This window comes from Hyperoodon ampullatus (genome assembly GCF_949752795.1).
Source record: "Hyperoodon ampullatus genome assembly, chromosome: 18".
Classification (NCBI taxonomy): Eukaryota; Metazoa; Chordata; class Mammalia; order Artiodactyla; family Ziphiidae; genus Hyperoodon; species Hyperoodon ampullatus.
The window spans coordinates 266,515-338,603 of NC_136931.1; the positions used below are offsets into that span (position 1 = coordinate 266,515).

The 72,089-nt window shown below is 46.5% G+C and overlaps 1 pseudogene across 1 annotated transcript; it reads right to left on the reverse strand.

Annotated features, from left to right (window-relative positions):
* Positions 1 to 38,038: 38,038 nt before the first annotated feature.
* LOC307066209 (phosphoethanolamine/phosphocholine phosphatase-like) lies at positions 38,039 to 41,952 on the reverse strand (annotated as a pseudogene). Its single transcript has 2 exons — positions 41,222 to 41,952; positions 38,039 to 38,521 (listed from the first exon to the last, which is right to left on the reverse strand). The product of its transcript is annotated as a phosphoethanolamine/phosphocholine phosphatase-like (transcript).
* Positions 41,953 to 72,089: the final 30,137 nt, after the last annotated feature.

The window sequence follows — 72,089 nt, forward strand, 5'->3', positions numbered from 1 at the left end:
GGCTGGTCCCGTGAGCTATGGCTGCTGGGCCTGTGTGTCCGGAGCCTGTGCTCTGCAATGGGAGGGGCCACGGCAGAGAGACGCCCACGTACCGCAAAAAAAAAAAAAAAAAAAAAAAAAAGACACGGGCTGGCAATCTTGCACTCCAACAATATTCACCATAGCCAACACTTGCAAGCTACGAAAATGTCCATCAACAGAGGAATGCAGAAAGAAGAAGTGGTCCATGTACACAATGGAATATGACTCCAATAAAAAAATATAAATTCAATTTAGAAAACAAACATAAGTAAGGAGACATCCGCTTTTGGGGGTTTATCCGGGCACATTCCACTCTAATTTATAACCGAGGAACACCACTGCCAGGAAGATTTTTTTCCCTAGTTACCAGATTAGCAAAAGCAGAAATGCTGCTGCCCTCTGGCCTTGACCTGCAACAGCATCTTTAAAACCTGTGCTAAGGGTCACTTCATCTGCACCAGTACTGGAGGGCTGTAAATGAAACCTGCCCTCAAAATGTCTTGAGGGAGGTAATGGCCAAAATATTTCTAAATATCACACATACTTCACGAAAACAATTTGAAGAGGTAAGCTGTACTCACAGTTTGAAGAATAAAAGGACATGCCAGAAAGCTCAATTTCAAGGGATTATGAGACGCATGCAAATCCAACCACAAACAGGTATCAGAACGCACTAGTCAGAATAAACATCAGCAAAAATCTACAAACAATAAATGCTGAAGGTGTTGTGGAGAAGTGCATACCCTCAACTTTAAGTGGGACGTAACCTGGTAAGAGCCACTAATGAGAACAGAATGGAGGTGCCTTTACAAGGTAAACATTTTGCTACCATATGATTCAGCAGGCCCACCCCTGGGCCTATAACCTAAGAAGACAGAATTGGAAAGACACAGGCAGGCACATGTGCATTGCCGCAGCATTACAATAGCCAAGGCATGGAAGCAACCAAAAAGTCCATCAACAGATGAGTGGAAAAAGACTAACTGGAACATGTACAGACAGAATATTAGCCAAGGAAAAAAAGGACACAGTGCCATTTGCAGCACCGTAGATGAGTCTAGAGGTAATCACACAACAACATGTAGTAAATCAGAAAGGGAAATACACATATCGTATGATATCGCTTATAGGTGTTACCTATAAATTGATACCAGTGAAGGTATCTCCACAGAGAAAGGCAATCACAGATTCATTAAACAAACTTACGTTTCACCAATGGAAATTTGTGTGGATTGGATACATTAGGATATTGGGGTTAACAGACATATACAAACACAGGTGAAATATATAATCACCAAAGACCTACAGAATACCAAGAGAAGACTACTCAACATTCTGTCGTAATGTACATGGGAAACGATCCCAGGAAGAATACACATATGCTTATGTGTACAAGAACGACATCTTGCACACCTAGAACAAGCCAAATATTGAAATCAAACTTGCTGTGATAAAAAATAAAAATTATATTAAAAAAACGGACAAGAAGTTGTGAGACAAACTTAAGGAGCTTTCTCCTGGGATATTCCATTCTAAATTACAGCCTAGAACACGACTTCCATTGAGGCTCTGTTGCCCTAGTAACCAGATTTTGTAAAGGAGAACTGCTGCCACCTTGTGGCCGTTTCACACAACAGCAGCTTTAATCCCAGCGCTAATGGTCAGTTGATACTCAAAATAATTGCAGGCCTGTAAATGACACCTGCCCTGAAAACAAATCCTGGGGTCGTATATCGAACAAAAAATTCAAAAGACGTCCACATTTCAAAACGACAGTTTCAAGAGGCATATTTTACGCACATTTGTGTTGTTTGTCTTTTTTTGTTGAAAAAACAGGAATGGAAAAAGGCTGAACATCAGGAATTAATAAAGCCATGCAAATCCAGTGTACAAAAACTTTCACCTCACAGCCTTCAGGATGATCACCAGCAAAAAAAAGTCTACAAAGAATAAATGCTGAAGGGGTTTTAGAGAACTGTGTACCCTTTAGCTGCTGGTGTGATGTAACCTGGTAACAGCCAGTAGTGAGAACAGAATGGAGGTGCGTTTAAGGGTAAAAATGGAGCTACCATGTGATCTGGTAGGCCCACTCATGGGCCTATCACATGAGTAGACCAGAATCAAAAGGACACAGGCTGGCAATCCTGCACTGCAGCAACATGTACCATAGCCAAGACCTGGAAGAAACCAAAATGTCCATCAACAGAAAAATGCACCAAGAAGAAGTCGTCCATGTACACAATGGAATATTAGCCATGAAAAAGCATGGAACAGTGCCGTTGGCACCACCATAGAAGGATCTACAGATAATCACCCAACTTGAAGTAAGAAAGAAACCGAAAGACAGACATCCTATGACATCACTTACAGGTGTTACCTAAAAATTGATACCCACGAAATAATTTCCAAGAGAAGGACACACATAGGTTCAGAAAACCAAATTATGTTTAACCAAATGGAAAGGTGTAAGGAATGTATGAATTAGGATATGGGGGTTAACAGACATGTACTAATACATATGAAATATATAATCACACAATACCTATGGAATACGAAGAGAGGTCTACTCAACAGTCTATGATAACATACACGGGAAAGGATCCAAAGAGGAACAGACAGATACATTGATAGGATGAACCAGAGACTGTACACCTAGGAGAATCTACATTTTTATCAAATTTGCTCTGATAATTAATAAAAATTAAATTTAAAAAACAAACAATAATTTAGGAGACATAAACTCTTCAGGCTTTTCGCTGGCACATTCCACTCTAATTTGCAGCTTACTAACATGATTTCCAGGAAAGCTCTGTTGCCCAAAAACCCAGAGTTGGAAATGTAGAAATGCTGCCGCCTTGTGGCTATTTCCCACAAGAGCAACTTTAAACCCACAGCTAATGGTCACTTAACATTCACAAGGACTCAGGGCTGTAAAGGACACCTGCCCTAAACAATTGTGCCGAGGTAGGGAATGGCCAAAAAAATTCAAAACTGGCAAATTTTCAAGGAGATAGTATGGAGGGGTAAGTTTTACTCATTTTCAAAAAAGAGGCAAATGGATAAAAGCTCAACATCAGGAATTATTAGACTCATGCAAGTCTAACCTCCAAAAATTTTCAACTCACATATGTCAACTACCATCAGCAAAAAGTCTACAAGCAATAAATGCTGAAGGGGTTTTAGAGAACTCTGTACCCTCTAGCTTCTGGTGAGATGTAAAGTGGTAACAGCAAATAATGAGAACAGAAAGGAGCTGCGTTTAAACGTAAAAATTGAGCCACCATTCCATTCAGCAGGCCCACTGCTGAGCCTCTCACCTGAGAAGTCCAGAGTCGAGAAGGCACAGGCTTCAACAGCTGCACCACAGGAATTTTCACAATAACCAAGACATGGAGGTAACCAAAATGTCCGTCACCAGATGAGTGGAAAAAGAAGGAGTGGTCCATGTACAAAATGGAATATTCGCCATGGAAAACAATGAAACACTGCTCTTTGAGGCACCATAGTTGATCCTGGAGATAATCACAGAACATGAGGTAAGTCAGAAAGCAAAAGACATATCCTATGATACCACTTATAGGCGTTATCTAACAACTGACACAAATGAACATATTTCCACAGAGAAAGACACTCACAGACTTAGAAAACAAACTATGCTTATCTAAAAGGAATGGTGGGGTGAATGGAGAAATTAAGATTAGGGTTACCATACATGTACAAATAAATACCTATTAAATACATATATTAAAAAGACCGACCATATAGCAAGGGAGGTCTATGGAACACTCTGCAATAATTTACATGGGAATTGGCTCTGTACAGGAAAAAAAAAATATATATATATATATATATATATTTATATATATATATATATATATATATATTTATATATATAATGCACAAATGAACCAGATTGTGTACACCTAGGACAAACAATATTCTAATCATTACCCTGATTAAAAAACTGAAACAACGAACAAGAATTAACGTAAGATAAACTTATGGGGGTTTCTCCTGGCACATTCCATTTTAATTTACAACCTAGGCACAGGACTTCCAGAAAGGCTCTGCTGCCCTAGTAACCAGATTTGGGAATGGAAAAATGCTGCCGCCTTGTGGCCGTTTCCCATGACAGCAGCTTTAAACCCAGTGCTAATGGTCACTAAATATTCACACTCATTACAGGCCTGTGAATGACACCTGCCCTAAAAAACAATCCTGGGGTCGAAAATTGACCAAAAAATTCAATTTTGACGGCAACCTTTCAAGAAGACAATTTCAGGTGGTTAATTGTACTCTCCGTTTTTTTTTCACTTTTTAACAGAAATTTTAAAAGGTGTGGACATATGGTAGTATATATAAGTCCATGCCACTCTCTCACTTTGTCCCAGCTTACCCTTCCCCCTACCCGTGTCCTTAACCATATGTAAAACAGATAGCTACTGGGAAGCATCCACGTAGCACAGGGAGATCAGCTCGGTGCTTTGTGACCACCTAGAGTGTTGGGATAGGGAGGGTGGGAGGGAGGGAGATGCAAGAGGGAGGAGATATGGGGATATATGTATATGTACAGTGATTCACTTTGTTATAAAGCAGAAACTAACACACCATTGTAAAGCAATTGTACTGCAATAAAGATGTTAAAAAAAAGGTGTGGACAAATGCTGAACGTTAGGAATAATTAAAGACATGCAAATCCAAATTACAAAAATCCTATCGGCTCACACCAGTCAGAATGGCCATCAGCAAAAATTCTGCAAACAATAAATGCTGAAGGGGTTGTCAAGAAATGCCTACCCTTGGTTCAACGTGGGACATGGTAAGAGCCAGTAAGGAAAACACAAAGGAGGTGCCTTGAAAAGGTAAATACTGAGCTACCATTCAATCAAGCAAACCCACTGCTGGGCCTATCGCCTGAGAGGATGAGAATCAAAAAGACACAGGCTGGGCTTCACTGGAGGCACAGTGGTTGACAGTCCACCGGCGATGCAGGGGACACGGGTTCATGCCCCGTTTCAGGAAAATCCCACATGCCGCGGAGTGGCTGGTCCCGTGAGCTATGGCTGCTGGGCCTGTGTGTCCGGAGCCTGTGCTCTGCAATGGGAGGGGCCACGGCAGAGAGACGCCCACGTACCGCAAAAAAAAAAAAAAAAAAAAAAAAAAGACACGGGCTGGCAATCTTGCACTCCAACAATATTCACCATAGCCAACACTTGCAAGCTACGAAAATGTCCATCAACAGAGGAATGCAGAAAGAAGAAGTGGTCCATGTACACAATGGAATATGACTCCAATAAAAAAATATAAATTCAATTTAGAAAACAAACATAAGTAAGGAGACATCCGCTTTTGGGGGTTTATCCGGGCACATTCCACTCTAATTTATAACCGAGGAACACCACTGCCAGGAAGATTTTTTTCCCTAGTTACCAGATTAGCAAAAGCAGAAATGCTGCTGCCCTCTGGCCTTGACCTGCAACAGCATCTTTAAAACCTGTGCTAAGGGTCACTTCATCTGCACCAGTACTGGAGGGCTGTAAATGAAACCTGCCCTCAAAATGTCTTGAGGGAGGTAATGGCCAAAATATTTCTAAATATCACACATACTTCACGAAAACAATTTGAAGAGGTAAGCTGTACTCACAGTTTGAAGAATAAAAGGACATGCCAGAAAGCTCAATTTCAAGGGATTATGAGACGCATGCAAATCCAACCACAAACAGGTATCAGAACGCACTAGTCAGAATAAACATCAGCAAAAATCTACAAACAATAAATGCTGAAGGTGTTGTGGAGAAGTGCATACCCTCAACTTTAAGTGGGACGTAACCTGGTAAGAGCCACTAATGAGAACAGAATGGAGGTGCCTTTACAAGGTAAACATTTTGCTACCATATGATTCAGCAGGCCCACCCCTGGGCCTATAACCTAAGAAGACAGAATTGGAAAGACACAGGCAGGCACATGTGCATTGCCGCAGCATTACAATAGCCAAGGCATGGAAGCAACCAAAAAGTCCATCAACAGATGAGTGGAAAAAGACTAACTGGAACATGTACAGACAGAATATTAGCCAAGGAAAAAAAGGACACAGTGCCATTTGCAGCACCGTAGATGAGTCTAGAGGTAATCACACAACAACATGTAGTAAATCAGAAAGGGAAATACACATATCGTATGATATCGCTTATAGGTGTTACCTATAAATTGATACCAGTGAAGGTATCTCCACAGAGAAAGGCAATCACAGATTCATTAAACAAACTTACGTTTCACCAATGGAAATTTGTGTGGATTGGATACATTAGGATATTGGGGTTAACAGACATATACAAACACAGGTGAAATATATAATCACCAAAGACCTACAGAATACCAAGAGAAGACTACTCAACATTCTGTCGTAATGTACATGGGAAACGATCCCAGGAAGAATACACATATGCTTATGTGTACAAGAACGACATCTTGCACACCTAGAACAAGCCAAATATTGAAATCAAACTTGCTGTGATAAAAAATAAAAATTATATTAAAAAAACGGACAAGAAGTTGTGAGACAAACTTAAGGAGCTTTCTCCTGGGATATTCCATTCTAAATTACAGCCTAGAACACGACTTCCATTGAGGCTCTGTTGCCCTAGTAACCAGATTTTGTAAAGGAGAACTGCTGCCACCTTGTGGCCGTTTCACACAACAGCAGCTTTAATCCCAGCGCTAATGGTCAGTTGATACTCAAAATAATTGCAGGCCTGTAAATGACACCTGCCCTGAAAACAAATCCTGGGGTCGTATATCGAACAAAAAATTCAAAAGACGTCCACATTTCAAAACGACAGTTTCAAGAGGCATATTTTACGCACATTTGTGTTGTTTGTCTTTTTTTGTTGAAAAAACAGGAATGGAAAAAGGCTGAACATCAGGAATTAATAAAGCCATGCAAATCCAGTGTACAAAAACTTTCACCTCACAGCCTTCAGGATGATCACCAGCAAAAAAAAGTCTACAAAGAATAAATGCTGAAGGGGTTTTAGAGAACTGTGTACCCTTTAGCTGCTGGTGTGATGTAACCTGGTAACAGCCAGTAGTGAGAACAGAATGGAGGTGCGTTTAAGGGTAAAAATGGAGCTACCATGTGATCTGGTAGGCCCACTCATGGGCCTATCACATGAGTAGACCAGAATCAAAAGGACACAGGCTGGCAATCCTGCACTGCAGCAACATGTACCATAGCCAAGACCTGGAAGAAACCAAAATGTCCATCAACAGAAAAATGCACCAAGAAGAAGTCGTCCATGTACACAATGGAATATTAGCCATGAAAAAGCATGGAACAGTGCCGTTGGCACCACCATAGAAGGATCTACAGATAATCACCCAACTTGAAGTAAGAAAGAAACCGAAAGACAGACATCCTATGACATCACTTACAGGTGTTACCTAAAAATTGATACCCACGAAATAATTTCCAAGAGAAGGACACACATAGGTTCAGAAAACCAAATTATGTTTAACCAAATGGAAAGGTGTAAGGAATGTATGAATTAGGATATGGGGGTTAACAGACATGTACTAATACATATGAAATATATAATCACACAATACCTATGGAATACGAAGAGAGGTCTACTCAACAGTCTATGATAACATACACGGGAAAGGATCCAAAGAGGAACAGACAGATACATTGATAGGATGAACCAGAGACTGTACACCTAGGAGAATCTACATTTTTATCAAATTTGCTCTGATAATTAATAAAAATTAAATTTAAAAAACAAACAATAATTTAGGAGACATAAACTCTTCAGGCTTTTCGCTGGCACATTCCACTCTAATTTGCAGCTTACTAACATGATTTCCAGGAAAGCTCTGTTGCCCAAAAACCCAGAGTTGGAAATGTAGAAATGCTGCCGCCTTGTGGCTATTTCCCACAAGAGCAACTTTAAACCCACAGCTAATGGTCACTTAACATTCACAAGGACTCAGGGCTGTAAAGGACACCTGCCCTAAACAATTGTGCCGAGGTAGGGAATGGCCAAAAAAATTCAAAACTGGCAAATTTTCAAGGAGATAGTATGGAGGGGTAAGTTTTACTCATTTTCAAAAAAGAGGCAAATGGATAAAAGCTCAACATCAGGAATTATTAGACTCATGCAAGTCTAACCTCCAAAAATTTTCAACTCACATATGTCAACTACCATCAGCAAAAAGTCTACAAGCAATAAATGCTGAAGGGGTTTTAGAGAACTCTGTACCCTCTAGCTTCTGGTGAGATGTAAAGTGGTAACAGCAAATAATGAGAACAGAAAGGAGCTGCGTTTAAACGTAAAAATTGAGCCACCATTCCATTCAGCAGGCCCACTGCTGAGCCTCTCACCTGAGAAGTCCAGAGTCGAGAAGGCACAGGCTTCAACAGCTGCACCACAGGAATTTTCACAATAACCAAGACATGGAGGTAACCAAAATGTCCGTCACCAGATGAGTGGAAAAAGAAGGAGTGGTCCATGTACAAAATGGAATATTCGCCATGGAAAACAATGAAACACTGCTCTTTGAGGCACCATAGTTGATCCTGGAGATAATCACAGAACATGAGGTAAGTCAGAAAGCAAAAGACATATCCTATGATACCACTTATAGGCGTTATCTAACAACTGACACAAATGAACATATTTCCACAGAGAAAGACACTCACAGACTTAGAAAACAAACTATGCTTATCTAAAAGGAATGGTGGGGTGAATGGAGAAATTAAGATTAGGGTTACCATACATGTACAAATAAATACCTATTAAATACATATATTAAAAAGACCGACCATATAGCAAGGGAGGTCTATGGAACACTCTGCAATAATTTACATGGGAATTGGCTCTGTACAGGAAAAAAAAATATATATATATATATATATATATATTTATATATATATATATATATATATTTATATATATAATGCACAAATGAACCAGATTGTGTACACCTAGGACAAACAATATTCTAATCATTACCCTGATTAAAAAACTGAAACAACGAACAAGAATTAACGTAAGATAAACTTATGGGGGTTTCTCCTGGCACATTCCATTTTAATTTACAACCTAGGCACAGGACTTCCAGAAAGGCTCTGCTGCCCTAGTAACCAGATTTGGGAATGGAAAAATGCTGCCGCCTTGTGGCCGTTTCCCATGACAGCAGCTTTAAACCCAGTGCTAATGGTCACTAAATATTCACACTCATTACAGGCCTGTGAATGACACCTGCCCTAAAAAACAATCCTGGGGTCGAAAATTGACCAAAAAATTCAATTTTGACGGCAACCTTTCAAGAAGACAATTTCAGGTGGTTAATTGTACTCTCCGTTTTTTTTTCACTTTTTAACAGAAATTTTAAAAGGTGTGGACATATGGTAGTATATATAAGTCCATGCCACTCTCTCACTTTGTCCCAGCTTACCCTTCCCCCTACCCGTGTCCTTAACCATATGTAAAACAGATAGCTACTGGGAAGCATCCACGTAGCACAGGGAGATCAGCTCGGTGCTTTGTGACCACCTAGAGTGTTGGGATAGGGAGGGTGGGAGGGAGGGAGATGCAAGAGGGAGGAGATATGGGGATATATGTATATGTACAGTGATTCACTTTGTTATAAAGCAGAAACTAACACACCATTGTAAAGCAATTGTACTGCAATAAAGATGTTAAAAAAAAGGTGTGGACAAATGCTGAACATTAGGAATAATTAAAGACATGCAAATCCAAATTACAAAAATCCTATCGGCTCACACCAGTCAGAATGGCCATCAGCAAAAATTCTGCAAACAATAAATGCTGAAGGGGTTGTCAAGAAATGCCTACCCTTGGTTCAACGTGGGACATGGTAAGAGCCAGTAAGGAAAACACAAAGGAGGTGCCTTGAAAAGGTAAATACTGAGCTACCATTCAATCAAGCAAACCCACTGCTGGGCCTATCGCCTGAGAGGATGAGAATCAAAAAGACACAGGCTGGGCTTCACTGGAGGCACAGTGGTTGACAGTCCACCGGCGATGCAGGGGACACGGGTTCATGCCCCGTTTCAGGAAAATCCCACATGCCGCGGAGTGGCTGGTCCCGTGAGCTATGGCTGCTGGGCCTGTGTGTCCGGAGCCTGTGCTCTGCAATGGGAGGGGCCACGGCAGAGAGACGCCCACGTACCGCAAAAAAAAAAAAAAAAAAAAAAAAAAGACACGGGCTGGCAATCTTGCACTCCAACAATATTCACCATAGCCAACACTTGCAAGCTACGAAAATGTCCATCAACAGAGGAATGCAGAAAGAAGAAGTGGTCCATGTACACAATGGAATATGACTCCAATAAAAAAATATAAATTCAATTTAGAAAACAAACATAAGTAAGGAGACATCCGCTTTTGGGGGTTTATCCGGGCACATTCCACTCTAATTTATAACCGAGGAACACCACTGCCAGGAAGATTTTTTTCCCTAGTTACCAGATTAGCAAAAGCAGAAATGCTGCTGCCCTCTGGCCTTGACCTGCAACAGCATCTTTAAAACCTGTGCTAAGGGTCACTTCATCTGCACCAGTACTGGAGGGCTGTAAATGAAACCTGCCCTCAAAATGTCTTGAGGGAGGTAATGGCCAAAATATTTCTAAATATCACACATACTTCACGAAAACAATTTGACGAGGTAAGCTGTACTCACAGTTTGAAGAATAAAAGGACATGCCAGAAAGCTCAATTTCAAGGGATTATGAGACGCATGCAAATCCAACCACAAACAGGTATCAGAACGCACTAGTCAGAATAAACATCAGCAAAAATCTACAAACAATAAATGCTGAAGGTGTTGTGGAGAAGTGCATACCCTCAACTTTAAGTGGGACGTAACCTGGTAAGAGCCACTAATGAGAACAGAATGGAGGTGCCTTTACAAGGTAAACATTTTGCTACCATATGATTCAGCAGGCCCACCCCTGGGCCTATAACCTAAGAAGACAGAATTGGAAAGACACAGGCAGGCACATGTGCATTGCCGCAGCATTACAATAGCCAAGGCATGGAAGCAACCAAAAAGTCCATCAACAGATGAGTGGAAAAAGACTAACTGGAACATGTACAGACAGAATATTAGCCAAGGAAAAAAAGGACACAGTGCCATTTGCAGCACCGTAGATGAGTCTAGAGGTAATCACACAACAACATGTAGTAAATCAGAAAGGGAAATACACATATCGTATGATATCGCTTATAGGTGTTACCTATAAATTGATACCAGTGAAGGTATCTCCACAGAGAAAGGCAATCACAGATTCATTAAACAAACTTACGTTTCACCAATGGAAATTTGTGTGGATTGGATACATTAGGATATTGGGGTTAACAGACATATACAAACACAGGTGAAATATATAATCACCAAAGACCTACAGAATACCAAGAGAAGACTACTCAACATTCTGTCGTAATGTACATGGGAAACGATCCCAGGAAGAATACACATATGCTTATGTGTACAAGAACGACATCTTGCACACCTAGAACAAGCCAAATATTGAAATCAAACTTGCTGTGATAAAAAATAAAAATTATATTAAAAAAACGGACAAGAAGTTGTGAGACAAACTTAAGGAGCTTTCTCCTGGGATATTCCATTCTAAATTACAGCCTAGAACACGACTTCCATTGAGGCTCTGTTGCCCTAGTAACCAGATTTTGTAAAGGAGAACTGCTGCCACCTTGTGGCCGTTTCACACAACAGCAGCTTTAATCCCAGCGCTAATGGTCAGTTGATACTCAAAATAATTGCAGGCCTGTAAATGACACCTGCCCTGAAAACAAATCCTGGGGTCGTATATCGAACAAAAAATTCAAAAGACGTCCACATTTCAAAACGACAGTTTCAAGAGGCATATTTTACGCACATTTGTGTTGTTTGTCTTTTTTTGTTGAAAAAACAGGAATGGAAAAAGGCTGAACATCAGGAATTAATAAAGCCATGCAAATCCAGTGTACAAAAACTTTCACCTCACAGCCTTCAGGATGATCACCAGCAAAAAAAAGTCTACAAAGAATAAATGCTGAAGGGGTTTTAGAGAACTGTGTACCCTTTAGCTGCTGGTGTGATGTAACCTGGTAACAGCCAGTAGTGAGAACAGAATGGAGATGCGTTTAAGGGTAAAAATGGAGCTACCATGTGATCTGGTAGGCCCACTCATGGGCCTATCACATGAGTAGACCAGAATCAAAAGGACACAGGCTGGCAATCCTGCACTGCAGCAACATGTACCATAGCCAAGACCTGGAAGAAACCAAAATGTCCATCAACAGAAAAATGCACCAAGAAGAAGTCGTCCATGTACACAATGGAATATTAGCCATGAAAAAGCATGGAACAGTGCCGTTGGCACCACCATAGAAGGATCTACAGATAATCACCCAACTTGAAGTAAGAAAGAAACCGAAAGACAGACATCCTATGACATCACTTACAGGTGTTACCTAAAAATTGATACCCACGAAATAATTTCCAAGAGAAGGACACACATAGGTTCAGAAAACCAAATTATGTTTAACCAAATGGAAAGGTGTAAGGAATGTATGAATTAGGATATGGGGGTTAACAGACATGTACTAATACATATGAAATATATAATCACACAATACCTATGGAATACGAAGAGAGGTCTACTCAACAGTCTATGATAACATACACGGGAAAGGATCCAAAGAGGAACAGACAGATACATTGATAGGATGAACCAGAGACTGTACACCTAGGAGAATCTACATTTTTATCAAATTTGCTCTGATAATTAATAAAAATTAAATTTAAAAAACAAACAATAATTTAGGAGACATAAACTCTTCAGGCTTTTCGCTGGCACATTCCACTCTAATTTGCAGCTTACTAACATGATTTCCAGGAAAGCTCTGTTGCCCAAAAACCCAGAGTTGGAAATGTAGAAATGCTGCCGCCTTGTGGCTATTTCCCACAAGAGCAACTTTAAACCCACAGCTAATGGTCACTTAACATTCACAAGGACTCAGGGCTGTAAAGGACACCTGCCCTAAACAATTGTGCCGAGGTAGGGAATGGCCAAAAAAATTCAAAACTGGCAAATTTTCAAGGAGATAGTATGGAGGGGTAAGTTTTACTCATTTTCAAAAAAGAGGCAAATGGATAAAAGCTCAACATCAGGAATTATTAGACTCATGCAAGTCTAACCTCCAAAAATTTTCAACTCACATATGTCAACTACCATCAGCAAAAAGTCTACAAGCAATAAATGCTGAAGGGGTTTTAGAGAACTCTGTACCCTCTAGCTTCTGGTGAGATGTAAAGTGGTAACAGCAAATAATGAGAACAGAAAGGAGCTGCGTTTAAACGTAAAAATTGAGCCACCATTCCATTCAGCAGGCCCACTGCTGAGCCTCTCACCTGAGAAGTCCAGAGTCGAGAAGGCACAGGCTTCAACAGCTGCACCACAGGAATTTTCACAATAACCAAGACATGGAGGTAACCAAAATGTCCGTCACCAGATGAGTGGAAAAAGAAGGAGTGGTCCATGTACAAAATGGAATATTCGCCATGGAAAACAATGAAACACTGCTCTTTGAGGCACCATAGTTGATCCTGGAGATAATCACAGAACATGAGGTAAGTCAGAAAGCAAAAGACATATCCTATGATACCACTTATAGGCGTTATCTAACAACTGACACAAATGAACATATTTCCACAGAGAAAGACACTCACAGACTTAGAAAACAAACTATGCTTATCTAAAAGGAATGGTGGGGTGAATGGAGAAATTAAGATTAGGGTTACCATACATGTACAAATAAATACCTATTAAATACATATATTAAAAAGACCGACCATATAGCAAGGGAGGTCTATGGAACACTCTGCAATAATTTACATGGGAATTGGCTCTGTACAGGAAAAAAAATATATATATATATATATATATATATATTATATATATATATATATATATATTTATATATATAATGCACAAATGAACCAGATTGTGTACACCTAGGACAAACAATATTCTAATCATTACCCTGATTAAAAAACTGAAACAACGAACAAGAATTAACGTAAGATAAACTTATGGGGGTTTCTCCTGGCACATTCCATTTTAATTTACAACCTAGGCACAGGACTTCCAGAAAGGCTCTGCTGCCCTAGTAACCAGATTTGGGAATGGAAAAATGCTGCCGCCTTGTGGCCGTTTCCCATGACAGCAGCTTTAAACCCAGTGCTAATGGTCACTAAATATTCACACTCATTACAGGCCTGTGAATGACACCTGCCCTAAAAAACAATCCTGGGGTCGAAAATTGACCAAAAAATTCAATTTTGACGGCAACCTTTCAAGAAGACAATTTCAGGTGGTTAATTGTACTCTCCGTTTTTTTTTCACTTTTTAACAGAAATTTTAAAAGGTGTGGACATATGGTAGTATATATAAGTCCATGCCACTCTCTCACTTTGTCCCAGCTTACCCTTCCCCCTACCCGTGTCCTTAACCATATGTAAAACAGATAGCTACTGGGAAGCATCCACGTAGCACAGGGAGATCAGCTCGGTGCTTTGTGACCACCTAGAGTGTTGGGATAGGGAGGGTGGGAGGGAGGGAGATGCAAGAGGGAGGAGATATGGGGATATATGTATATGTACAGTGATTCACTTTGTTATAAAGCAGAAACTAACACACCATTGTAAAGCAATTGTACTGCAATAAAGATGTTAAAAAAAAGGTGTGGACAAATGCTGAACATTAGGAATAATTAAAGACATGCAAATCCAAATTACAAAAATCCTATCGGCTCACACCAGTCAGAATGGCCATCAGCAAAAATTCTGCAAACAATAAATGCTGAAGGGGTTGTCAAGAAATGCCTACCCTTGGTTCAACGTGGGACATGGTAAGAGCCAGTAAGGAAAACACAAAGGAGGTGCCTTGAAAAGGTAAATACTGAGCTACCATTCAATCAAGCAAACCCACTGCTGGGCCTATCGCCTGAGAGGATGAGAATCAAAAAGACACAGGCTGGGCTTCACTGGAGGCACAGTGGTTGACAGTCCACCGGCGATGCAGGGGACACGGGTTCATGCCCCGTTTCAGGAAAATCCCACATGCCGCGGAGTGGCTGGTCCCGTGAGCTATGGCTGCTGGGCCTGTGTGTCCGGAGCCTGTGCTCTGCAATGGGAGGGGCCACGGCAGAGAGACGCCCACGTACCGCAAAAAAAAAAAAAAAAAAAAAAAAAGACACGGGCTGGCAATCTTGCACTCCAACAATATTCACCATAGCCAACACTTGCAAGCTACGAAAATGTCCATCAACAGAGGAATGCAGAAAGAAGAAGTGGTCCATGTACACAATGGAATATGACTCCAATAAAAAAATATAAATTCAATTTAGAAAACAAACATAAGTAAGGAGACATCCGCTTTTGGGGGTTTATCCGGGCACATTCCACTCTAATTTATAACCGAGGAACACCACTGCCAGGAAGATTTTTTTCCCTAGTTACCAGATTAGCAAAAGCAGAAATGCTGCTGCCCTCTGGCCTTGACCTGCAACAGCATCTTTAAAACCTGTGCTAAGGGTCACTTCATCTGCACCAGTACTGGAGGGCTGTAAATGAAACCTGCCCTCAAAATGTCTTGAGGGAGGTAATGGCCAAAATATTTCTAAATATCACACATACTTCACGAAAACAATTTGAAGAGGTAAGCTGTACTCACAGTTTGAAGAATAAAAGGACATGCCAGAAAGCTCAATTTCAAGGGATTATGAGACGCATGCAAATCCAACCACAAACAGGTATCAGAACGCACTAGTCAGAATAAACATCAGCAAAAATCTACAAACAATAAATGCTGAAGGTGTTGTGGAGAAGTGCATACCCTCAACTTTAAGTGGGACGTAACCTGGTAAGAGCCACTAATGAGAACAGAATGGAGGTGCCTTTACAAGGTAAACATTTTGCTACCATATGATTCAGCAGGCCCACCCCTGGGCCTATAACCTAAGAAGACAGAATTGGAAAGACACAGGCAGGCACATGTGCATTGCCGCAGCATTACAATAGCCAAGGCATGGAAGCAACCAAAAAGTCCATCAACAGATGAGTGGAAAAAGACTAACTGGAACATGTACAGACAGAATATTAGCCAAGGAAAAAAAGGACACAGTGCCATTTGCAGCACCGTAGATGAGTCTAGAGGTAATCACACAACAACATGTAGTAAATCAGAAAGGGAAATACACATATCGTATGATATCGCTTATAGGTGTTACCTATAAATTGATACCAGTGAAGGTATCTCCACAGAGAAAGGCAATCACAGATTCATTAAACAAACTTACGTTTCACCAATGGAAATTTGTGTGGATTGGATACATTAGGATATTGGGGTTAACAGACATATACAAACACAGGTGAAATATATAATCACCAAAGACCTACAGAATACCAAGAGAAGACTACTCAACATTCTGTCGTAATGTACATGGGAAACGATCCCAGGAAGAATACACATATGCTTATGTGTACAAGAACGACATCTTGCACACCTAGAACAAGCCAAATATTGAAATCAAACTTGCTGTGATAAAAAATAAAAATTATATTAAAAAAACGGACAAGAAGTTGTGAGACAAACTTAAGGAGCTTTCTCCTGGGATATTCCATTCTAAATTACAGCCTAGAACACGACTTCCATTGAGGCTCTGTTGCCCTAGTAACCAGATTTTGTAAAGGAGAACTGCTGCCACCTTGTGGCCGTTTCACACAACAGCAGCTTTAATCCCAGCGCTAATGGTCAGTTGATACTCAAAATAATTGCAGGCCTGTAAATGACACCTGCCCTGAAAACAAATCCTGGGGTCGTATATCGAACAAAAAATTCAAAAGACGTCCACATTTCAAAACGACAGTTTCAAGAGGCATATTTTACGCACATTTGTGTTGTTTGTCTTTTTTTGTTGAAAAAACAGGAATGGAAAAAGGCTGAACATCAGGAATTAATAAAGCCATGCAAATCCAGTGTACAAAAACTTTCACCTCACAGCCTTCAGGATGATCACCAGCAAAAAAAAGTCTACAAAGAATAAATGCTGAAGGGGTTTTAGAGAACTGTGTACCCTTTAGCTGCTGGTGTGATGTAACCTGGTAACAGCCAGTAGTGAGAACAGAATGGAGGTGCGTTTAAGGGTAAAAATGGAGCTACCATGTGATCTGGTAGGCCCACTCATGGGCCTATCACATGAGTAGACCAGAATCAAAAGGACACAGGCTGGCAATCCTGCACTGCAGCAACATGTACCATAGCCAAGACCTGGAAGAAACCAAAATGTCCATCAACAGAAAAATGCACCAAGAAGAAGTCGTCCATGTACACAATGGAATATTAGCCATGAAAAAGCATGGAACAGTGCCGTTGGCACCACCATAGAAGGATCTACAGATAATCACCCAACTTGAAGTAAGAAAGAAACCGAAAGACAGACATCCTATGACATCACTTACAGGTGTTACCTAAAAATTGATACCCACGAAATAATTTCCAAGAGAAGGACACACATAGGTTCAGAAAACCAAATTATGTTTAACCAAATGGAAAGGTGTAAGGAATGTATGAATTAGGATATGGGGGTTAACAGACATGTACTAATACATATGAAATATATAATCACACAATACCTATGGAATACGAAGAGAGGTCTACTCAACAGTCTATGATAACATACACGGGAAAGGATCCAAAGAGGAACAGACAGATACATTGATAGGATGAACCAGAGACTGTACACCTAGGAGAATCTACATTTTTATCAAATTTGCTCTGATAATTAATAAAAATTAAATTTAAAAAACAAACAATAATTTAGGAGACATAAACTCTTCAGGCTTTTCGCTGGCACATTCCACTCTAATTTGCAGCTTACTAACATGATTTCCAGGAAAGCTCTGTTGCCCAAAAACCCAGAGTTGGAAATGTAGAAATGCTGCCGCCTTGTGGCTATTTCCCACAAGAGCAACTTTAAACCCACAGCTAATGGTCACTTAACATTCACAAGGACTCAGGGCTGTAAAGGACACCTGCCCTAAACAATTGTGCCGAGGTAGGGAATGGCCAAAAAAATTCAAAACTGGCAAATTTTCAAGGAGATAGTATGGAGGGGTAAGTTTTACTCATTTTCAAAAAAGAGGCAAATGGATAAAAGCTCAACATCAGGAATTATTAGACTCATGCAAGTCTAACCTCCAAAAATTTTCAACTCACATATGTCAACTACCATCAGCAAAAAGTCTACAAGCAATAAATGCTGAAGGGGTTTTAGAGAACTCTGTACCCTCTAGCTTCTGGTGAGATGTAAAGTGGTAACAGCAAATAATGAGAACAGAAAGGAGCTGCGTTTAAACGTAAAAATTGAGCCACCATTCCATTCAGCAGGCCCACTGCTGAGCCTCTCACCTGAGAAGTCCAGAGTCGAGAAGGCACAGGCTTCAACAGCTGCACCACAGGAATTTTCACAATAACCAAGACATGGAGGTAACCAAAATGTCCGTCACCAGATGAGTGGAAAAAGAAGGAGTGGTCCATGTACAAAATGGAATATTCGCCATGGAAAACAATGAAACACTGCTCTTTGAGGCACCATAGTTGATCCTGGAGATAATCACAGAACATGAGGTAAGTCAGAAAGCAAAAGACATATCCTATGATACCACTTATAGGCGTTATCTAACAACTGACACAAATGAACATATTTCCACAGAGAAAGACACTCACAGACTTAGAAAACAAACTATGCTTATCTAAAAGGAATGGTGGGGTGAATGGAGAAATTAAGATTAGGGTTACCATACATGTACAAATAAATACCTATTAAATACATATATTAAAAAGACCGACCATATAGCAAGGGAGGTCTATGGAACACTCTGCAATAATTTACATGGGAATTGGCTCTGTACAGGAAAAAAAAAATATATATATATATATATATATATTTATATATATATATATATATATATATATATATATAATGCACAAATGAACCAGATTGTGTACACCTAGGACAAACAATATTCTAATCATTACCCTGATTAAAAAACTGAAACAACGAACAAGAATTAACGTAAGATAAACTTATGGGGGTTTCTCCTGGCACATTCCATTTTAATTTACAACCTAGGCACAGGACTTCCAGAAAGGCTCTGCTGCCCTAGTAACCAGATTTGGGAATGGAAAAATGCTGCCGCCTTGTGGCCGTTTCCCATGACAGCAGCTTTAAACCCAGTGCTAATGGTCACTAAATATTCACACTCATTACAGGCCTGTGAATGACACCTGCCCTAAAAAACAATCCTGGGGTCGAAAATTGACCAAAAAATTCAATTTTGACGGCAACCTTTCAAGAAGACAATTTCAGGTGGTTAATTGTACTCTCCGTTTTTTTTTCACTTTTTAACAGAAATTTTAAAAGGTGTGGACATATGGTAGTATATATAAGTCCATGCCACTCTCTCACTTTGTCCCAGCTTACCCTTCCCCCTACCCGTGTCCTTAACCATATGTAAAACAGATAGCTACTGGGAAGCATCCACGTAGCACAGGGAGATCAGCTCGGTGCTTTGTGACCACCTAGAGTGTTGGGATAGGGAGGGTGGGAGGGAGGGAGATGCAAGAGGGAGGAGATATGGGGATATATGTATATGTACAGTGATTCACTTTGTTATAAAGCAGAAACTAACACACCATTGTAAAGCAATTGTACTGCAATAAAGATGTTAAAAAAAAGGTGTGGACAAATGCTGAACATTAGGAATAATTAAAGACATGCAAATCCAAATTACAAAAATCCTATCGGCTCACACCAGTCAGAATGGCCATCAGCAAAAATTCTGCAAACAATAAATGCTGAAGGGGTTGTCAAGAAATGCCTACCCTTGGTTCAACGTGGGACATGGTAAGAGCCAGTAAGGAAAACACAAAGGAGGTGCCTTGAAAAGGTAAATACTGAGCTACCATTCAATCAAGCAAACCCACTGCTGGGCCTATCGCCTGAGAGGATGAGAATCAAAAAGACACAGGCTGGGCTTCACTGGAGGCACAGTGGTTGACAGTCCACCGGCGATGCAGGGGACACGGGTTCATGCCCCGTTTCAGGAAAATCCCACATGCCGCGGAGTGGCTGGTCCCGTGAGCTATGGCTGCTGGGCCTGTGTGTCCGGAGCCTGTGCTCTGCAATGGGAGGGGCCACGGCAGAGAGACGCCCACGTACCGCAAAAAAAAAAAAAAAAAAAAAAAAAGACACGGGCTGGCAATCTTGCACTCCAACAATATTCACCATAGCCAACACTTGCAAGCTACGAAAATGTCCATCAACAGAGGAATGCAGAAAGAAGAAGTGGTCCATGTACACAATGGAATATGACTCCAATAAAAAAATATAAATTCAATTTAGAAAACAAACATAAGTAAGGAGACATCCGCTTTTGGGGGTTTATCCGGGCACATTCCACTCTAATTTATAACCGAGGAACACCACTGCCAGGAAGATTTTTTTCCCTAGTTACCAGATTAGCAAAAGCAGAAATGCTGCTGCCCTCTGGCCTTGACCTGCAACAGCATCTTTAAAACCTGTGCTAAGGGTCACTTCATCTGCACCAGTACTGGAGGGCTGTAAATGAAACCTGCCCTCAAAATGTCTTGAGGGAGGTAATGGCCAAAATATTTCTAAATATCACACATACTTCACGAAAACAATTTGAAGAGGTAAGCTGTACTCACAGTTTGAAGAATAAAAGGACATGCCAGAAAGCTCAATTTCAAGGGATTATGAGACGCATGCAAATCCAACCACAAACAGGTATCAGAACGCACTAGTCAGAATAAACATCAGCAAAAATCTACAAACAATAAATGCTGAAGGTGTTGTGGAGAAGTGCATACCCTCAACTTTAAGTGGGACGTAACCTGGTAAGAGCCACTAATGAGAACAGAATGGAGGTGCCTTTACAAGGTAAACATTTTGCTACCATATGATTCAGCAGGCCCACCCCTGGGCCTATAACCTAAGAAGACAGAATTGGAAAGACACAGGCAGGCACATGTGCATTGCCGCAGCATTACAATAGCCAAGGCATGGAAGCAACCAAAAAGTCCATCAACAGATGAGTGGAAAAAGACTAACTGGAACATGTACAGACAGAATATTAGCCAAGGAAAAAAAGGACACAGTGCCATTTGCAGCACCGTAGATGAGTCTAGAGGTAATCACACAACAACATGTAGTAAATCAGAAAGGGAAATACACATATCGTATGATATCGCTTATAGGTGTTACCTATAAATTGATACCAGTGAAGGTATCTCCACAGAGAAAGGCAATCACAGATTCATTAAACAAACTTACGTTTCACCAATGGAAATTTGTGTGGATTGGATACATTAGGATATTGGGGTTAACAGACATATACAAACACAGGTGAAATATATAATCACCAAAGACCTACAGAATACCAAGAGAAGACTACTCAACATTCTGTCGTAATGTACATGGGAAACGATCCCAGGAAGAATACACATATGCTTATGTGTACAAGAACGACATCTTGCACACCTAGAACAAGCCAAATATTGAAATCAAACTTGCTGTGATAAAAAATAAAAATTATATTAAAAAAACGGACAAGAAGTTGTGAGACAAACTTAAGGAGCTTTCTCCTGGGATATTCCATTCTAAATTACAGCCTAGAACACGACTTCCATTGAGGCTCTGTTGCCCTAGTAACCAGATTTTGTAAAGGAGAACTGCTGCCACCTTGTGGCCGTTTCACACAACAGCAGCTTTAATCCCAGCGCTAATGGTCAGTTGATACTCAAAATAATTGCAGGCCTGTAAATGACACCTGCCCTGAAAACAAATCCTGGGGTCGTATATCGAACAAAAAATTCAAAAGACGTCCACATTTCAAAACGACAGTTTCAAGAGGCATATTTTACGCACATTTGTGTTGTTTGTCTTTTTTTGTTGAAAAAACAGGAATGGAAAAAGGCTGAACATCAGGAATTAATAAAGCCATGCAAATCCAGTGTACAAAAACTTTCACCTCACAGCCTTCAGGATGATCACCAGCAAAAAAAAGTCTACAAAGAATAAATGCTGAAGGGGTTTTAGAGAACTGTGTACCCTTTAGCTGCTGGTGTGATGTAACCTGGTAACAGCCAGTAGTGAGAACAGAATGGAGGTGCGTTTAAGGGTAAAAATGGAGCTACCATGTGATCTGGTAGGCCCACTCATGGGCCTATCACATGAGTAGACCAGAATCAAAAGGACACAGGCTGGCAATCCTGCACTGCAGCAACATGTACCATAGCCAAGACCTGGAAGAAACCAAAATGTCCATCAACAGAAAAATGCACCAAGAAGAAGTCGTCCATGTACACAATGGAATATTAGCCATGAAAAAGCATGGAACAGTGCCGTTGGCACCACCATAGAAGGATCTACAGATAATCACCCAACTTGAAGTAAGAAAGAAACCGAAAGACAGACATCCTATGACATCACTTACAGGTGTTACCTAAAAATTGATACCCACGAAATAATTTCCAAGAGAAGGACACACATAGGTTCAGAAAACCAAATTATGTTTAACCAAATGGAAAGGTGTAAGGAATGTATGAATTAGGATATGGGGGTTAACAGACATGTACTAATACATATGAAATATATAATCACACAATACCTATGGAATACGAAGAGAGGTCTACTCAACAGTCTATGATAACATACACGGGAAAGGATCCAAAGAGGAACAGACAGATACATTGATAAGATGAACCAGAGACTGTACACCTAGGAGAATCTACATTTTTATCAAATTTGCTCTGATAATTAATAAAAATTAAATTTAAAAAACAAACAATAATTTAGGAGACATAAACTCTTCAGGCTTTTCGCTGGCACATTCCACTCTAATTTGCAGCTTACTAACATGATTTCCAGGAAAGCTCTGTTGCCCAAAAACCCAGAGTTGGAAATGTAGAAATGCTGCCGCCTTGTGGCTATTTCCCACAAGAGCAACTTTAAACCCACAGCTAATGGTCACTTAACATTCACAAGGACTCAGGGCTGTAAAGGACACCTGCCCTAAACAATTGTGCCGAGGTAGGGAATGGCCAAAAAAATTCAAAACTGGCAAATTTTCAAGGAGATAGTATGGAGGGGTAAGTTTTACTCATTTTCAAAAAAGAGGCAAATGGATAAAAGCTCAACATCAGGAATTATTAGACTCATGCAAGTCTAACCTCCAAAAATTTTCAACTCACATATGTCAACTACCATCAGCAAAAAGTCTACAAGCAATAAATGCTGAAGGGGTTTTAGAGAACTCTGTACCCTCTAGCTTCTGGTGAGATGTAAAGTGGTAACAGCAAATAATGAGAACAGAAAGGAGCTGCGTTTAAACGTAAAAATTGAGCCACCATTCCATTCAGCAGGCCCACTGCTGAGCCTCTCACCTGAGAAGTCCAGAGTCGAGAAGGCACAGGCTTCAACAGCTGCACCACAGGAATTTTCACAATAACCAAGACATGGAGGTAACCAAAATGTCCGTCACCAGATGAGTGGAAAAAGAAGGAGTGGTCCATGTACAAAATGGAATATTCGCCATGGAAAACAATGAAACACTGCTCTTTGAGGCACCATAGTTGATCCTGGAGATAATCACAGAACATGAGGTAAGTCAGAAAGCAAAAGACATATCCTATGATACCACTTATAGGCGTTATCTAACAACTGACACAAATGAACATATTTCCACAGAGAAAGACACTCACAGACTTAGAAAACAAACTATGCTTATCTAAAAGGAATGGTGGGGTGAATGGAGAAATTAAGATTAGGGTTACCATACATGTACAAATAAATACCTATTAAATACATATATTAAAAAGACCGACCATATAGCAAGGGAGGTCTATGGAACACTCTGCAATAATTTACATGGGAATTGGCTCTGTACAGGAAAAATATATATATATATATATATATATATATTTATATATATATATATATATATATATTTATATATATAATGCACAAATGAACCAGATTGTGTACACCTAGGACAAACAATATTCTAATCATTACCCTGATTAAAAAACTGAAACAACGAACAAAAATTAACGTAAGATAAACTTATGGGGGTTTCTCCTGGCACATTCCATTTTAATTTACAACCTAGGCACAGGACTTCCAGAAAGGCTCTGCTGCCCTAGTAACCAGATTTGGGAATGGAAAAATGCTGCCGCCTTGTGGCCGTTTCCCATGACAGCAGCTTTAAACCCAGTGCTAATGGTCACTAAATATTCACACTCATTACAGGCCTGTGAATGACACCTGCCCTAAAAAACAATCCTGGGGTCGAAAATTGACCAAAAAATTCAATTTTGACGGCAACCTTTCAAGAAGACAATTTCAGGTGGTTAATTGTACTCTCCGTTTTTTTTTCACTTTTTAACAGAAATTTTAAAAGGTGTGGACATATGGTAGTATATATAAGTCCATGCCACTCTCTCACTTTGTCCCAGCTTACCCTTCCCCCTACCCGTGTCCTTAACCATATGTAAAACAGATAGCTACTGGGAAGCATCCACGTAGCACAGGGAGATCAGCTCGGTGCTTTGTGACCACCTAGAGTGTTGGGATAGGGAGGGTGGGAGGGAGGGAGATGCAAGAGGGAGGAGATATGGGGATATATGTATATGTACAGTGATTCACTTTGTTATAAAGCAGAAACTAACACACCATTGTAAAGCAATTGTACTGCAATAAAGATGTTAAAAAAAAGGTGTGGACAAATGCTGAACATTAGGAATAATTAAAGACATGCAAATCCAAATTACAAAAATCCTATCGGCTCACACCAGTCAGAATGGCCATCAGCAAAAATTCTGCAAACAATAAATGCTGAAGGGGTTGTCAAGAAATGCCTACCCTTGGTTCAACGTGGGACATGGTAAGAGCCAGTAAGGAAAACACAAAGGAGGTGCCTTGAAAAGGTAAATACTGAGCTACCATTCAATCAAGCAAACCCACTGCTGGGCCTATCGCCTGAGAGGATGAGAATCAAAAAGACACAGGCTGGGCTTCACTGGAGGCACAGTGGTTGACAGTCCACCGGCGATGCAGGGGACACGGGTTCATGCCCCGTTTCAGGAAAATCCCACATGCCGCGGAGTGGCTGGTCCCGTGAGCTATGGCTGCTGGGCCTGTGTGTCCGGAGCCTGTGCTCTGCAATGGGAGGGGCCACGGCAGAGAGACGCCCACGTACCGCAAAAAAAAAAAAAAAAAAAAAAAAAGACACGGGCTGGCAATCTTGCACTCCAACAATATTCACCATAGCCAACACTTGCAAGCTACGAAAATGTCCATCAACAGAGGAATGCAGAAAGAAGAAGTGGTCCATGTACACAATGGAATATGACTCCAATAAAAAAATATAAATTCAATTTAGAAAACAAACATAAGTAAGGAGACATCCGCTTTTGGGGGTTTATCCGGGCACATTCCACTCTAATTTATAACCGAGGAACACCACTGCCAGGAAGATTTTTTTCCCTAGTTACCAGATTAGCAAAAGCAGAAATGCTGCTGCCCTCTGGCCTTGACCTGCAACAGCATCTTTAAAACCTGTGCTAAGGGTCACTTCATCTGCACCAGTACTGGAGGGCTGTAAATGAAACCTGCCCTCAAAATGTCTTGAGGGAGGTAATGGCCAAAATATTTCTAAATATCACACATACTTCACGAAAACAATTTGAAGAGGTAAGCTGTACTCACAGTTTGAAGAATAAAAGGACATGCCAGAAAGCTCAATTTCAAGGGATTATGAGACGCATGCAAATCCAACCACAAACAGGTATCAGAACGCACTAGTCAGAATAAACATCAGCAAAAATCTACAAACAATAAATGCTGAAGGTGTTGTGGAGAAGTGCATACCCTCAACTTTAAGTGGGACGTAACCTGGTAAGAGCCACTAATGAGAACAGAATGGAGGTGCCTTTACAAGGTAAACATTTTGCTACCATATGATTCAGCAGGCCCACCCCTGGGCCTATAACCTAAGAAGACAGAATTGGAAAGACACAGGCAGGCACATGTGCATTGCCGCAGCATTACAATAGCCAAGGCATGGAAGCAACCAAAAAGTCCATCAACAGATGAGTGGAAAAAGACTAACTGGAACATGTACAGACAGAATATTAGCCAAGGAAAAAAAGGACACAGTGCCATTTGCAGCACCGTAGATGAGTCTAGAGGTAATCACACAACAACATGTAGTAAATCAGAAAGGGAAATACACATATCGTATGATATCGCTTATAGGTGTTACCTATAAATTGATACCAGTGAAGGTATCTCCACAGAGAAAGGCAATCACAGATTCATTAAACAAACTTACGTTTCACCAATGGAAATTTGTGTGGATTGGATACATTAGGATATTGGGGTTAACAGACATATACAAACACAGGTGAAATATATAATCACCAAAGACCTACAGAATACCAAGAGAAGACTACTCAACATTCTGTCGTAATGTACATGGGAAACGATCCCAGGAAGAATACACATATGCTTATGTGTACAAGAACGACATCTTGCACACCTAGAACAAGCCAAATATTGAAATCAAACTTGCTGTGATAAAAAATAAAAATTATATTAAAAAAACGGACAAGAAGTTGTGAGACAAACTTAAGGAGCTTTCTCCTGGGATATTCCATTCTAAATTACAGCCTAGAACACGACTTCCATTGAGGCTCTGTTGCCCTAGTAACCAGATTTTGTAAAGGAGAACTGCTGCCACCTTGTGGCCGTTTCACACAACAGCAGCTTTAATCCCAGCGCTAATGGTCAGTTGATACTCAAAATAATTGCAGGCCTGTAAATGACACCTGCCCTGAAAACAAATCCTGGGGTCGTATATCGAACAAAAAATTCAAAAGACGTCCACATTTCAAAACGACAGTTTCAAGAGGCATATTTTACGCACATTTGTGTTGTTTGTCTTTTTTTGTTGAAAAAACAGGAATGGAAAAAGGCTGAACATCAGGAATTAATAAAGCCATGCAAATCCAGTGTACAAAAACTTTCACCTCACAGCCTTCAGGATGATCACCAGCAAAAAAAAGTCTACAAAGAATAAATGCTGAAGGGGTTTTAGAGAACTGTGTACCCTTTAGCTGCTGGTGTGATGTAACCTGGTAACAGCCAGTAGTGAGAACAGAATGGAGGTGCGTTTAAGGGTAAAAATGGAGCTACCATGTGATCTGGTAGGCCCACTCATGGGCCTATCACATGAGTAGACCAGAATCAAAAGGACACAGGCTGGCAATCCTGCACTGCAGCAACATGTACCATAGCCAAGACCTGGAAGAAACCAAAATGTCCATCAACAGAAAAATGCACCAAGAAGAAGTCGTCCATGTACACAATGGAATATTAGCCATGAAAAAGCATGGAACAGTGCCGTTGGCACCACCATAGAAGGATCTACAGATAATCACCCAACTTGAAGTAAGAAAGAAACCGAAAGACAGACATCCTATGACATCACTTACAGGTGTTACCTAAAAATTGATACCCACGAAATAATTTCCAAGAGAAGGACACACATAGGTTCAGAAAACCAAATTATGTTTAACCAAATGGAAAGGTGTAAGGAATGTATGAATTAGGATATGGGGGTTAACAGACATGTACTAATACATATGAAATATATAATCACACAATACCTATGGAATACGAAGAGAGGTCTACTCAACAGTCTATGATAACATACACGGGAAAGGATCCAAAGAGGAACAGACAGATACATTGATAGGATGAACCAGAGACTGTACACCTAGGAGAATCTACATTTTTATCAAATTTGCTCTGATAATTAATAAAAATTAAATTTAAAAAACAAACAATAATTTAGGAGACATAAACTCTTCAGGCTTTTCGCTGGCACATTCCACTCTAATTTGCAGCTTACTAACATGATTTCCAGGAAAGCTCTGTTGCCCAAAAACCCAGAGTTGGAAATGTAGAAATGCTGCCGCCTTGTGGCTATTTCCCACAAGAGCAACTTTAAACCCACAGCTAATGGTCACTTAACATTCACAAGGACTCAGGGCTGTAAAGGACACCTGCCCTAAACAATTGTGCCGAGGTAGGGAATGGCCAAAAAAATTCAAAACTGGCAAATTTTCAAGGAGATAGTATGGAGGGGTAAGTTTTACTCATTTTCAAAAAAGAGGCAAATGGATAAAAGCTCAACATCAGGAATTATTAGACTCATGCAAGTCTAACCTCCAAAAATTTTCAACTCACATATGTCAACTACCATCAGCAAAAAGTCTACAAGCAATAAATGCTGAAGGGGTTTTAGAGAACTCTGTACCCTCTAGCTTCTGGTGAGATGTAAAGTGGTAACAGCAAATAATGAGAACAGAAAGGAGCTGCGTTTAAACGTAAAAATTGAGCCACCATTCCATTCAGCAGGCCCACTGCTGAGCCTCTCACCTGAGAAGTCCAGAGTCGAGAAGGCACAGGCTTCAACAGCTGCACCACAGGAATTTTCACAATAACCAAGACATGGAGGTAACCAAAATGTCCGTCACCAGATGAGTGGAAAAAGAAGGAGTGGTCCATGTACAAAATGGAATATTCGCCATGGAAAACAATGAAACACTGCTCTTTGAGGCACCATAGTTGATCCTGGAGATAATCACAGAACATGAGGTAAGTCAGAAAGCAAAAGACATATCCTATGATACCACTTATAGGCGTTATCTAACAACTGACACAAATGAACATATTTCCACAGAGAAAGACACTCACAGACTTAGAAAACAAACTATGCTTATCTAAAAGGAATGGTGGGGTGAATGGAGAAATTAAGATTAGGGTTACCATACATGTACAAATAAATACCTATTAAATACATATATTAAAAAGACCGACCATATAGCAAGGGAGGTCTATGGAACACTCTGCAATAATTTACATGGGAATTGGCTCTGTACAGGAAAAAAAAAATATATATATATATATATATATATTTATATATATATATATATATATATATATTATATATATAATGCACAAATGAACCAGATTGTGTACACCTAGGACAAACAATATTCTAATCATTACCCTGATTAAAAAACTGAAACAACGAACAAGAATTAATGTAAGATAAACTTATGGGGGTTTCTCCTGGCACATTCCATTTTAATTTACAACCTAGGCACAGGACTTCCAGAAAGGCTCTGCTGCCCTAGTAACCAGATTTGGGAATGGAAAAATGCTGCCGCCTTGTGGCCGTTTCCCATGACAGCAGCTTTAAACCCAGTGCTAATGGTCACTAAATATTCACACTCATTACAGGCCTGTGAATGACACCTGCCCTAAAAAACAATCCTGGGGTCGAAAATTGACCAAAAAATTCAATTTTGACGGCAACCTTTCAAGAAGACAATTTCAGGTGGTTAATTGTACTCTCCGTTTTTTTTTCACTTTTTAACAGAAATTTTAAAAGGTGTGGACATATGGTAGTATATATAAGTCCATGCCACTCTCTCACTTTGTCCCAGCTTACCCTTCCCCCTACCCGTGTCCTTAACCATATGTAAAACAGATAGCTACTGGGAAGCATCCACGTAGCACAGGGAGATCAGCTCGGTGCTTTGTGACCACCTAGAGTGTTGGGATAGGGAGGGTGGGAGGGAGGGAGATGCAAGAGGGAGGAGATATGGGGATATATGTATATGTACAGTGATTCACTTTGTTATAAAGCAGAAACTAACACACCATTGTAAAGCAATTGTACTGCAATAAAGATGTTAAAAAAAAGGTGTGGACAAATGCTGAACATTAGGAATAATTAAAGACATGCAAATCCAAATTACAAAAATCCTATCGGCTCACACCAGTCAGAATGGCCATCAGCAAAAATTCTGCAAACAATAAATGCTGAAGGGGTTGTCAAGAAATGCCTACCCTTGGTTCAACGTGGGACATGGTAAGAGCCAGTAAGGAAAACACAAAGGAGGTGCCTTGAAAAGGTAAATACTGAGCTACCATTCAATCAAGCAAACCCACTGCTGGGCCTATCGCCTGAGAGGATGAGAATCAAAAAGACACAGGCTGGGCTTCACTGGAGGCACAGTGGTTGACAGTCCACCGGCGATGCAGGGGACACGGGTTCATGCCCCGTTTCAGGAAAATCCCACATGCCGCGGAGTGGCTGGTCCCGTGAGCTATGGCTGCTGGGCCTGTGTGTCCGGAGCCTGTGCTCTGCAATGGGAGGGGCCACGGCAGAGAGACGCCCACGTACCGCAAAAAAAAAAAAAAAAAAAAAAAAAGACACGGGCTGGCAATCTTGCACTCCAACAATATTCACCATAGCCAACACTTGCAAGCTACGAAAATGTCCATCAACAGAGGAATGCAGAAAGAAGAAGTGGTCCATGTACACAATGGAATATGACTCCAATAAAAAAATATAAATTCAATTTAGAAAACAAACATAAGTAAGGAGACATCCGCTTTTGGGGGTTTATCCGGGCACATTCCACTCTAATTTATAACCGAGGAACACCACTGCCAGGAAGATTTTTTTCCCTAGTTACCAGATTAGCAAAAGCAGAAATGCTGCTGCCCTCTGGCCTTGACCTGCAACAGCATCTTTAAAACCTGTGCTAAGGGTCACTTCATCTGCACCAGTACTGGAGGGCTGTAAATGAAACCTGCCCTCAAAATGTCTTGAGGGAGGTAATGGCCAAAATATTTCTAAATATCACACATACTTCACGAAAACAATTTGAAGAGGTAAGCTGTACTCACAGTTTGAAGAATAAAAGGACATGCCAGAAAGCTCAATTTCAAGGGATTATGAGACGCATGCAAATCCAACCACAAACAGGTATCAGAACGCACTAGTCAGAATAAACATCAGCAAAAATCTACAAACAATAAATGCTGAAGGTGTTGTGGAGAAGTGCATACCCTCAACTTTAAGTGGGACGTAACCTGGTAAGAGCCACTAATGAGAACAGAATGGAGGTGCCTTTACAAGGTAAACATTTTGCTACCTCAGCAGGCCCACCCCTGGGCCTATAACCTAAGAAGACAGAATTGGAAAGACACAGGCAGGCACATGTGCATTGCCGCAGCATTACAATAGCCAAGGCATGGAAGCAACCAAAAAGTCCATCAACAGATGAGTGGAAAAAGACTAACTGGAACATGTACAGACAGAATATTAGCCAAGGAAAAAAAGGACACAGTGCCATTTGCAGCACCGTAGATGAGTCTAGAGGTAATCACACAACAACATGTAGTAAATCAGAAAGGGAAATACACATATCGTATGATATCGCTTATAGGTGTTACCTATAAATTGATACCAGTGAAGGTATCTCCACAGAGAAAGGCAATCACAGATTCATTAAACAAACTTACGTTTCACCAATGGAAATTTGTGTGGATTGGATACATTAGGATATTGGGGTTAACAGACATATACAAACACAGGTGAAATATATAATCACCAAAGACCTACAGAATACCAAGAGAAGACTACTCAACATTCTGTCGTAATGTACATGGGAAACGATCCCAGGAAGAATACACATATGCTTATGTGTACAAGAACGACATCTTGCACACCTAGAACAAGCCAAATATTGAAATCAAACTTGCTGTGATAAAAAATAAAAATTATATTAAAAAAACGGACAAGAAGTTGTGAGACAAACTTAAGGAGCTTTCTCCTGGGATATTCCATTCTAAATTACAGCCTAGAACACGACTTCCATTGAGGCTCTGTTGCCCTAGTAACCAGATTTTGTAAAGGAGAACTGCTGCCACCTTGTGGCCGTTTCACACAACAGCAGCTTTAATCCCAGCGCTAATGGTCAGTTGATACTCAAAATAATTGCAGGCCTGTAAATGACACCTGCCCTGAAAACAAATCCTGGGGTCGTATATCGAACAAAAAATTCAAAAGACGTCCACATTTCAAAACGACAGTTTCAAGAGGCATATTTTACGCACATTTGTGTTGTTTGTCTTTTTTTGTTGAAAAAACAGGAATGGAAAAAGGCTGAACATCAGGAATTAATAAAGCCATGCAAATCCAGTGTACAAAAACTTTCACCTCACAGCCTTCAGGATGATCACCAGCAAAAAAAAGTCTACAAAGAATAAATGCTGAAGGGGTTTTAGAGAACTGTGTACCCTCTAGCTTCTGGTGAGATGTAAAGTGGTAACAGCCAATAATGAGAACAGAAGGGAGCTGCAATTAAAATAAAAATTGAGGTACCACTCAATCCAGCAGTCACACCACTGGGCCTCTCACCTGAGACCTGAATCGAGAAGACCCGGGCTGCAAAATCTGCACTGCAGCCTTATTCACAATAGCCAAGACAGTGAAGCAACCAAAATGTCCATCAACAGATAAACAGATAAAGAAGTGGTCTATTTATACAACAGAATATTAGCCATGGAAAACAATGAAACACTGCTATTTGAGGCACCATAGATGAGCTTGGAGATAATCACAGAACATGAGGTAAGTCAGAAAGCAAAAACCTATATCCTATGATATCACTTATAGGTGTTAGCTAATAACTAACACAAATGAACATATTTCCACAGAGAAAGACACTCACAGACTTAGAAGTATGCTTATCTAAAAGGATAGGTGGGGTGAATGGAAAAATTAAGATTAGTGTTACCATACGTGTACAAATACCTATTAAATACATATATCAAAAGACCGACCATATAGCAAGTGAGGTCTATGGAACTGTGGAGACTTCCCAATCACCTGACTGCCCTCCGACCTGCCGTGAATTGGAGACTGAGACCAGGCACGCCTCTCTCCTTCTCCATTCACTCAGGGACAGACTGGGGGTCATGGGAACCTCAGAATCGAAACCAGATTCTAAGACACCCCTGGGGTGTCTCCTAGCCAATTTTACAGCCCTCGGTTTCTCCCAAGTTCTACGTTGCCGACGGCTTATTTTCTATTCCACTGTGGCCAGGCCACAATATCCTCTAGACAATCAATCCAAATGGCCTCCTGAAGGGACTTTCAATTTTAACATTCTCCGTGATCTAGATAATTACTGCCGCAGGATGGGCAAATGATCCGAGGTCCCCTATGTTCAGGCCTTATGGTATTTATGCTCCCGCCCCTCCCTCTACGTCGATTGTTCCACTTCCCAGATCTTTCCTGCCAAACAGGCATCTCCTACATCCAAGCCCCTAATTTCCTTTGATGATGACTCCTCTCCACTAGGCGACCCACCCGAATCTCTCGCCTCTCCCCCCTCCAGAGCTCCTCTCCAGCCTCCACCCAACCCTGAAGCGGTCCCTCCTCATCCCGCAGCCGCTCCGGCCCATCCAACCGCTCCCCCGCCTCCCTCAACGGTTTCTCCTCCCTCGCCCCTTGCTTCGCCAATTAGTGCACATACATGCTCTCACGACTCCCAAGATCCAAATCTCCTCTGCCCTCTGAGGGAGGTAGAAGAAGCGGAAGGATTAGAGTTCATGTTCCCTTTTCCCTCCAAGTTCTCTCTCAAATAGAAACGCGATTAGGCTCCTTTTTGGCGGACTCTTCCCGCTACATCAAATAATTTCGCTACCTCTCTCAAGCTTACGATCTAACCTGGTATGATATCTCTGTGATCCTATCTTCTACTCTGACCCCTGATGAGAGGGAAAGAGAATTCAAACTGCTGCCCGAAACCATGCAGATCAGGTTCACCTTACCGACAACTCCATGCCTGTCAGAGTGACTACTGTACCTGGTACCAATCCAGGCTGGACTTATCAGGATGGCCAAGATGGCCGTCATAAACACGACCTCATGATCCAGTGCCTCCTGGCTGGCATGCAGGCTGCTGCTCATAAGGTAGTCAATTTTGAAAAACTAAAGAGATAATCCAAGAACCTAACGAAAATCCAGCTATCTTTCTCTATCGCCTTACAGCGGCCTTAACTTTCTACACCCAGCTGGATCCCGACACCCCGGCAGGGGCAGCGGTCCTAGTCACCCATTTTATCACCCAGTCAGCCCCAGACATCCGAAAGAAATTAAAACGGGCAGAAGATGGCCCTCAAACCCCTATTCGAGATCTGGTAAAGATGGCCTTTAAAGTCTACACTGGCCGTGAGGATTTGGCAGGATCCAGCTGACAGGCTCGGATGCACCAGAAGGTGGCCCTCCAAACCCAACCTCTTGTAGCCGCCCTAAGGCCGGCCATCTCCCATGGATCACAGCATCCATGGGGTCCGCAAAAGGCAACCCCGCCGGGGGCCTGCTTCAAATGCGGAAAAGGCCACTGGGCTTGCCAATGTCCCCATCCCCGACCTCCTTCTAAGCCCTGTCGCCGCTGCGGGCTAACGGGCCACTGGAAGACTGATTGCCCTACGACTGGCCCTCCCTCAGCGTCTCCACGTGGGGGGCAGGCCGACCCAACGGCATGACCACTCGAACTGCTGGGATTGGCTGACTGACGGCACCCGGACTCGAAGACCCCCATCACCATCGCCAAGCCCAGGGTAACGCTACAGGTAGCGGATAAGTCCATCTCATTTCTGGTGGACACGGGGGCTACCTATTCGGTCCTGCCTACTTATTCCGAGCCAGTTTCTCCTTCCCAGATCTCGGTCATGCGTATTGATGACAAACCATCCTTCCCACTCCAGACCGGTCCACTCCCATGTCATATCGAAGGACTCCCTTTTACTCATTCCTTCTTAGTCATACCATCCTGCCCAGTTCCCTTGCTAGGCCGAGATGTCCTTTTCCACTTAGGGGCCTCCCTCCAGCTGGATAGACTTGACCCTAAGGTCCCCTCCTCCCAACTCCTGCTTCCTCTTCTCGGCCTGTCTCTAGAACCCTCCCCCTCCTATCCCCCTCTTCCAACCACACCGAACCCAATCAATCCCCATGTCTAGGATGCTTCTAAGCCCATAATAGCAACACACCATTCCCCCATCCTCATCCGCCTAAAGGACCTCTCCAAATTTCCATCAAGGCCCCAATTTCCCATCTCTGAGACTCACCTTAGGGGCCTACTACCTATTATCACCAGACTCCTAAACCAGGGACTCCTTATCCCCACTGACTCCCTGAAACACCCCCATCCTGCCTGTCCGCAAGGCCTCTGGGGATTATCGCTTAGTCCAGGACCTCCTCCTAATCAATGAAGCCATAATCCCTCTCCACCCAGTAGTACCAAACCCATACACCTTGCTCTCCCATATCCCCCCATCCACAACCCACTTTACGGTTCTGGATCTCAAAGATGCCTTTTTCACTATCCCCCTACATCCCGACTCCTATTTCCTCTTCGCCTTTACCTGGACGGATCCGCATACTCATACTTCCAGTCAGCTCACCTGGACGGTTCTTCCCCATGGCTTCCGCGACACTCCTCACCTCTTCGGTCAGGCGCTGGCACGGGACCTCACTTCCTGCTCCGATACCCCCAGCACACTCCTTCAATATGTAGATGACCTCCTCCTTTGTAGCCCATCTCTCAACCTCTCAAGACAACATACTGCAGATCTCCTCGATTACCTTGGCTCTCGCGGTTATCGGGTCTCCCCAGCCAAGGCTCAGTTATCTGTATCTTCTGTAACCTACCTGGGGCTCCACCTTAACCCCACCACCAAAGGTCTAACAGCCGATCGCACCCGGATTATCTGTGAACTCCAGCCTCCGGAAACAGCGGAACAAATTCTTTTTTGGGCCTTATAGGATTTTTCCGACACTGGATCCCTAACTTTGCTCTCCTCGCTAAACCCTTGTATCTAGCCGCTAAAGAAACCCCTCAAGGACCCCTCACCTCTCCTTCCGCCGTTCGACAGGCCTTTCTCACCCTCCGTAACGCTCTGATATCTTCTCCTCCCCTTTCTCTGCCCAACCCAAACCGACCTTTTCACCTTTTTGTGGATGAACGGGCCGGAATAGCCACTGGACTCCTTGCCCAGCCTGTAGAGCCTTCCTACCGCCCCGTGGCTTACCTCTCCAAACAGCTACACCCAACCATTCGGGGATGGCAACCATGCCTCCGGGCCCTAGCAGCAGCAGCCGAACTGACCAAACAAACACTACAGATACTCAACCACACAGGAATAGGTAACATCTCCGACTGCTTTCTATGTGCCTCGCTTGGCCGTCCACCCTTGGCTGTTGTCCCACTCAACCAGCCCTTCAATTCTACTTCCTACACATCCCAAAACCCACCTTTTTCCCCGTTAAAAGTCCCCATATTCCTTGATTCAAAAAAATCTATCTGTTACAGCAGCCGCTCAAATCTACCTGATACTGGGTTTCTTTGCAACACATCCCTCACGGTAAACACATCAATTGAAGCACCACCAGGCATGTTTTTGTGGTGCAATGGTTCCCTCACAAAAGAGATCAATTCTTCCTCCCCCTTCCCATGTATCCCCGTTACTCTCGTCCCACAACTCACACTGTATAGCCAAGACGAATTTTCCGCGCTAATCACGCCGCCCTTTACCCGACAAAAAACAGCTATCTTTCTTCCTCTGGTCGCAGGCATCTCTCTCGCCTCCTCCCTGGTCGCTGCAGGCCTCGGGGAGCGGGGGGGAGCTCTAACACATAGTGTTTCAACATCACGCGACTTAGAACATAAACTCCAGCTAGCCATTGAAGGCTCCGCCGCCTCCATCTCCTCTCTCCAGTGCCTAATCACCTCCATAGCCCGAGTCGCTCTCCAGAATCGACGAGCCCTGGATCTCCTGACGGCCAACAAAGGAGGTACTTTCCTCTTCCTATGGGAGAAATGCTGCTGTAAACGCCCTCCATCGCTTAAGAGAAGAACTCCAACGCAAACACCAACAGTCCGCCTCCCCAATTCCCGATTGGTGGCGATCCACCCTCTATACCTGGCTAACACCAGTCTTAACCCTTAATTCTCATCTGTATCTTGCTCATGTTTGCCCCGTTTTCTTAGGTTCCTTCGCCGGCGCATGGAGGAAGTCTCTCGGGTGGCCACAAACCAAATGTTCCTCGGTCCTTACACCTTGCTTCCTACAGAACCCCCCACTGGTCTCCCCTAAGCCTCGGACCTCTGGTCGCCCGACTCCCCTTTCGACACCCTCATTCAGCATGAAGTAGCCAGAGATCGGAACGCCGCCCCATTACACCAAAGATGTCGGGATGTAAGGCCAACTGGCCCGAGGCAGGGGAACGCAATCAGATTCACAGGTTGCATCAGACCGAAACTCTCCGGACCACCCAGTTCCAGAAGCTGACCTGGAGACATTCCGGACCACCCAGTTCCAGGAACTGATCTGGGGGCTCTCCACCTGGCCCAGCCTTCCCGCCTTTCGAGGGACGGGACTAGCGGTCCCAAGACTGATGGAACCGGCACCAGATAGTGCCACGACACCCGAAGAGACCACCAGATAAGGAATTCCCTGCGCCCTCCCAGATTCACCACACCCCTTTCCCTTCTTCACCTATAAAATCTTGCCCAGCCCTCACCCGGGGGCCACTTCTCTGGCCCCTTTCTCTCGGACCAGTGAAGCTCGCCCGGGAGCTCCCCCTAATAAAGCTCACTTGAAGCTTTCCTCTGTTTCGCGATGCCGTTTGTTAAGATCCGACCTTACACTTACACATCAAGGATGGCTCTGAGCTGAATTTCTGCAAAACAAGACTATCCCGTGCAAAGAACAACTCAGTAGAGCTTTGTATCCCATCAGCTACAGGAAGAGAATGGCTGCCGGCTACTGAAAGCCAGCAGCATTTACAACTTAACTCCCATGGCCTCTGCAGTGGTACGTCTAAGTTTTCTGTTTCTGCCCCTGTACCAAACAACTCTCGTGTAATTCGTCGTTCCTTCCTCCACCCACCCCCACCAACCCCTGTCCCCTTACCTGCGGTCCGCAGCTCTCCGCTCCGCGCTCGGATGCCGCTGGGGTGCCAGGGACCCACGGGACGGGTCGTTCCCAGCTGCCGGGCGCTCCTCCCTAGACTCCCTCCGCTCCGCGCTCGGATGCCGCTGGGGTGCCTGGGACCCACGGGACGGGTCATTCCCAGCCGCCGGGCGCTGGCTCCCTAGACCCCCGCCAGTTCGCGTGGCGCCAACGGCGAGGAGCCCCGAGGACGCCCCGCGCCAGGTGCACTCTGGCCGGGACGCCCACTTCCAGGACACTCTTCCAGGAGAGGCGCGCAGACCGCCGCCGCGCTCAGGTGACCCGCAGCCAATGCCGAGCAAGACCCGCCCCGTTAGGCGCAGCACGATCTCGGCGCTCCAGGCACGGGCGCCGGGGGGCGGGCGTCTCCTCTCCTGAGAGGCAGCTAGCGATGCCCCGGGGCGCGGGCCCCTGCGGCTCGCAGATCGCTCCAGGCTGGACTCACCGACACCAACGCCGCCAGGAGGAGCGCTTGGCGGGACTCGGCAAACAACCCAATGTTTTAAATGGAAAAAGGACTTCAAAAGACCCTTCTCCAGATAAGACATACAAATGGTCAGCAAGCACATGAAGAGATGTTAATCGTCATTAGTCGTGATGAAATGCAAGTTAACACCACAACACTGACCCCTCCACACACTAGAAGGCCTACAATCAAGAAAGCTAAAAATAACAAATGTTGGCAAAAATTTAGAGAAACTGATACAGAATTTTCCATAGGGAAAATGAATAACTTCCGGAGGTGGATGCTGAGAATATTTGTACAACAACATGAATGTAGTTAATGCCATAGAACTGTATGCTCAAAATGATTTAAATGATAAATGTTATGTGGGGGGTTTTAACATAATTTAGCCCCTGCTTTATACCAGACCCCAGAGTCGAAGCTTCTCATCCATTTTCTCATTTTTACTTAACCTCCTAGGATCTTCACACTCCCATTTAACAGACGAAGCTGAGCCTGAGAGGTTAAACTAAGTGACTTGCCCAAGGCTCACTCGACCAAGTCTACACTATTCAATGTTACTGTATTTACTGAACACCTACTAGAGCATCTACTGAGCAATACCTCCAGCACCTGCCAGAGACATTGTGGAAAGACCAGAATGAACGGGGGCTGAAAGCAGATTACAAAACATGGGTAGATCCTGGGGCCCTGCTCTCAAACACTGAAGTTTCTTGGAGTGGAGGGGATGGCTTGTGTCACACTTGTGGAGCCTTTTATTCCACCCCACCGCACCCCCACAGAGGAGGGAAGCAGCTGGCCTGATACTGAATATTAGCTCAGCTGGGAGGAGTCCTGGGGCTTTGAAGAAGGCATCTCCTGCCCCGCTCCCCACATTGCCCCCCCGAGTCCAGTATGTGGGCACAAGCATCCCTGTGGCGGGGCAGGACGCACATCTCATGGCACCCCTCTCCTCCCGCCCTGCAGTAATGACACTGTACCCATACACCCGCCAGGACAATGAACTCTCCTTCTCTGAGGGCACCATTATCTGCATCATCCGCCACTACTCCAATGGCTGCTGTGAGGGCATCGGCTCAGAGAGGACTGGATTCTTCCCCGGGAACTATGTGCAGCCCAGCTGCTGACAGCCTGGGATCTCTGGGATGCTGACCCAAGCACCGCCTTGAGTGAGCCTCGAGTCCCACACCAAAGCCTGCTCCAGTCAAGAATGGACCAGTCCGGCACGCCTCCTGGGCTGTGAGCTGTGTGTTCCTTCCCCATTGCATTGGGATGGCGTCCTGGTAAAGACAGAGGAGGTACCCAGAGGCCTGCTGGAGACAGGAAAAAACTGGAATCCAAGGAGTTTGGTGACCTTACCCACAGGGGACCCTTACGCCATGCAAGACAGGGTCTCCAGCTGCAAGTGCCAACTTTGAATAAACTTCTGATGACCTCCTGATGAGTGCCCTGCAGGGCTAGCGGGCCGAGGGACTGAAAGACAACCCACCTGTAAGGCTCCCGCTCATTGAGCCTCCTCTGCCTGCCCTAAGCAGCAGTATCTCCCATCTCCTCGGTGCTCACTGAGCCCTCCACACTAGACCCCTGTGCCCCTCTGCGAAGGTGGGCCGCACCCTGCTCTTTTGCCTGTTGCCCGCTTTGTTATGTATTCAGTCTTGGTTCCCCAGGCTGGGCACTCTTCCAAGAGTGGGGACCAGCTCCCTCACTTAGGTGGGGCTCTCTGAGAGCAGAGCTCACCTCGCCCTCATCCCCCAGACGGCAGCGTGAGACATCTCGCTCACCTCTGCCCCTTCACCTCCTTCACAGCTCTGAAACTCCAAAAGAGGGAGGTGGGCCTTGGGTTTCCACTGGCTCTGCTTTACAGCATCATGGCTTTCTGTTCCATACGGGACGAGGGGGACTCAAAAGGGCCCAGCCAGTGGGGCGACTTTGGTTAAGTCCCTGGTTTCTTGCTGCATAGACGAGGCTGGGGTGCAAGTAGACATCTTCGGGCTCTGTGAGGTCCCTGGCTGGCCAGACCCGAGCCCCGGGACAGTGTGCTACCTCTTTCCACCAACAGGAGGTGACTGTTCCCTCTAGCTTTTTATCCTGTGGGGATGCTAACAGGGTTGGGGGGGGGAAGGAGTGTAGTGTAGTCACAGTAGGTAAAGCAGGATCTAGGCCTGGGACCATCAGCAAGGAGCGCCACCTCTCTCCGTGGGGAGTCTGGTGCGGGGGAGGTCGGGGGGGTACATTTCGGGGCCTGGGTCCCCTGGACAGAAGACTGGAGGAGGGAGGCCACGCAGCCCAAGGCAATAGTTAACCACAACCTGGCGGGACATGTTCCTTCTCGACCCTGACAGGGAACCCCGTCCTCCCAACTGAGAGGACAAGGTTTGTGGAAACACTGCTGCCTGCTCAGATATGCGTGCCACGCTGCTGCGGCCAGACTCCAGAATTCGCTTGCAGTGGAACTGGGGGAGGCAGCTGAGCTCGGTTAACTGCACAGATGGGGACAGCTCCCAACTCCCTCCTCCAGTCCCCAAATGGACCAACCTGGGATTCCGGGAAATCCTGGAGGGATATACCAAAACGAAAGGGAAAGGGAGTAATAAAACATGCTTTCTCTTTCCCGACCCCCACCGCCCCACCCCCTCCCCGCCCGGGTGGGCCCTGCAGGCCACGTCCTCAGCACCTGATGCAGGTGTAGGCGCACTTCGGTGGAGGTTTCCCAGGGCACCACCCTGGCGCGGAAGGAGCTGGGCTCAGCCTTCTGCGCCTCCTGCATAAGGCTGTGCATGGGGTAGTGGCGGCACGGGAAGGCCATGTCACCGCCTGCCAGCAGCCCCATGGGGCAGAAGTCGGCGCCGTCGCTCATGTAGAAAAGGTGCTCGAAGGGCACGCCGTCATGGGCCCGCTCGCGCAGGTAGTCGCTGAGCACCTTGTGCTGGCACATATTGGCGGGGCAGCGAGCGCAGCTGTGCGCGTGGAAGGGCCGCAGCGCCAGCAGCCCCCAAGGGTCGGGCCCCAACGGGTTGCTGAAGATGCGGCAGAACAGGCCGTGGTAGCCGGCGGCGCACAGTGCACTCTCCACGCCAAAGGTGTTGGCGTCTGAGATGAGAATAACCTCAAAGCAGGCACCCTGCTTGGCCACAAACTGCAGCAGGTCGCCCGTGCCGGGCGACAGGGGGATGGCCTCGTAGATGGCGCGCAAGTCCCGCGGCCGCACGCCCTGATCGCCCAGGTACTGGAAGACGCGCTGCATGTACTCGTTGTAGAAGCCCTCGCGCTAGGTGGCACGCAGGCTCTCAGGCAGCCGCTGGCCCGCCACGGTATGCGCACGACGGAGTCGTTTCTGTTTTCATCCACGATAGTCTCGTCCAAATCGAAGGTCAGGAGGAAGCGTGGCGCGCCGGGCGCAGCCATCCCGCTCTCCTCTACCAGCTTTGTCCTGAGCGACCAAATCCTTCTGTGGTCACCAAAAAGAGTCCCTCAGAGGAAAGCGGGACAGGACCTCTGAGCTCCTCCTGCAGGGTGGGGAGCGGCGGCTGCGGAGGTCTGTCCCGACTGAGTCTTGAGTGTCAAGAGTGGGGAGAGGGCCTAGCTGAGGTATTTGGGCGCAGGATGGAGCAAGGGGTGCTCACAGGAATTGGAGGGGACGCTGCGTCTTATCCATCCCCGGATTTCTGGGCTCCGGCTCTCACGAGTCCTTCCAGTCCAGAGGGTCCGTGAATGGTGTGCATCTGGGCCGTTCCCTCCACTTGCCCCCCATCCCCATGTTATGTATTTTTAACCACAATTTAAAAAATGAATGAAGCACTGATAATCCATGTTACAATATGGATAAACATTGAAAACATTCTAAGTCAAAGAAGTCATACTGAAAAGGCCACTCATATCACAACCATCTTGTGTGCTTTAAATCCATAGCAGTTTTGAAAGTGAGGGGAAGGGACTTTCCTGGTGGTCCAGTGGTTAAGACTCTGAGCTCCCAATGTAAGGGGCACAGGTTCGATCCTTGGTCAGGGAACTAAAATCCCGCGTGCACAGTATGGCCAAAAAATAAAATAAACGTCATTGGCCTGGTTTGGGTCATAGCATCGTCCTTGAACCCATCAGAGCACCCATAGGGTGGAACATGGGATTGGCTAAATGTGGATCATATGCCCATCTTCAAGGTGGGTGGAACGTAGCATCAGCCCTCTGGAACTGTTTGGACTGGAAACAGGTAAGAAGTTCCCAAAGGAAAGCTGAGGTTCTGGACTTTGGCATGAGAACAGATGCTGGATTGGGGAAAGCGGCAGATTCCACACCACTGACGGCCCACTGCACAGCTGTGGGATCTGAAGGCCAAGGAAGGAAGGGGCTGATTTAGGGTCAGGGGCTGCAGCCACCCATCCAGTGCTCTTGCTGTCCGTCCACAACAGCAAGAACCTCTTCCTCTTGCAAAAGGCACAGCCCTCCTTGATGTCTCTGGTGGCGGGAGCCCAGGAGTCACACCTGCCCCCTGGCCACATGACTCACCCATCCCCCAAGAACAATACTGCTCATTTATCCAGTCTCCTCCCTCCTTTACAAAGAGCAGAGACTAAATGCTATGGTGGTTAGGAAATTCTTGCTCAATGAAGCAGTGAGAGGCTCAAGGATTATGCCGTATCATGGAATCCATCATTGGCAGCTTTCAGAGACCACATGGGTGCACATGGCTCTCCAAGACCATGCAGCCTCAGTGTCAAACTGTCCACTGGGTGGCCCAGTTGCTCCCGTATCTTTGACTCTTAATGAGTATGAATATCAAAAGTTTGTTACAGCTGGAAGCCCAAAGGATTGCAAGGCCATCCAAGGCCATTGCAAGGCCAACAACTGCTGTATGGTTGTTGTGTCAGGGACACACTCAAATGTTTAGACGGTTATCACCTCACTTGGCAGGCTATGAGCCTGTGAGGGGGAGGCCCTTTTCTCAACCACAAGGATGTTAGTAACTGAAACATCCCAAAGGGCTGTCTGTGCTGCCCAGGTAGCTGTTCAATTGCCCAGCAGCAAGGTCAGCTCAGTAATTGGCCACAGAGACTTGACAGGGACCGGACTGGCCTGAGCTGGAGGACCACAGATGACTGCCTGGATGGTCAGAGGTCAAGGGCTGTCCTGAGACTTGATGTCTATTGATGCCCACTCAGATGGGACAAAGGATGCCTGCAGTCCCAGGAGGGCCCCACCAGCCCTCAGGAGGCAGCACCTGGGGGCTGGTAGGTCGCTGCACCAAGTTCTGTATAAATTCATAACATGACCATGGAGTGAGCTCAGTCAGGCCTGTGCTGGACCCGGGCTGCCCAGGCCAAGTGGGGCCAGCACTACTCTCTCCAGTTCAGATGGTAGGAGGAAACCCTGTGGGCTTCTGAGGCCCTAACAGCCGTTGACTGAGGTTGAGTTGGATTTGAAACAGTCAGTGACCAGAGCAGACGTTTCGTTCTTCTGCTCTCAGGTTCCAGGATGGGGGTAGATAACGAGCGGCCCAGGTGAACCCCACACTCGTGAGTGACCCCGGGCAAGTCCTGTCCACCCTACAGGACTCAGAGGTGTGGGGTTAGGGGGGCCGTGGGCCAGTTGTGCTTAACACTAACCCACTAACCCTAACGCCCAAACCTCTACTGTTCCCTCCCTAACCCTAACCTCCTCATCTCTAATCCTAAACCCTAAGGCTCCTAACCCCTAGCCCCTAGATACTCGACCTTGACCTGTAAACTCCCAACCCTTACCCTGACCCTGACTCAGACGGTCTGACCTGACCCTCTAACCCTGACCCTCTAGCCTGCATCCTTTAACTCTAATCCCTCAAAACCTGGGCTCAGCTGAGTGGCTCCATCCAGAGGTGAAGCAGGACCTGTCTTTGGGCCCCCACTGCCTCTGCCCTCTCCTCCTCCAGGAACTAGAAAGCCCTGGGTTGTTGGACCCTCCTGACCAGATGGGCAGCTGCTCCTGGTCTACCTGCGCCCACACCCCCCTCCTCTGGGGCCCTTGGCCTCTGGACTGTCTGACCTTCAGTCCACCTTCAAGAGCCCGGAGACAAATCCAGGTGAGACGCCTGCTTCATTGGCACAGGTGGGACCTGGTCCCCATCCTCACAGCCCGGCCAGAAACCTTTGTGCGCACTGTCTCATGAGGCTGCCTGTCCCCAACTAGCTGGAGGGGTCGGGAGTCAGATGGGGAACCGAAGTGTCCTTGAGGTTGGAGTGTGGGCAGGACAGGGTAGGAGGGGCGAGAGGTGAGGTGTCATCATTCCCAAACCAGGCAGGGAGTGTGTGCTGTGTTTGCATTTCGGGCAGGGAAGAGTATGTCAGATGGAAGCTCTGAAGTAGCACACCTTGCAGGCCAACCTACCAGGGCAGTTCTTCCCTAAGCCAACGGGTGGCGCAAAACAACGCAACAAACTGTACATATATCCTTACAATGAATCTGGCAACTGGAAAGGAAACGTCACAGGTCATGGCAACTGAGACACGAGGAGCCCATCCCGCCCGCCCAGGCTTGCGCAGTCTGGAGGTGGAGCCGGGGCAGGCTGGACAGGCAGCTCCCGGCTACGGCCTGGGCCGGAGAGCCCCAGGAGGCATGGCAACCCGCAGACAATTTCCAGAGCCCACTGCAGCCAGGAGACGTTCCCTACAGAAGAGCCTCTGGCCCTGTGTGTCCACCCTGCACACAGCACGACCATTGGTCCGTCGACCCCTGGGCCTCATTCACGGCTGTCTGGCCACCCCTCCCCTCACTCCGAGTGTCTGAGCCCCCAGGGCCCCCTTGGCCGAGCCTTCTCTGCACACCTGGCTCTCCTGACTATCCCTGCCTCTCTGAGCACAACGTGTCCTTCCCTGGGGTCTGCGGGTCTGGCTAAGGGTTCCCCCTTGACCCCGGGTAGGCACCCCAGCCAACGCTGACACTTGCCTTTCCTGCAAGATGGCCCCCTCAGTCTCACCACCTCCAAACTGTGTTGCGTTTACTTCTGGGAAAGAGGGAATGAAGAGGAAGCCCCATTCCGGCCTCACACAAGGTGCGTGCTAACCTTGTGGACCCAAGGGACCACAAAAAAGAGGCTGGAAGCCTGGCAGAGGCACAGCCCCTACCGTCACCCCTCTTCCTCGGCCCAGCTTCTCTCTTCTACTATCAAACCCCTCAGCCGCCACCAGAGGAAAAATGTGGGCCTGATCCTGCCACTCTGGTTCCAAAACTGTTCTCTCTGTCTATAAAACGAAGTCAAAGCTAGCTGTCTGGCCACCCTTGCAGCCCCTCTGCGATGCGTCCTCCCCGCGAGCCAGGCACCCAGCCCCTTCCCCTGCCCCCTGCCCCCACCCTCCTCTAGAGCGAGCTCCGTCCATCCCGCTCCTTCAGTTCAGCTCAGCTGCCACCTCCGCTGACCCACCAGCCAGAGGTAACCTCTCCCTCCGCAGACACACCTGGCCTGCAGCTTCTCTGCCCCGTGCCCGGCTGGGCTGAGCAGAGCTGAGAGCATGCACCTGCTTCACTGTGGAGCCCAGGCCCCAGCACATGGCACAGGCTCAGGGATGTTTACTGGACAGATGGATGACCGTGAGGATGAGCAGGCATATCACTCATGGTAGCGGGTAGTGGTCCTCCTTTTGAGTCTCTACACTTCACCACAAAGTGCTGAGGCAACAGCAAAAGGGAGGGTGGGGGAAGGCGACACCAGAAAGCAACAACTCCATGCCTTCCTCATCCCCCCACAGCACGCATGTGTACACACACATGTGCGCGTACATGCCCAAGCATACCGGCATTCACACACATGTACACACACACATGAAAAGATGGACTGCAGTCACACACAAGCACACAATCACACGTGCTGCGCATGCAAAAACACGTGCATACACACATGTGCCTGCCTGCACATAAACACACTCACATGCACTCGGATGTACACAGACCTGTGCACAGACAGCACACACACGCACGTGCTTGTGCACACTCACGTAATACACACACATACATACAAAAGCTCAGGAAATTTCACGAAGTTTGTTTTTGTTACAGCCTCCCCAAGAATGAGGAGACAGCAGATGGTCCCTGGGAAATAAAGATGGTCACAGCCCTGCATCTGTCACAGAGGCTAGTTGAAGGCTCAAGCACGCTCTGCCCTGCCCAGTCGTGGGGTACAGACCCAGCCTGCTCAGCTGCCTCAGCCGAGCCTTCCGCTGTCCCAGCCGCTCGTGGGAGAAGCAAGTCTCAGTGTCAGTTGCAGGTCATGTCTGTGCTACTTCCGGACTGGGGGTCTTGTGTTATCTTGCATGGTATCTTGCTGTGGGCTGAGGCTTACATTTTGCTATCTACTCTTCCATAAGCACTTCACCATATTCCTGAATGCCTATGCCCTCCAGAGGCCCCAGTTCTAGAAGCCTGGAGTTGGGAAACAGTCAGCCGTCTCTGTGCACAATCACAAAGCTGCAGTCTGACCCAAGTCCACTTCTTCTGTGTCTTAATGCTGCTCCACCTGGGGCTGATTGGGGAGGTGCTGGGTCTACAGTCCATGAAGATCAGGGAGACATGATCCCCCTCTCGCAGGCCTGCACGGACTTGCCTTTGCCTGTTAGTCCAAGTCATGCTCTATACAACATCTCTGTTTTTCTCCTCTAGAAAAAAATATTCCCAGAAGCAGCAGCATCTCTTTAGACCACAGTCAGGATGACCCTCCTGGAATGAGCCTCAATCCTACCTCAACTGGACTCTCTCCTGCCCTCTGCCTGACAAGTACCAGGCCTTGGGTGTGGTCAGTCTCCCCTCCAGTCTGACTGGGCCTTCCTGACCAGAGAACCCAGGATACCCCCTGAGCCTGTGGACTCAAGCACATGCTGTGGGAAAATGTGCTGATGCATAAAAAAAATGATAGGACTCTCCAAGACCATGAAAAATCACACACAACACGAACCATAAATAACAGCCAGGCTTGTTCTACACTGTGTGAAAACTGTCACTTTTTCACCACACTGGAACACACTCAGAGATGCTCTGGGCCTGGAAGAGCCCCAGGGCCCTGGTGCTGCCCAGACTGGAAAGGGCCTCACATAGCACCTTCTGGATCCTCACTGTGGTGGGATGGGGGATCCAGGGAGACTGCATAAGAAGTGGGTACGGGAGCCCAGCCAAGCTCCCAGGCTTTTGGGGCCTGGAGGGTCAGAAAGTTCCAGAGTATTCCCCTTGCTGAACTTGGATTCAGAGTCCCAGATGCTCTGTGGGCAGCAGGATCCTCCCATGAGGACACTGACCAGCTCCTCCAGGCCTCTACCACACAAAGGGTGACCAAACACAGAGCTGTGCCACAGGGGCGCAGGCAGGCCAGGGAGCCTGAGGGAGAGGAGGCGGGAATCGGCAGCACCCCAGTTGCATGGTCTTCTCGTCCCCCTGGAGACCCTGCCCTGGTGCAAAGTTCACTCCCAGGCTCACCGTGAGAGACGCGCTGAGCAGGCCTTAGTCTTACCGATGGCCAGATCTCTCGGGCACTCTGCGTCCTGTGTTTTGCTGCAGACAGTACACCCTTAGTAACTGCTCAAGTCACGGATCGAGAGGGTCAATGAATGAATGAGCAAGGGAATGAGTGAGCGAAGAAGGAACAGAAAAATGGGCAGATGGTGGATCCGCGCTGCTGTGGTGACCCCGAGAATGAAATGTCACAGATGTGCAAGACTCTCCCACGAAACACAGTCTCCACCGCCTCCTGACCCCAAGCCACTCCCTTCAGGACACCCTTGCTCCACACCCTAAACTGTACCCTAACCCTAGCCCGTACCCTAACCCTTACCCTAACCTGTACCCTAACCCATACCCTAAACCTATTCCGTAGCCGTGCCCTAACCCATACCCGAATCGAAAAACTAAGGCATACCATACCCTAACAGTAACCCGTACGCTAACACTAAACCATAACCTAACCCATACCCTAACCCATACCCTAACCTAACCCTAACCTAACCCTAACCCTAAACCTGACCCTGACCCTAACCCCCAAACCTAACCCTAACCCTAAGCCAACACTAACACTAACACTAACCCTAACCTTAACCCTAACCCATAACCCTAACCCTAAACCTTACCCTAACCCTAACCTTAACACTACCCTAACACTCACCTTTACCATAAACCTTACCCATTCGCAAACCCTAACCCTAAACCCTAAACCCTAACCCGACCCTGACCCTAACCCATACCCCAACCCTAACCCATGCCCTAACCTTAAACTGTACCCTAACACATACCCTAAGCCTAAGCCGTAGCCATACCCTAACCTGTACCGTAACCCGTATGCTAACCCTAAGCCTACCCTAACTCTTACCCTAACCCTCACCGTAACCCTTAAACCCTAACCCCAAAACCCTAGTCTTGACCCTGACCCTGAAGCTAACCCTAAACCCTAACCCTGAGAGCCTAAAACCCTAAAACCCTAAACCTAACCCTAAACCCTAAACCTTAATCCCTAACCCTAAACCTAACCCTACCCCAACCCTAACCCTAACTAACCCTACCCATAACTAACACTAACGCTAACCCTAACCCTAACACCTAACCCTAACCCTAAACCTCTAACCCAAAACCTCTATCCATAACCCTAACCCTAACCCTAACAAAAGCACCGATGCTACTCCTATCTCAGGCCCTGACACTGTCCCTATATAAAGACTTGCTGCTGTCAATATCTATATCCTGACACAATCCTAAGCTTATATCCTGACCCATCTCTTACTGAAGTCCTGAAACTCTCCCTAAGTGAACCTTGACGCTGTCCCTAAGTGAGGTCCCGAGGCTGTCCGTAACAGACACCCCGATAATATCTTTAACCAACACCCTGATGCTGATCCTACAGAGGCACTTGTGGTGCTACTAAGCCTTTCCCGGACACTGTCCCTAGATAAGGCCCTGACGCTGCTTCTAAATAAGGCCCTGATGCTCTGAGTAACTAAAGCCCTCAAACTATCCCTTGCTCATTTACTGACATAATCCCTAGCCCTTAACCTGACTCGATCCATAGCTAATGTCCTGCCTCTGATCCTACCTGAAGCCCTAATGCTGTCCCTAACTAAGGCCCTGACTAGTCCTAACTCAGGCCCTGACACGACACCTAACAAAGGCTCTGATTCTACTCCTAACTAAGGCCCTGACACTCTCCGTAACTAAGGCCCTGAACCTACTCCTAACTCAGGACCTGAACATGTCTTTAACTAAGACCCTAATACTGATCCTACAAAGGCCCTGATGCTGCTCTGAAGTCATGACCTGACAGTGTCCCCAGCTAAGGGCATGACGCTAGGCCTCACTCAGGCCCTGTCACTCTCCCTAAGTCAGGCTCTCACGATGTCCCTACCTGAAGCCCTGACATTGGTTCTAAAAATGGCCCTGGTACTCTCAGTAACTAACGTCGTGACACGATCCCTAGATGTTAACCTGACCCTGTCACTAGCTAACGTCCTCCCTCTGATGATAACTAAAGCCCTGATGCTGCGCCTAACTCAGGCCCTGAATTTAGTCCCAAGTCCGTGACACTGTCCTTAATTAAGGCCTAGATGCTTCTCCTAGGTCAGGGCTTGATACTGTTCCTAACTAAGGCCCTAACACTATTCCTAACTCAGGTTCTGACACTGTACGTAACAGAAGGCCTTGGCGCTAGTCCTAAGGCCCTGACACTACTCCTAACTCAGGCTCTGACGCTAGTCCTAACTAAGGCCCTGACACTGTCCCTAACTAAGGCCCTGACACTACACCTAACTCAGGCCCTGACACTGGCCCTAACTAAAGCACTGACACTACTCCTAACACAGGCCCTCACACGATTCCTTTGAAGGCTCTGATGCTAGTCCTAAGGCCCTGACACTGACCCTAAGGCCCTGCTGCCAGTCAATATCTAAAGTCCTGACACTATCCTGACAATATATTCTAACGAATGTCTTAATAACGTCCTAGAACTCACCTGATGTAAGCCTTGACGCTGTCCCTAAGTGAGGCCCTGAGGCTGTCCCTAACACAGGCCCTGAGAATGTCTTTAACAAAGACCCTGATGCTCATCCTACAGAGGCAATTGTGCTGCTCCTAAGCCTGGCCTGACACTTTCCCTAGATAAGGCCCTGACGCTAGTCCTAAATAAGGCCCTGATGCTCTGAATAACTAAGGCCTTCAAACTATCCCTCACTCATTTCCTAACATTTTCCCTAGCCCATAACCTGACTCGATCTGTAGATAATGTCCTGCCTCTTATCCTACCTGGAGCCCTAATGCTGTCCCTAACTAAGTCACTGACTACTCCTAACTCAGGCCCTGACACTGGCCCTAACCAAAGCCTTCAAACTACTCCTAACTCAGGTCCGACACTGTCCCTTACAAAGACCCTGACACTACACATAACACAGGCCCTGACATGATGCCTAACAAAGGCTCTGATGCTAGTCTTAACTAAGGACCTGACACTCCCCCTACCTAAGGCCCTGAACATACTCCTAACTCAGGCCCAGATCATGTCTTTAACAAAGACCCTAATGCTCATCCTACAAAGGCCCTAATGCTGCTCCTAAGTCATGCCCTGAGAATGTCCCTAGCTAAGGGCCTCATGCTAGGCCTCACTCAGGCCGTCGCTCTCCTTACGTCAGGCTCTGACGCTGTCCCTACCTGAAGCCCTGACACTGGTTCTAAACAAGGCCCCCGGTACTCTCAGTAACTATGGTATTGACACTATCCCCAGGTCATTTCCTGACACTATACCTAGATATTAACCGAACTATATCTTTAGCTAAAGTCGAGCCTCTTATGCCGACTAAAGCCCTGATGCTGTGCCTAAATCAGGCCGTGAATTTAGCCCCAAGGCCATGACACTGTCCCTAACTAAGGCCTAGATGCTGGTCCAACGTCAGGGCCTGATACTGTCCCTAACAAAGGCCCTAACACTATTCCTAACTCAGTCCCTGACACTACCTAACAGAAGGCCCTGACCCCAGTCTTAATTAAGACCCTGACACTGTCCCTAACAAAGGCTCTGATACTAGTCCTAACCAAGGCAATGACACTGTCCCTAAGTAAGGCCTGAGATTACTAATAACTCAGGCCATGACACGATACCTAAAAAAGGCTCTGATGCTGTTCCTAACTAAGGCACTGACACTGTCCCTAACTAAGGCCCTGACACTACACCTACCTCAGGCCATGACAATGTCCCTAAATAAGGCCCTGACACTACTCCTAACTCTGCCCTGACATTATAACTAACAAAGGCTCTGACGCTAGTTCTAACCAAGGCCCTGTCACTGTCCGAAACAAAGGCGCTGACACTACTCCTAACTCAGGCCCTGACACGGTACCTAACGAAGGCTCTGATGCTAACCCTAACTAAGGCCCTGACAGTGACCCTAACTAAGCCCTTGACCCTACTCCTAACTAAGGCCCTGATGCTACACATAACTCAGGCCCTGACACTGTCCTTAACGAAGGCCTTGACACTACTAATGACTCAGGCCCTGACATTGTCCCTAAATAAGGCCCTGATACTACACCTAAAACAGGCCCTGACACTGTTTCTAACAGAGGCACTGATGCTAGTCCTAAATCAGGCCCTGACACTGTCCCTAATAAAGGCCCTGCTGCTGTCAATATCTAAAGTCCTGACACTATCCTAAGCTTATATCCTGACCAATCTCTTACTAAGTTCCTGAAACTGTCCCTAAGTGAGGCCTTGATGCTGTCCCTAAGAGAGGCCCTGAGGCTGTCCCTAACAGAGGTCTTGATAATGTCTTTAACAAAGACCCTGATGCTGATCTTACAGAAGTACTGGTGCTACTCCTAAGCCTTGCGTGGACACTGTCCCTAGATAAGGCCCTGACGCAAGTCCTAAATAAGGTCCTGATGATCTGAATAACTAAGGCCTTCAAACTATCCCTCGCTCATTTCCTGACGTCATGCCTAGCCTGTAACCTGACTCAGTCCGTAGCTAATGTCCTGCCTCTTATCCTACATGAAGTCCTAATGCTGTCCCTAACTAAGGCCCTGACTACTGCTAAATCAGGCCCTGACACTGGCCCTAACTAAAACCTTCACACTACTCCTAGCTCAGGTCCTGACACTGGCCCTAACTAAGGCCCTGACACTACTTGTAACTCAGGCCCTGAGATGATACCTAACAAAGGCTCTGATGCTAATCTAAACTAAGGCCCTGACACTCTCCCTACCTAAGGCCCTGAACATACTCCTAACTCAGGCCCTGATCATGTCTTTAACTAAGACCCTACTGCTCATCCTACAAAGGCCCCGATGCTGCTCCTAAGTCATGCCCTGAGAGTGTTCCTAGCTAAGGGCCTGATGCTAGGCCTCACTCAGGCCCTGTCACTCTCCCTAAGACAGGCTCCCAGGTGATCCCTACCTGAACCCCTGACACTGCTTCTAAACAAGGACCTGATACTCTCAGTAACTGTGGTATTCACACTATCCCCAGGTCATTTCCTGACACTATACCTATACCTTAATGTAACCCTGTCTTTAGCTAAAGTCGAGCCTCTTATGCCAACTAAAGGCCTGATGCTGTGCGTAACTCAGGCCCTGACTTAGTCCCAAGGCCTTGACACTGTCCCTAACTAAGGCCTAGATGCTGGTCGAACGTCAGGGCCTGATACTGTCCCTAACAAAGGCCCTAACACTAAACCTAACTCAGGCCCTGACAGTGTACCTAACAGAAGGTCCTCACGTTAGTCCTAACTAAGACCCTGACACTGTCCCTAACAAAGGCTCAGATGCTAGTCCTAACCAAGGCCCTCACACTGTCCCTAAGACCCTGACAGTACTCCTAACTTAGGCCCTGACCCGATACCTAACAAGGCTTACTTATTAAGTAAGTGATAATTAGCCTACCTGAAGCCCTAACTCTGTCCCTAACTAAGGCCCTGAATAGTCCTAACTAAGGCCCTGACACTGTCCTCACCAAGGCCTTCACCGTACTCCTAACTCAGCCCCTGACACTGTACCTAACTAAGGCCCTGACAGTACTCCTAACTTAGGCCCTGACACGATACCTAACAAAGGTTCTGACGCTATTCCTAACTAAGGCGCTGAAACAGGACCTAACTAAAGCCCTTGACTTAGGAGTAGTGTCAAGGCTTTAGTTAGGGACAGTGTTGGGCCTTAGTTCGGACTAGCATCACAGCCTTTGTTAGGTATCATCATATCAAGGCCTGAGTTAGGAGTAGTGTCAGGGCCTTAGTTGGGGACAGTGTCAGGTCCTTAGTTAGGACTAGCAACAGAGCCTTTGTTAGTAATCGTGTGAGGGCCTGAGTTAGGAGCAATGTCAAGGCCTTAGATAGGGACAGTGTGTGTCAGGGCCTTGGTTAGGACTATCATCAGAGTCTTTGTTAGGTATCATGTCAGGGCCTGAGTTAAGAGTAGTATCAGAGCCTTAGTTAGGAACAATGTCATGGCCTGAGTTAGGAGTAGTATCAGGGCGTTATTTAGGGACACTGTCAGGGCCTGAGTTAGCAGTAGTGTCAAGGACTTTGTTACGGATTGTGTCAGGGCCTCAGTTAGGAATAGTGTCAGGGACCTAGGTAGGCACAGTATGAGGCCCTGACTTAGGATGAGCATCTAGGCCTTAGTTAGTGACAGTGTCACGGCCTTGGGACTAAACTCAGGACCTCAGTTAGGCACAGCATCAGGGCTTTAGTTGGCATAAGAAGCTCATCTTTAGCTAAAGAAACGGTTAGGTTAAGGTCTAGGTATAGTATCAGGAAATAACCTAGGGGTAGTGTCAAACTTTAGTTACTGAGAGGATCAGGGCCTTGTTCAGAACGAGTGTCAGGGCTTCAGGTAGGGACAGCATCACAGCCTGACAGAGAGACGGTCAGAGCATGACTGAGGCCTAGCGTCAGGCTCTTAGCTAGGGACACTGTCAGGGCATGACTCAGGAGCAGCATCAGGGCCTCTGTAGGATCAGCATTACAGTCTTAAGACATGATCAGAGCCTGAGTTAGGGAGAGCGTCAGGGCCTCAGTTATGGATAGCTTCAGGGCCTATGTTAGTGACAACCTCACGGCTTTATTTGGGGACAGCGTCAGGGCTCACTTAGGAATAGTGTCAGGACCTTGGTTAGACATGGGTCAGTATATTAGCTCAGTATAGTGTCAGGCCTTTAGTTATTACTGTCAGCAGGGCCTACATTAGGGACAGCTTCCGGGCCTTACTTACAGACAGTGTCAGGGCCTTAAGAGGACTATTCAGGGCCTTAGTTAGGGACAGCATTAGGGCTTTACGTAGGATGAGAGGCAGGATATTAACTATGGACTGAGTCAGGTTACAGGCTAGGGATAAGGTCAGGAAAGCACCGAGGGACAGTTTGAAGGCCTTAGTTACTGAGAGAACCTGGGCCTTCTTTACAACCAGCATCACGGCCTTCGGTAGGGACAGTGCGAGGTCAAGGCCTAGGAGGAGCATAAAGGCCTCTGTAGGATCAGCATCAGGGTCTTGGTTAAAGACATTCTCAGGGACTCACTTAGGGACAAGCTCAGGGCCTCACTTAGGGACAGCGTCAAGGCTCACGTAGGGACAGTTTCACGACCTTAGTAAGAGATGTGACAGGATATATGCTCAGGATAGTGTCAAAACTTTAGATATTGATGGCAGCAGGGCCTTTGTTAGGGACAGTGTCAGGGCCTGAGTTAGGGACAGTGTCAGGGACTGAGCTAGGGTCAGTGTCAGGGCCTTAGTTAGGATTAGCATCAGAGCCTTCGTTAGGTATCGTGTCTGGGCCTGAGTTAGGAGTAGTGTCAGGGCCTTAGTTATGGACAGTGTCAGGGCCTGAGGTAGGTGTAGTGTCAGGGCCTTAGTTCGGACAGTGTCAGGACCTTAGTTAGGACTAGCATCACAGCCTTTGTTAGGTATCGTGGCAGGGCCTACATTAGGAGTACAACAAGGGCCTTAGTTGGGGACACATTCACAGGTTGAGCTAGGAGTAATGTCAGGGCGTTATTTAGGGAGAGTGTCAGGGCATGAGTTAGGAGTAGACTCAGGGCCTTAGTTAGGAGTAGCACCAGAGCCTTTCTTAGGAATACTGTGAGGGCCTGAGTTAGGACCAGCATCAGAACCTCTGTTCAGTATCGTGTCACAGCCTGAGATAGCCGTAGTCTCAGGCTCTACTTAAGGACAGTGTCCGAGCATTGGTTAGGAGCAACAGAGCCTTTGTTATGCACACTGTCAGGACCTTGGTTAGGACTAGTGTCAGAGGTTTCTGTTAGGTAAACTGTCAGGACTTGAGTTAGGAATAGTATTAGGGCCCTAGTTAAGGACAGTATCAGGAGCTGACTTAGTTAGAGCATCAAGGCCTTAGTTAGGGACAGTGTCACAGCCTTGGGGCTAAATTCAGGGCCTGAGTTAGGCACAGCATCAGTGCTTTACTTGCCATAACAGGCCTGATTTTACCTAAAGACAGGGTTAAATTATGATCTAGGTATAGTGTCAGGAAATGACCCAGGTATAGTGTCAACACCTTAGTTACTGAGAGCATCAGGGAATTGTTTAGAACCAGTGTCAGGGCTTCAGGTAGGGACAGGGTCAGAGCCTGACGTAGGGAGAGCGACAGGGCCCGAGTGAGGCCTAGTATCAGGCCCTTAGCTGGGGACACTGTCAGGTCATGACTCAGGAGCAGCATCAGGGCCTCTGTAGGATCAGCATTACGGTCTTAGTTAAACACATGGTCAGGGTCTGAGTTAGGCGGAGTGTCAAATCCTCAGTTAAGGATAGCTTCAGGGCCTGTGTTAGGGACAGCCTCAGGGCTTTATTTAGGGTCAGCATCAGGGCTCACTTAGGGATAGTGTCAAGACCTTGGTTAGAGATGGGTCAGTATATTAGCTCAGGATAGTGTCAGGCCTTTAGTTATTGCCGGCAGCAGGGCCTGCATTAGAGACAGCTTCCAGGCCTTACTTACAAACAATGTCAGGGCCTTACGGATGACTAGTCAGGGACTTAGTTGGGGACAGCATTAGGGCTTCAGGTAGGGTAAGAGGCAGGACATTAACTACGGACTGAGTCAGGTTACGGGCTAGGGATAAAATCAGGAACGTAGCAAGGGACAGTTTGAAGGCCTTAGTTACTGAGAGCACCTGGGCCTTCTTTAGGACCAGCGTCACAGCCTTCGGTAGGGACAGTGTCAGGGCAAGGCCTAGGAGGAGCATGAGGGCCTCTATAGGATCAGCATCAGGGTCTTGGTTAAAGACATTCTCAGGGTCTCACTTAGGGACAGCGTCAAGGCTCACTTAGGGACAGGTTCAGGAACTTAGTAAGAGATAGGACAGGACATATGCTAAGGATACTGTCAGAACTTTAGATATTGACAGCAGCAGGGCCTTTGTTACGGACACTGTCAGGGCCTGAGTTAGGACTAGCATCAGTGCCTCTGTTAGGAACAGTGTCAGGGCCTATTGCAGGTGTAGTATCAGGGCCTTATTTAGGGACAGTGTCAGGGCCTGAGTTAAGTGTAGCTTCAGGGCCTTAGTTAGGAATAGTGTCAAGACCTTAGTCAGGGTCACTGTCACGGCCTTAGTTAGGGTTAGCATCAGAGCCTTCGTTGGGTGTAATGTCAGGGCCTCAGTTACGAGCAGTGTCAGGGCCTTAGTTAGGGACAGTCTCAGGGCCTTGGTTAGGACTAGCATCACAGCGTTTGTTAAGTATAATGACAGGACCAGAGTTAGGAGGAGAGTCAGACCCTTAGGTAGGGACACTGTCAGGGCCTTAGTTAGGGACAGTATCACGGCCTGAGTTAGTGGTGGTGTAAAGGCCTTAGTTAAGGACAGTGCCAGGGCAAGGCCTAGGAGGAGCATAAGGGCCTCCGTAGGAGCTGGGGCCAGAGCTGGGGCTTGGGCTGGGGATGGGGCTGGAGCTGGGGCTAGGGCTAGAGCCTTACTTAGGAATAGTGTCAAGGCCTTAGTTAGGGTCACTGTCAGGGCCTTAGTTAGGGTTAGCATCAGATCCTTTGTTAGGTATAATCTCAGGACCTGAGTTAGAAGTAGTATCACGGCCTTAGTAAGGGACAGTGTCAGGGCCTTGGTTAGGAGGAGCGTCAGAGCCTTTGTTATGTATAATGGCAAGGCCAGAGCTAGGAGGAGAGAAAGACCCTTAGCGACACTGTCAGGGCCTTAGTTAGGGACAGTATCACGGCGTGAGTTAGTAGCAATGTCAAGGCCTTATTTAAGCACAGTGAAAGGGCAAGGCCTAGGAGGAGCATAAGGGCCTCTGTAGGATCAAGGACTAGGGCTGTGGCTGGGGCTGGGGCTAGGGCTAGGGCTAGGGCCTTAGTTAGGAATAGTGTCAAGGTCTTAGTTAGGGTCACTGTCAGGGCCTTAGTTAGCGTTAGCATCAGAGCCTTCGTTAAGTATAATGTCAGGGACTGAGGTAGAAGTCCTGTCAGGGCCTTAGTGAGAGACAGTGTCAGGGACTTGGTTAGGACGAGCATCACAGCCTTTGTTCTGTATAATGGCAGGGCCAGAGTTACGAGGAGAGTCAGGCCCTTAGTTAGGGTCACTGTCTGGGCCTTAGTTAGGCTTAGCATCAGAGCCTTTGTTAGGTATAATGTCAGAGCTTGAGTTAGAAGTAGTGTCAGGGCCTTAGTGAGGGACAGTGTCAGGTCCTTGGTAAGTACGTGCGTTAGAGCCTTTGTTATGTATAATGGCAGGGCCAGAGTTAGGAGGAGAGTCAGGCAATGAGTCAGGGACACTGTCAGGGACTTAGTTAGGGACAGTATCACTGCCTGAGTTAGTAGTAGTGTCAAGGCCTTAGTTAAGGACAGTGTCAAGGCAAGGCCTAGGAGAAGCATGAGGGCCTCTGTAGGATCAGTGTATGGGGCTGGGTCTATGGCTGGGGTTAGGGCTGGGGCTACGGCTAGGGCCTTAGTTAGGAATACTGTCAAAGCCTTAGTTAGGATTAGTGTAAGAGACTTATTTAGGATTAGCATCAGAGCCTTCTTTAGTTATCCTGTCAGGGCCTGAGCTAGGAATAGTGTCAGGGCCTTAGTTAGGGACAGTGTTAGGGCCTGAGTTAGGAGTGGAATCAGTGCCTCTCTTAGGAACAGTGTCAAGGTCTGTGTTAGGTATAGTGTCAGGGCATAAGTTAGGACAGTGTCACGGCCTTAGGTAAGAAGAGCATCAGAGCCTTCGTTAGTTATCGTGTCAGGGCCTGAGTTAGCCGTAGTCTCAGGGCCTACTTAGGGACAGTGTCAGGGCCTTGATTAGGACTATCATCAGAGCCTTTGTTATGGACAGTGTCAGGGTCTTGGTTAGGACTTGCGTCAGGGCCTTCTGTTAGGTACAATGTCAGGGCCTGAGTCAGGCATAGTGCTAAGGACTTTGTTAGGGACAGTATCATGCCCTGATGTTGAACCAGCATCTAGGCCTTAGTTAGGGACAGTGTCACAGACTTGGGGCTAAATTCAGGGCATGAGGTAAGCACAGCATCAGGGCTTTAGCTGCCATAAGAGGCTCGACATTAGCTAAAGAAAGGGTTAAATTATGATATAGGTATACTGTCAGGAAATGACCCAGGTATACTGTCAACAACTTACTTACTGAGAGTATCGGGTCCTTGTTTAGAACCAGTGTAGGGCTTCAGGTAGGGACAACATCAGAGCCTGACGTAGGGAGAGCGACAGGGCCCAAGTGAGTCCTAGCATCAGGCCCTTAGCTGGGGACACTGTCACGGCATGACTCAGGAGCAGCATCAGGGCCTCTGTAGGATCAGCATTACGCTCTTAGTTAAAGACGACTCAAATCAATAGAATTAGAAATGAAAAAGGAGAAGTAACAACTGACACTGCAGAAATACAAAAGATCATGAGAGATTACTATAAGCAACTCTATGCCAATAAAATGGACAATCTGGAAGAAATGGACAAATTCTTAGAAATGCACAACCTACCAAGACTGACTCAGGAAGAAATAGAAAATATGAATAGACCAATCACAAGCACTGAAATTGAAACTGTGATTAAAAATCTTCCATCAAACAAAAGCCCAGGACCAGATGGCTTCACAGGCGAATTCTATCAAACATTTAGAGAAGAGCTAACACCCATCCTTCTCAAACTCTTCCAAACAATATCAGAGGAAGGAACACTCCCAAACTAATTCTACGAGGCCACCATCACCTTGATACCAAAACCAGGCAAGGATGTCACAAAGAAAGAAAACTACAGGCCAATATCACTGATGAACATAGATGCAAAAATCCTCAACAAAATACTAGCAAACAGAATCCAACAGCACATTAAAAGGATCATACACCATGATCAAGTGGGGTTTATTCCAGGAATGCAAGGATTCTTCAATATACGCAAATCAATCAATGTGATACACCATATTAACAAGTTGAAGGAGAAAAACCATATGATCATCTCAATAGATGCAGAGAAAGCTTTCGACAAAATTCAAAACCCATTTATGATAAAAACCCTGCAGAAAGTAGGCATAGAGGGAACTTTCCTCAACATAATAAAGGCCATATATGACAAACCCACAGCCAACATTGTCCTCAATGGTGAAAAACTGAAACCATTTCCACTAAGATCAGGAACAAGACAAGGCTGCCCACTCTCACCACTCTTATTCAACATAGTTTTGGAAGTTTTAGCCACAGCAATCAGAGAAGAAAAGGAAATAAAAGGAATCCAAATTGGAAAAGAAGAAGTAAAGCTGTCACTGTTTGCAGATGACATGATACTATACATAGAGAATCCTAAAGATGCTACCGAAAAACTACTAGAGCTAATCAATGAATTTGGTAAAGTAGCAGGATACAAAATTAATGCACAGAAATCTCTGGCATTCCTGTACACTAATGATGAAAAATCTGAAAATGAAATCAAGAAAACACTCCCATTTACCATTGCAACAAAAAGAATAAAATATCTAGGAATAAACCTACCTAAGGAGACAAAAGACCTGTATGCAGAAAATTATAAGACACTGATGAAAGAAATTAAAGATGATACAAATAGATGGAGAGATATACCATGCTCCTGGATTGGAAGAATCAATATTGTGAAAATGACTCTACTACCCAAAGCAACCTACAGATTCAATGCAATCCCTATCAAACTACCACTGGCATTTTTCACAGAACTAGAACAAAAAATTTCAAAATTTGTTTGGAAAAACAAAAGACCCCGAATAGCCAAAGCAATCTTGAGAACGAAAAACAAAGCTGGAGGAATCAGGCTCCCTGACTTCAGACTGTACTACAAAGCTACAGTAATTAAGACAGTGTGGTACTGGCATAAAAACAGAAAGATAGATCAGTGGATCAGGACAGAAAGCCCAGAGTTAAACCCACGCACATATGGCCAACTTATCTTTGATAAAGGAGGCAGGAATGTACAGTGGAGAAAGGACAGCCTCTTCAATAAGTGGTGCTGGGAAAACTGGACAGGGACATGTAAAAGTATGAGATTAGATCATTCCCTAACACCATACACAAAAATAAGCTCAAAATGGATTAAAGACCTAAATGTAAGGCCAGAAACTATCAAACTCTTAGAGGAAAACATAGGTAGAACACTCTATGACATAAATCACAGCAAGATCCTTTTGGACCCACCTCCTAGAGAAATGGAACTAAAAACAAAGATAAACAAATGGAACCTAATGAAACTTCAAAGCTTTTGCACAGCAAAGGAAACCATAAACAAGACCAAAAGACAACCCTCAGAATGCGAGAAAATATTTGCAAATGAAGCAACTGACAAAGGATTAACCTCCAAAATTTATAAACAGCTCATGCAGCTCAATAGCAAAAAAACAAACAACCCAATCCAAAAATGGGCAGAAGACTTAAATAGGCATTTCTCCAAAGAAGATATACAGACTGCCAACAAACACATGAAAGAATGCTCAACATCATTAATCATTAGAGAAATGCAAATCAAAACTACAATGAGATATCATCTCACACCAGTCAGAATGGCCATCATCAAGAAATCTAGAAACAATAAATGCTGGAGAGGGTGTGGAGAAAAGGGAACACTCTTGCACTGCTGGTGGGAATGTGAATTGGTACAGCCACTATGGAGAACAGTATGGAGGTTCCTTAAAAAACTAAAAATAGAACTACCATATGACCCAGCAATCCCACTACTAGGCATATACCCTGAGAAAACCATAATTCGAAAAGAGACATGTACCAAAATGTTCATTGCAGCTCTATTCACAATAGCCCGGAGCTGGAAACAACCTAAGTGTCCATCATCGGATGAATGGATAAAGAAGATGTGGCACATATATACAATGGAATATTACTCAGCCATAAAAAGAAACGAAACTGAGCTATTTGTAATGAGGTGGATAGACCTAGAGTCTGTCATACAGAGTGAAGTAAGTCAGAAAGAGAAAGACAAATACCGTATGCTAACACATATATATAGAATTTAAAAAAAAAATGTCATGAAGAACCTAGGGGTAAAACGGGAATAAAGACACAGACCTACTTGAGAATGGACTTGAGGATAAGGGGAGGGGGAAGGGTAAGCTGTGACAAAGCGAAAGAGAGGCATGGACATATATACACTACCAAACGTAAGGTAGATAGATAGTGGGAAGCAGCCGCAGAGCACAGGGAGATCAGCTCGGTGCTTTGTGACCGCCTGGAGGGGTGGGATGGGGAGGGTGGGAGGGAGGGAGATGCATGAGGGAAGGGATGTGGGAACAGATGTATATGTATGACTGATTCACTTTGTTATAAAGCAGAAACTAATAAAAAATAAATAAATAAATAAATAAATAAATAAATAAATAAAAAGAAGCAGTGTCAGGGCCTTAGTGAGGGACAGTGTCAGGTCCTTGGTAAGGACTAGCGTTAGAGCCTTTGTTATGTATAATGGCAGGGCCAGAGTTAGGAGGAGAGTCAGGTAATTAGTCAGGGAAACTGTCAGGGACTTAGTTCGGGACAGTATCACGGCCTGAGTTAGTAGTAGTGTCAAGGCCTTAGTTAAGGACAGTGTCAGGGCAAGGCCTAGGAGGAGCATAAAGGCCTCTGTAGGAGCTGGGGCAGGAGCTGGGACTGGGGCTGGGGCTGGGGCTGGGGATAGGGCTAGGGCCTTACTTAGGAATAGTGTCAAGGCCTTAGTTAGGGTCACTGTCAGGGCCTTCGTTAGGGTTAGCATCAGAGCCTTTGTTAGGTATAATGTCAGAGCTTGAGTTAGAAGTAGTGTCAGGGCCTTAGTGAGGGACAGTGTCAGGTCCTTGGTAAGGACGTGCGTTAGAGCCTTTGTTATGTATAATGGCAGGGCCAGAGTTAGGAGGAGAGTCAGGCAATGAGTCAGGGACACTGTCAGGGACTTAGTTAGGGACAGTATCACGGCCTGAGTTAGTAGTAGTGTCAAGGCCTTAGTTAAGGACAGTGTCAGGGCAAGGCCTAGGAGGAGCATAAAGGCCTCTGTAGGAGCTGGGGCAGGAGCTGGGACTGGGGATGTGGCTGGGGCTGGAGCTGGGGCTAGGGATAGGGATAGGGATAGGGCTAGGGCCTTACTTAGGAATAGTGTCAAGGCCTTAGTTAGGGTCACTGTCACAGCCTTAGTTGGGTTAGCATAAGAGCCTTTGTTAGGTATAATGTCAGAGCTTGAGTTAGAAGTAGTGTCAGGGCCTTAGTGAGGGACAGGGTCAGGGCAAGGCCTAGGAGGAGCATAAAGGCTTTTGTGTAGGATCAGCATCAGGGACTGGGGATGGGGATGGAGATGGGGATGGGGATGGGCATGGGGATGGGGATGGGGATGGGGATCGGGTAGGGGAGGGCTAGGGCTAGGGTTAGGGCTAGGGCCTTAGTTAGGAATAGTGTCAAGGCCTTAGTTAGGGTCACTGTCAGGGCCTTAGTTAGGCTTAGCATCAGAGCCTTTGTTAGGTATGTCAGAGCTTGAGTTAGAAGTAGTGTCAGGGCCTTAGTGTGGGACAGTGTCAGGTCCTTGGTAAGGACGGGCGTTAGAGCCTTTGTTATGTATAATGGCAGGGCCAGAGTTAGGAGGAGAGTCAGGCAATGAGTCAGGGACACTGTCAGGGACTTAGTTCGGGACAGTATCACGGCCTGAGTTAGTAGTAGTGTCAAGGCCTTAGTTAAGGACAGTGTCAGGGAAAGGCCTATGAGGAGCATAAAGGCCTCTGTAGGAGCTGGGGCAGGGGCTGGGACTGGGGCTGGGGCTGGGGCTGGGGCTGGGGCTGGGGCTGGGGCTAGGGCCTTACTTAGGAATAGTGTCAAGGCCTTCGTTAGGGTCACTGTCAGGGCCCTAGTCAGGGTTAGCATCAGAGCCTTCGTTAGGTATAATGACAGGGCCTGAGTTAGAAGTAGTGTCAGGGCCTTACTCAGGGACAGTGTCAGGGCCTTGGTTAGGACGAGGGTCAGAGCCTTTGTTATATATAATTGCAGGGCCAGAGTTAGGAAGAGAGTACCGCCCTTACATAGGGACAATATCAGTGCCTTAGTTAGGGACAGTATCACGGCCTTGGGGCTAAATTCAGGGCCTGAGTTAAGCATAGCATCAGGGCTTTAGTTGCCATAAGAGGCTCGACTTTAGCTAAAGACAGGGATAAGTTATGATCTAGGTATACTGTCAGGACATGACCCAGGTATAGTGTCAACACATTAGTTACTGAAAATATCGGGGCCTTGTTTAGAAACAGTGTCAGCGCTTCAGATAGGGACAGCGTCACAGGCTGACGTAGGGAGAGCGACAGGGCCCGAGTGAGGCCTAGCATCAGGTCCTTAGCTGAGGACACTGTCAGGGCATGACTCAGGAGCAGCATCAGGGCCTCTGTAGGATCAGCATTATGGTCTTAGTTAAAGACATGATCAGGGCCTGAGTTAGGTGGAGTGTCAAGGCCTCAGTTACAGATAGCTTCAGGGCCTGTGTTTGGGACAGCCTCAGGGCTTTATTTAGGGCCAGCATCAGGGCTCACTTAGGGATAGTGTCAGGACCTTGGTTCGAGATGGGTCAGTATATTAGCTCAGGATAGTGTTAGGCCTTTAGTTATTGCCGGCAGCAGGGCCTGCATTAGGGACAGCTTCCGGGCCTTACTTACAACCAGAGACAGGGCCTTAGTGATGACTAGACAGGGCCTTAGTTAGGGACAGCATTAGGGCTGCAGGTAGGGTAAGAGGCAGGACATTAACAATGGACTAGGGATTAAGTCCGGAACGGAGCGAGGGACACTTTGAAGGCCTTAGTTATCGAGAGCACCTGGGCCTACTTTAGGACCAGTATCACGGCCTTCGGTAGGGACAGTGTCAGGGGAAGGTCTAGGAGGAGCATAAGGGACTCTGTAGAATCAGCATCAGGGGCTGGGGCTGGGGATGGGGATGGGGATGGGAATCGGGATGGTAGGGGAGGGCTAGAGTTAGGGCTAGGGTTTAAGTTAGGAATAGTGTCGAGGCCTTAGTTAGGGTCACTGTCAGGGCCTTCGTTAGGGTTAGCATCAGAGCCTTGTTAGGTATAATGTCAGAGCTTGAGTTAGAAGTAGTGTCAGGGCCTTAGTGAGGGACGGTGTCAGGTCCTTGGTAAGGACGAGCGTTAGAGCCTTTGTTATGTATAATGGCAGGGCCAGAGTTAGGAGGAGAGTCAGGTAATTAGTCAGGGACACTGTCAGGGACTTAGTTAGGGACAGTATCACGGCCTGAGTTAGTAGTAGTGTCAAGGCCTTAGTTAAGGACAGTGTCAGGGAAAGGCCTAGGAGGAGCATAAAGGCCTCTGTAGGAGCTGGGGCAGGAGCTGGGACTGGGGATGTGGCTGGGGCTGGAGCTGGGGCTAGGGCTAGGGATAGGGCTAGGGCCTTACTTAGGAATAGTGTCAAGGCCTTAAGTTAGGGTCACTGTCACGGCCTTAGTTGGGTTAGCATCAGAGTCTTTGTTAGGTATAATGTCAGAGCTTGAGTTAGAAGTAGTGTCAGGGCCTTAGTGAGGGACAGTGTCAGGGCAAGGCCTAGGAGGAGCATAAAGGCCTCTGTAGGATCAGCATCAGGGGCTGGGGATGGGGATTGGGCTGGGGATGGGGATGGGGCTGGGGCTGAGGATGGGGAAGGGGATGGGGATGGGGTAGGAGAGGGCTAGGGCTAGGGTTAGGGCTAGGGCCTTAGTTAGGAATAGTGTCAAGGCATTAGTTAGGGTCACTGTCAAGGCCTTAGTTAGGCTTAGCATCACAGCCTTTGTTAGGTATATCAGAGCTTGAGTTAGAAGTAGTGTCAGGGCCTTAGTGTGGGACAGTGTCAAGTCCTTGGTAAGGCCGAGCGTTAGAGCCTTTGTTATGTATAATGGCAGGGCCAGAGTTAGGAGGAGAGTCAGGCAATGAGTCAGGGACACGGTCAGGGACTTAGTTAGGGACAGTATCACTGCCTGAGTTAGTAGTAGTGTCAAGGCCTTAGTTAAGGACAGTGTCAGGGCAAGGCCTAGGAGGAGCATAAAGGCCTCTGTAGGAGCTGGGGCAGGAGCTGGGACTGGGGCTGGGGCTGGGGCTGGGGCTAGGGCTAGGGCTAGGGCTAGGGCCTTACTTAGGAATAGTGTCAAGGCCTTAGTTAGGGTCACTGTCAGGGCCTTAGTTAGGCTTAGCATCAGAGCCTTTGTTAGGTATAATGTCAGAGCTTGAGTTAGAAGTAGTGTCAGGGCCTTAGTGAGGGACAGTGTCAGGTCCTTGGTAAGGACGAGCGTTAGAGCCTTTGTTATGTATAATGGCAGGGCCAGAGTTAGGAGGAGAGTCAGGCAATGAGTCAGGGACACTGTCAGGGATTTCGTTAGGGACAGTATCCCGGCCTGAGTTAGTAGTACTGTCAAGGCCTTAGTTAAGGACAGTGTCAGGGCAAGGCCTAGGAGGAGCATAAAGGCCTCTGTAGGAGCTGGGGCAGGAGCTGGGACTGGGGATGGGGCTGGGGCTCGGGCTAGGGCTAGGGCCTTGCTTATGAATAGTGTGAAGGCCTTATTTAGGGTCACTGTCAGGGCCTTAGTCAGGGTTAGCATCAGAGCCTTCGTTAGGTATAATGACAGGGCCTGAGTTAGAAGTAGTGTCAGGGCCTTACTCAGGGACAGTGTCAGGGCCTTGGTTAGGACGAGCGTCAGAGCCTTTGTTATATGTAATTGCAGGGCCAGAGTTAGGAAGAGAGTACCGCCCTTACATAGGGACAATATCAGTGCCTTAGTTAGGGACAGTAACACAGCCTTGGGGCTAAATTCAGGGCCTGAGTTAAGCATAGCATCAGGGCTTTAGTTGCCATAAGAGGCTCGACTTTAGCTAAAGACAGGGATAAGTTATGATCTAGGTATACTGTCAGGACATGACCCAGGTATAGTGTCAACACCTTAGTTACTGAGAATATCGGGGCCTTGTTTAGAACCAGTGTCAGGGCTTCAGATAGGGACAGCGTCACAGCCTGACGTAGGGAGAGCGACAGGGCCCGAGTGAGGCCTAGCATCAGGTCCTTAGCTGGGGACACTGTCAGGGCATGACTCAGGAGCAGCATCAGGGCCTCTGTAGGTCAGCATTACGGTCTTAGTTAAAGACATGATCAGGGCCTGAGTTAGGTGGAGTGTCAAGGCCTCAGTTACGGATAGCTTCAGGGCCTGTGTTTGGGACAGCCTCAGGGCTTTATTTAGGGCCAGCATCAGGGCTCACTTAGGGATAGTGTCAGGACCTTGGTTCGAGATGGGTCAGTATATTAGCTCAGGATAGTGTTAGGCCTTTACTTATTGCCGGCAGCAGGGCCTGCATTAGGGACAGCTTCCGGGCCTTACTTACAAACAGTGTCAGGGCCTTAGTGATGACTAGACAGGGCCTTAGTTAGGGACAGCATTAGGGCTTCAGGTAGGGTAAAACACAGGACATTAACAATGGACTAGGGATAAAGTCTGGAACAGAGCGAGGGACACTTTGAAGGCCTTAGTTATCGAGAGCACCTGGGCCTTCTTTAGGACCAGTATCACAGCCTTCGGTAGGGACAGTGTCAGGGGAAGGCCTAGGAGGAGCATAAGGGACTCTGTAGAATCAGCATCAGGGGATGGGGATGGGGATGGGGATGGGGATGGTGATCGGGATGGTAGGGGAGGGCTAGGGTTAGGGCTAGGGTCTTAGTTAGGAATAGTGTCAAGGCCTTAATTTAGGGTCACTATCACGGCCTTAGTTGGGTTAGCATTAGAGCCTTTGTTAGGTATAATGTCAGAGCTTGAGTTAGAAGTAGTGTCAGGGCCTTAGTGAGGGACAGTGTCAGGGCAAGGCCTAGGAGGAGCATAAAGGCCTCTGTAGGATCAGCATCAGGGACTGGGGATGGGGATGGGGATGGGCATGGGCATGGGCATGGGGATGGGGATTGGGATCGGGTAGCGGAGGGCTAGGGCTAGGGTTAGGGCTAGGGCCTTAGTTAGGAATAGTGTCAAGGCCTTAGTTAGGGTCACTGTCAGGGCCTTAGTTAGGCTTAGCATCAGAGCCTTTGTTAGGTATGTCAGAGCTTGAGTTAGAAGTAGTGTCAGGGCCTTAGTGAGGGACAGTGACAGGTCCTTGGTAAAGAAAAGCGTTAGAGACTTTGTTATGTATAATGGCAGGGCCAGAGTTAGGAGGAGAGTCAGGCAATGAGTCAGGGACACTGTCAGGGACTTAGTTAGGGACAGTATCACTGCCTGAGTTAGTAGTAGTGTCAAGGCCTTAGTTAAGGACAGTGTCAGGGCAAGGCCTAGGAGGAGCATAAAGGCCTCTGTAGGAGCTGGGGCAGGAGCTAGGACTGGGCCTGGGGCTGGGGCTGGGGCTAGGGCTAGGGCCTTACTTAGGAATAGTGTCAAGGCCTTAGTTAGGGTCACTGTCAGGGCCTTAGTCGGGGTTAGCATCAGAGCCTTCGTTAGGTATAATGTCAGGGCCTGAGTTAGAAGTAGTGTCAGGGCCTTACTCAGGGACTGTCAGGGCCTTGGTTAGGACGAGCGTCAGTGCCTTTGTTATATATAATTACAGGGCCAGAGTTAGGAAAAGAGTACCGCCCTTACATAGGGACAATATCAGTGCCTTAGTTAAGGACAGTATCACGGCCTTGGGGCTAAATTCAGGGCCTGAGTTAAGCACACCATCAGGGCTTTAGTTGCCATAAGAGGCTCGACTTTAGCTAAAGACAGGGATAAGTTATGATCTAGGTATACTGTCAGGACATGACCCAGGTATAGTGTCAACACGTTAGTTACTGAGAATATCGGGGCCTTGTTTAGAACCAGTGTCAGGGCTTCAGTTAGGGACAGCATCACAGCCTGACGTAGGGAGAGTGACAGGGCCCGAGTGAGGCCTAGCATCAGGTCCTTAGCTGGGGACACTGTCAGGGCATGACTCAGGAGCAGCATCAGGGCCTCTGTAGGATCAGCATTATGGTCTTAGTTAAAGACATGATCAGGGCCTGAGTTAGGTGGAGTGTCAAGGCCTCAGTTACGGATAGCTTCAGGGCCTCTGTTTGGGACAGCCTCAGGGCTTTATTTAGGGCCAGCATCAGGGCTCACTTAGGGATAGTGTCAGGACCTTGGTTCGAGATGGGTCAGTATATTAGCTCAGGATAGTGTTAGGCCTTTAGTGATTGCCGGCAGCAGGGCCTGCATTAGGGACAGCTTCCGGGCCTTACTTACAAACAGTGTCAGGGCCTTAGTGATGACAAGTCAGGGCCTTAGTTAGGGACAGCATTAGGGCTGCAGGTAGGGGAAGAGGCAGGACATTAACAATGGACTAGGGATAAAGTCCGGAACAGAGCGAGGGACACTTTGAAGGCCTTAGTTATCGAGAGCACCTGGGCCTTCTTTAGGACCAGTATCACGGCCTTCGGTAGGGACAGTGTCAGGGGAAGGCCTAGGAGGAGCATAAGGGACTCTGCAGAATCAGCATCAGGGGCTGGGGATGGGGATGGGGATCGGGATGGTAGGGGAGGGCTAGGGTTAGGGCTAGGGTCTTAGTTAGGAATAGTGTCGAGGCCTTAGTTAGGGTCACTGTCAGGGCCTTAGTTAGGGTTAGCATCAGAGCCTTTGTTAGGTATAATGTCAGATCTTGAGTTAGAAGTAGTGTCAGGGCCTTAGTGAGGGACAGTGTCAGGTCCTTGGTAAGGACGAGCGTTACAGCCTTTGTTATGTATAATGGCAGGGCCAGAGTTAGGAGGAGAGTCAGGTAATTACTCAGGGACACTGTCAGGGACTTAGTTAGGGACAGTATCACGGCCTGAGTTAGTAGTAGTGTCAAGGCCTTAGTTAAGGACACTGTCAGGGCAAGGCCTAGGAGGAGCATAAAGGCTTCTGTAGGATCAGCATCAGGGACTGGGGATGGGGATGGGGATGGGGATGGGGATCGGGTAGGGGAGGGCTAGGGTTAGGGCTAGGACCTCTGTTAGGAATACTGTCAAGGCCTTAGTTAGGGTCACTGTCAGGGCCTTAGTTAGGCTTAGCATCAGAGCCTTTGTTAGGTATAATGTCAGAGCTTGAGTTAGAAGTAGTGTCAGGGCCTTAGTGAGGGACAGTGTCAGGTCCTTTGTATCTTCGTGCGTTAGAGCCTTTATTATGTATAATGGCAGGGCCAGAGTTAGGAGGAGAGCCAGGCAATGAGTCAGGGACACTGTCAGGGACTTAGTTAGGGACAGTATCACGGCCTGAGTTAGTAGTAGTGTCAAGGCCTTAGTTAAGGACAGTGTCAGGGCAAGGCCTAGGAGGAGCATAAAGGCCTCTGTAGGAGCTGGGGCAGGAGCTAGGACTGGGACTGGGAATGGGACTGGGACTGGGACTGGGACTGGGGCTGGGGCTGGGGCTGGGGCTAGGGCTAGGGCCTTACTTAGCAATAGTGTCAAGGCCTTAGTTAGGGTCACTGTCAGGGCCTTAGTTAGGGTTAGCATCAGAGCCTTCGTTAGGTATAATTTCAGGGCCTGAGTTAGAAGTACTGTCAGGACCTTAGTGAGGGACAGTGTCAGGGCCTTGGTTAGGATGAGCGTCAGAGCCTTTGTTATATATAATTACAGGGCCAGAGTTAGGAAGAGAGTACCGCCCTTACTTAGGGACAATATCAGTGTCTTAGTTAGGGATAGTATCACGGACTTGGGGCTAAATTCAGGGCCTGAGTTAAGCATAGCATCAGAGCTTTAGTTGCCATAAGAGGCTCGACGTTAGCTAAAGACAGGGATAAGTTATGATCTAGGTATACTGTCAGAACATGTCCCAGGTATAGTGTCAACACCTTAGTTACTGAAAATATCGGGGCCTTGTTTAGAACCAGTGTCAGGGCTTCAGTTAGGGACAGCGTCACAGCCTGACGTAGGGAGAGCGACAGGGCCCGAGTGAGGCCTAGCATCAGGTCCTTAGCTGGGGACACTGTCAGGGCATGACTCAGGAGCAGCATCAGGGCCACTGTAGGATCAGCATTACGGTCTTAGTTAAAGACATGATCAGGGCCTGAGTTAGGTGGAGTGTCAAGGCCTCAGTTACGGATAGCTTCAGGACCTGTGTTAGGGACAGCCTCAGGGCTTTATTTAGGGCCAGCATCAGGGCTGACTTAGGGATAGTGTCAGGACCTTGGTTCGAGATGGGTCAGTATATTAGCTCAGGATAGTGTTAGGCCTTTAGTTATTGCCGGCAGCAGGGCCTGCATTAGGGACAGCTTCCGGGCCTTACTTACAAACAGTGTCAGGGCCTTAGTGATGACTACTCAGGGCCTTAGTTAGGGACAGCATTAGGGCTTCAGGTAGGGTAAGAGGCAGGACATTGACTATGGACTAGGGATAAAGTCCGGAACGGAGCGAGGGACACTTGGAAGGCCTTAGTTATCGAGAGCACCTGGGCCTTCTTTAGGACCAGTATCACGGCCTTCGGTAGGGACAGTGTGAGGGCAAGGCCTAGGAGGAGCATAAGGGCCTCTGTAGGATCAGCATCAGGGGCTGGGGATGGGGCTGATGATGGGGATGGGGATGGGGATGGGGCTGGGGCTGAGGATGGGGAAGGGGATGGGGATGGGGTAGGGGAGGGCTAGGGCTAGGGTTAGGGCTAGGGCCTTAGTTAGGAATAGTGTCAAGGCCTTAGTTAGGGTCACTGTCAGGGCCTTAGTTAGGCTTAGAATCAGAGCCTTTGTTAGGTATAATGTCGGAGCTTGAGTTAGACGTAGTGTCAGGGCCTTAGTGTGGGACAGTGTAAGGACCTTGGTAAGTATGTCCGTTAGAGCCTTTGTTATGTATAATGGCAGGGCCAGAGTTAGGAGGAGAGTCAGGTAATTAGTCAGGGACACTGTCAGGGACTTACTTAGGGACACTATCATGGCCTGAGTTAGTAGTAGTGTCAAGGCCTTAGTTAAGGACAGTGTCAGGGCAAGGCCTAGGAGGAGCATAAAGGCCTCTGTAGGAGCTGGGGCAGGAGCTGGGGCTGGGGCTGGGGCTGGGGCTGGGGCTAGGGCTAGGGCCTTACTTAGGAATAGTGTCAAGGCCTTAGTTAGGGTCACTGTCAGGGCCTTAGTTAGGGTTAGCATCAGAGCCTTCGTTAGGTATAATGTCAGGGCCTGAGTTAGAAGTAGCGTCAGGGCCTTAGTGAGGGACAGTGTCAGGGCCTCG